At 41.0% G+C, this 72,089-nt stretch overlaps 2 protein-coding genes across 2 annotated transcripts; one reads left to right on the top strand and one right to left on the bottom strand.

Moving 5' to 3' along the window:
• Window positions 1–16,267: 16,267 nt before the first annotated feature.
• LOC110683356 lies at window positions 16,268–16,942 on the bottom strand. Its single transcript, XM_021859709.1, has one exon. It carries the CDS (start codon window positions 16,940–16,942, stop codon window positions 16,268–16,270), a length of 675 nt encoding a protein of 224 aa, XP_021715401.1.
• Window positions 16,943–30,261: 13,319 nt separating this feature from the next.
• Window positions 30,262–37,896, top strand: LOC110683668 (putative ubiquitin-conjugating enzyme E2 38). The gene is made up of 6 exons (XM_021860069.1): window positions 30,262–30,552; window positions 31,547–32,083; window positions 32,179–32,242; window positions 32,605–32,744; window positions 36,196–36,507; window positions 37,377–37,896. Exons 1-6 carry the CDS (start codon window positions 30,499–30,501, stop codon window positions 37,617–37,619), a joined length of 1,350 nt encoding a protein of 449 aa, XP_021715761.1. The 5' UTR covers window positions 30,262–30,498; the 3' UTR covers window positions 37,620–37,896.
• The last annotated feature ends 34,193 nt before the right edge of the window (window positions 37,897–72,089 follow it).

Genomic DNA, 72,089 nt, shown 5'->3' on the forward strand with positions numbered 1-72,089 from the left:
AGAAATTAATATATTATAAGCATGATTTCTATATCAAAAGAATAACAAAATAATTAGATTACTTACTTCGATGCCTTGTATCTCTTTCTAATAACAAAATACACACGTTAGTAATTGCAAGGAAAATATTAAATCAAACAATTAAATAATTAAAATAGGGATTTGGAACCAAACCCACAGAAATTGTCAACCTTTCATGTCTAGGGAGAAGGAAACTTCAAAATTGGCTAGGTGTGTCTAGAACTTATGAATGTGGTATTTTATAAAAGGGAAAGGTTTTGAAAAACAGAGAGAGAAAATAAGCTATTGGTTGAGAGAATTAAGGATGATTGTAAATCTCGATGATTCTGAATCCATGAAAACGGGGAAATACAACCCTATTTATAAAGAAAATAGTCCGAAAAGAACAGAAAAGAATCAAAATTTGAATCGGAATAAAAATAACCCTTGTCGCTAGCAACAAAGCCCAGCGCGAAACGACAGGCATCACGCATGGTGACAGGCTATGTCGCATGGCGACAACCTTGTCGTTTGGCGCTAATTAAAAGATAAAATGCGCTTTTGTACGGAATCCTCTTCTTAATAATAATTAAGCAATTAAACTCCGTGTTTATCAATTTTAAATCAGATTTTATCAAAATAAAACACTAATTTATTTCGAATTAAAATCATTTTTTTTTCTAGAAAGATAATTATCAATCCTAACTCTATTAAAACTCAAAATAACCTTCTAGACCATAGAAATTTAGAATCAATCCTAATTGTAGACACCCAAATGTGTCTCCCTAATACCAAACCCAGTGATGAATACCTTTCACGTCATTTGATTATCGAACGAAGTGAAAGTGTGAAATGTCTAGTGATGCGGTTGTTTTTAGTAAAATATCTCTCTTTCTGTTTTTGAAAATATACTCTATTTATGAAAATAACCAGTCCAATTTAGTTTGGTCCATGATAAGGGTCCAATAATAGTGTAGTTGGATTGGGCTTGAAAAGAGCTTTCTAGCAATATATTATGAGCCCAATTCCGATGAATAATGAGAAAGTTATGACAAAAATACTAAATCGGGCCCTAAATGAATTTTATATGCGGCCCAATGATTTAAAGGAGGGCCTATTAATTATTATTCCTAAAGTTATTATGATTGATTTTAATCTTCTAGAATAACTAGAAGGTTCTTTTAAATTCTAATGAAATTAAGATTAATAATTATTATTTTAAAGAGTTTTATTTGGAATAAAATAAGTGTTTTATGATAAATTTGATCTTAAAAACTGTTTAACGCGGATTCTAATTACTTAATTATATTAGAAAAAGGATTACATACAAAGCGCGTTTTATCTTTTAATTAGCGCCAAACGATAGAGTCTGTTGTCAGGCGTTAATACATGTCGCCTGGCGCTAATACCTCTCATCTGGCGCTAACTTCTGTCGTTCACGACAGGAGGTTTTTTTTTTCCGAATGGGACACAATTTCTTTTCGATCGGTTTCCAGACCATTCACAATCACCAATCATCTATTTAGGTTGGATTTGTACCTTCATCCCTGAATATCCAGTCATGGTACCAGACCACTATGGAGCTAGCAATCTCATGGATTGTGAAGGGGCGTAACCTTCACCCTGTGAACGGTTTACAAGTTCCTAAAACTTGTTGGTGACTCTTTTACTCTAGCATCCTTCCCTTTGGACGCCACCATGTGTAAGTGTATGATCATAGTGGGGCTCAAGGGTGGGATGCTTGAAATATTCCCTACACTAATAATTTTAGGAATAATAACTAATGGGCTCTCCACTAGATCATTGGGCTATAAAACCATTTCAGACCCAATTTAGTATTTTGGCCATAGCTTCCTCATTATTCATCGGAATCGGGCTTATTATATATCATCAGAAATCTCTTTGCGAGCTCGACCCAACTACATTATTATTGGACCCTTATCATGGATAAAACTAAATTGGACTAGCTATTTTCATAAATAGAGTAGATTTTCGAAAACAGAAAGAAAGACTTTTATTAAAACAACCGCATCACTAGACTTTTCACACTTTCTCTTTGTTCAATAATCAAGAGACGTGAAAAATATTCATCACTGAGTTTGGTTTTTGGGGAGACACATTTGGGTGTCTACAGAAGCCCCCACTTTGACTGAGTTGGAGGAACGCAAGTTTCGAAAACAAAAGTCAAAGTAGCGATAGGGACGGAGAATAATTCAGAACGTTCTGTGATCCCAAATCATTCTTGTAATGCCAATACCTGAAAACTAGCATTAGCTAAACAGATAAAAGAGTTAAGAAATGTGTATCTTGCACCATTGAGCAAACGTCTCCGGAGTAACTGATTTTGTTGATGCATTTGTTGTGACAAGGTCCACAGTGCCTCGTGAACGCTATCGTCGAAGACCGCTGCTCGAAGGTGACTTCTTTTATCCATATTCATCTTTTTGCCGTGATAATCTTCCACATCCTAGGGAACACCGTCGAAGGTGACTGCTTGTAGCCATCTTTAGCTTTGACAATTTTCTCATCCTAGAGAATATCGTCGAAGACCACTACTTGTAGTTGTCTTCAGTCTTGGTGTGACGTCCTTCCTCATCTTTGGAAATCTATCGCGAACCACCACGCCTCGAGCAATCCATTAAATGACAATCTTCCACGCCTTGGGAATTCTACTGTAAACCGCCACATCTGAGCGATTCACTGAATGACAGTCTTCCACGCCTTGGGGATCCTTACACCTCGAGCAACTCACAAATGAACGATGACAAATTTCCTCGCCTCAAGTAACATGTCGTAGACTACTTCGTCTTGAGCAATCTTCTGAATGATGATTTTCCACACCTTAGGAAGTTTAATTATATTACCCCGTATTTTTATATGTATTTTATTTAAAGTAAGTATTTGAGAAGTATTTAAATAAATAGAAATGTTTTATTTATAGTATTTTAATAATTAATTTTAATAAGTTTAGAAATATTTTATAAAAGGAAAGTTTATTTAATTAATTATTTTATGTAAGTTGGAAATTAATTTAAGAAAGTTTTATTTTAGTAAAGTTTTATTAGGAAAGGGATTAGGAAAGAATAAAAAAGGAAAGTTTGGGAAGAAGGGTTTCTATAGAAGGGGTATAAATATTCAACACTTGAGGCAAATCAAACTTGCCTAGAGTGGAGAAAACCCAAGGTAAACTTTCTCTCCCTTCTCCTTATTTTTCTTTTCTTTTTCTTTCTTTTTCCCCTTCCCCATTTCCGGTCTTCATCACCACCGACCACCACCATGCCGCCGGTGGGCCGCCGACCACCACCAGCAGCACGGCGGCAGCCGGCTGTGGTGCCGTGGCTGCTACCCGGACCTTAAAATAAATTATTCTTTTGTCTAATTATTAATTATGAGCTTTGTGAAGATTATGATGTTTGATTATAAATAGCATGTAATTTAATTTTTAGATTTTAATTTTAATTAAAAAGCCAAAATTTTGAAACCTTAGATTCATAAATTATTAATTATTTAATAATTGTGATATAGGATGGTTTAAACCTATGATTTAAGTGTTTTTTAAGGCTTAATTATAAAAAGTTTTCATTAAAAAATAATGCTGGAATTTTTAGTAGTACATTAAAAATCAAGTTTCTTTAAAGAATTTTAATTACCCCTTAATTGGGATTAAAGTATGATGTTTTAAATATAATTTCAGCTTATTTTAATTAAATTATGAGGGGTTTAATAATAGTATATATTGTTGGAAATTTGTGTAGAGAGGATTTTAATACTATTATATGATTTTAAATTGTAGGAGACTTCGAAGTGAGTGATTTCTATTAGTCGCGGCGATTTTAAGATCGTATACAAGGTACGCTCGCATATTTAGCATAATTTTATTGATGTGGTAGCATGCTAAATATGTTTAATTGATTACAAGTAGTATCTTGCTAGATTTGGAATGAAAATTATGATTTGGTTGTTATTGATGATTGAATTATGAAGCATGAATTATTGGTGATGGAATAGTGTTTGGAAAAAAATAGTTTGAAATATTGTATATGAGCCACACTTTAATTTATGGCATGATAGAAAGCATGTTTAATTAAACTATATTTTTAATTTAGCTTGGAATACTAAAAGGGAATTTTATTATGGTTCATATAATTTTTATAGATGCTTTAAGCATGACAAAGGAGATAGGTAAGTGTCTATGTACACAAGGAATAAATTGTATGTTAGTGCCTTAGTGAACTTAAGGTGTTTTTAACACCGAAGGATAGGATTTTTGGCGCATTAAGCCTTTAAGGTGTCTTTGGCACCGATGTGGATTTAAAAAAGGTTCAACATTAAAGTGATGTGGTCACTAATTATTTAAGAATTAAATTTATTAATTGAATAATCATGATGTATAATGTTGTTATGTTTTGAGAGTCATCATCGAGTTATTAAGTTGTAAAGAACGTAAAGTGAAAGAGATTACACACCAAAACTCTTGGAACGCATATACCTTGAGTATGAACATATGGGGGTAGTTATGGGGTTTTACATTTAAACATAACTTCTACTGGAGTACAGGACACTGTACATTCCTTTTATTATTATTATTATTATGCGTTGGAATTCCGCCACTTACAAGTGGTTATTTGATGCTGGCATGGAGATAGCTCCCTGTTAGTTAGGAAACCCGTTTGATGCGTAGTCAACGCTAAAAAAATTATGTAGTTGTCTAGTTGAGAAGTTTTGTGAAATGTTGTGTGCTTGAAAAACAGGTGCAACAAGTCAGTTGTGTGTTGGTAGCTAAATGCATGTTAGTGTGTTAAATACGCTTATGTACTCAGCTTTATTGATTGTGTGTTTTTTGTGTTTGTTGGCCTTATCTTTACCTTGGCCCTATGATGACCCATTTTTAATGGAGAGTAGTGGAAACAAGTAGAGAGAAGTTGTTCAGGTGATGAAGCATATTCATAATAGGCATGAGTGAAGAGTGAATCATGATAGTTCCATAAGTATATGATGTATTATTGCTATATTTATATTATGATATTTCTATTGTGAGACTAATATAAAAGTTTTAAGTTGAATTTATTTGTTTAAGGGCCTACAATGGTTCCAAGTTGTAGGTTTGAATTTGTTTTACTTTGGTTTGACTTTACTTTCGTGAGTTTACTTTTTAAGTTGAGTTGTTTTAAATTATTTTAAAAGAGAGTCTTCCGCTGTGCGTCTTTGATAGTTGCCTTAGCCGTTTTCATGGTGGCGGTAATATCTTAGATGTTCCTATTTAAAACTGTAAACAGGGTAAAACATATATTTTAAAAGGAAGAAATTTCTAGGGTTACAAAGTGGTATCATAGTTAGGTTGAAATTTTTAACCTCTAAAGCCAAAAACGTGTTTTAATTTTAAACTTGGCCAAGTACTTATTTATTGGTGAAAATTTTAAGAGAATTATTTTATTTTTTTATTTTGAGAAGATCAAATATTTATTTGATTAAATTTAAACCCGAATTTTTTTTTTGAAAAGGGTCTGAATTTTTTTTTTTAAAGAGGTCCGAATTTTTATAATTTTTTTTAATTTGGGAATGTCCGGAATTTTTTTTAGGGGGAGGGCTGAAATTTTCTTGGTCTTTTTCCCTATTATTTTTGAAAATTTAAATTAAAAAGGAGTCAAAAATATTTTTTTAGTTTGTTCTTTTGCAGGAAAGCAAGGATTAAGGTAAGTATTATGTGTTTACAATTTTTAAAAGCATGTCGGCGAGAATGGGTAGGAAAGAATTTGGGCATATAAGTTAGAAATAATCATGTTCTTGTATGCATTAATATTTAGGTTGTGAATGTTTAATCATGTGAATATATTGCTTGAGAATATGTATTTATATGTTTAGAAATAAAAAAATTGTTTGGTTGAACATTGAACCTAATTCATGCAAGAATTGTATTATTTTGTTTTCTTTGAGAAAGGGAATTATTTTCTAAGTCTTTTCATTACAGGATGCCGAATCTTCCTAGCAGATACACCGAATTAGGTACTCTCACTAAGAAACCTAATGAACATCCCTATGATTATGTTCAAAAGATTCGCTTTTACTGTTTACACAGGAGCAATGTTTTAAGGGACATAGTTTTTGATAGCTCTAATCGTATATTAGCTATGATTGTCCGTTGCTTGCCTGATGAGCCTCCTTATTATGCTGTCAAAGCCAAATTTGATGATTTCTATTTACCAGGGTACATCCCAAATTACTACAAATATAGGGACTATTATGGACAATGGTACCCTGATTACAGATTTTTGATTCCTATCTTGTTAGGGTAGAGAAAGCCCATTGTCGACAATTCCACCTTCCATACCTTGACTACTATTATAAAAATCCAGTGGGGGCAAAATCCCCCTTCTCCTAGTCATCAATCAGGGAGTTCCTCTTCTTCTTCTTCTTCTTCTTCTTCTTCTTCTTCTTCTTCTTCTTCTTCTTCTTCTTCTTCTTCTTCTTCTTCTTCTTCTTCTTCTTCTTCTTCTTCTTCTTCTTCTTCTTCTTCTTCTTCTTCTTCTTCTTCTTCATAGGGTGGTCAAGAAGAGAATGAGAGCAAGGGGAGGAAGATAGTTCACTCATGGAGATTCCTAACCCAAATCCACCTCCAACTCCAATTATTATAGAAATTTCTTCTGATGAGGAGGAAGAGGGAGAGTTCGTGCAGGTGGAACTTGAACCAAAGTCACCTGAACCAATGGAGGAGGCTGATGATCCTGAGTTCGACCCTAGAAGCTACAAGCAGTCGGCGGACAAAAGAGACAACATCCGAAACGATTGGATTTTATAATTTTCTTCGTTATGGATCCTCAGTTTTAATAACAGTTTATTATTATTATTATTATTATTATTATTATTATTATTGTCATTATTATTATTATTTTTATTATTATTATTGTTATTATTATTATTATTATTATTATTATTATTATTATTCAATTTTAAAATAATAAGTGGCATGACCACAGTGAGCCAGTGAGCTTATGTAGTACATAAGTTTCTAGATCTCAATTTTATTTTAGTAATTCTAGTTTATTTTAATTAATAAAAATCCTATTTAATTATTTGTTAAATTATTTACGTTATTGATAAATTATTCATTTTATTTTCCAAAATCTTTCATTTCACATCACTATCCCAATAGCCAAATTCCAAGCAAATTAATTCCAATAAATTATTTCTAAGCTATGGGGATTTGTGGGAATTAATTTTTGTTTTTCTATGTGATGCTTTATTAAATGTATGGTTGGTTAGCAATCAATAATTGATTGGAAAAGCTACAAATTTAGGAAATATTTAGGTTTTGCTATCCCAATTTGTTAGCTTCAAATTTTACAGTGAATGTTTTGAGGGTGTAAGTAATATATGAGCGTATGTCTTGAGAGCTAACCAAAGCCATTTCTAATATAAACCCTTGTTCTTAATTCAGGAGAAGCAAAGTGGAAAGGGGAAGTAATTCTGGTAATGATGGGGGTGATTTGAATGAGGTTGTGAGACAATTGGTAGTTGTAGCCCAACGGTTGGCAAAGAATACAACCAACAATGGGGATGCTCAGGGAGAACTTTTCAAGAAGGTGGCCCAATGCAAATCACCAATCTATCAAGGAGAGCCTGACCCTACCATACTGGAAAATTGGTTAAGAGAGTTTAAGAAACTGTTTGGGGTAGTAGGATGCCTAGAGAATTCTAAGGTGGGCTGTGCTACTTATTACTTGAGAGGTGAAGTTGATCTTTGGTGGCAAAAAAATGTGTAAGGAGGGTATTCCCATCATAGGGGATCCTTCTCCTTAGATGGCCATGGCCCTTTAAAATCCTAGGACTTTACACTTGTTAGGGTATATTAGGATTTGAATTCTTGACTTTTTGATTGGGAGACCTTGAATTAGAAATGATACTCTCATCACGCTTTTTGTAAGAAACAAGTAGGAATCGCCAATAAGTTTTAGGAAAACTCATAAACCTCGTTCATGCCTTTATCCCAAGTGGAGTTCAATGGATAATTAGCACGAATGTAAGTTTACCCATGCCCAAATTGGTCTACATGTACTAGAAATAAGTTCGGGAGCGAGGGTTCTAAAATAATGTTTTTTTAAATGAGGAATCACTATTCTAGCCCCAGTTACAGCCTTTACTAGCTCTTCCTTTTTCACAATTTCATTACCAAACAACATATGCAACATGGCTCCTAAAATCTAAGTTAGTTGATTTTATTTACAAGTGTCAATCACGTTGGAATTACGTTGCAAAAGTCGTTATTCTTATTTAGTCAATATTCGTGAAAAGAACAAAATAAACAATATTCGCCTTGTCTTAAGTGATAAAACAACAATTAATTATCAAATTCTAGTCTTGATGAATGAAAGAATACTATGTGAATTAATTAATTAAAAGTTTGTTTAAATTGATCAAACAACACTAATTAATCAATTAAAGTTATTTAAACAATAAAAGAAAAGTGATTTATCTAAGTGCTCAGTAAACTAATCGTTCTTCTTTTATGCTAAATCTTCTTCTTATGCGTTTATGGAATTTCTTTCTTCTTCGTTCCTCCAAGAGCTTCAATGGATGTATTATGGTTTAAGATTAGTTGGGAAGAAAGAGGAAAAAGTAGTGTGATAGTGTAGACACCTAAAAATGTCTCCCCAAAACCAAACCCGATGATGAACAACCTTTCACCGCCATTATTGGTCGGGTTGAGTATTTAATCTTGGAGTGCTTAAATCCATATTTCCATTTTATAAACCAACCCAACTTCTAGCCTATTTCCCCAAATCATAACTTATTTTCCTCTTTTCGTGCCTTTAAACCCAAAATAATTCATTTCATGTCCTTTAAAATCATTCATTTCGTGTCCTTTTTATAAAAACGTTTAATCCAATTTATTTTGGTCCATAATATGGGTCCAATGATTGAATAGTTGGATGGGAATTTAAAAGAGCTTTCCAACGATATATTATAAGCCCAAATCTGAGTTGTAACGAATAAGTTATGACCCAAATATTAAACTGAGCCCAAACCGAACCTAAGCCACCTTACCTACGACCCAATGATCATGTGGAGGGTCCAAATTATTTAATCCCATTCCTAAACCAATTATGATTAATTGGAATCTTCTATAAGTTTCTAAAATATCTTAATTATCCTTTTTATATGATAAGATTAAAGAGTTTGAAATTGAATAAAACTCCTTTTTTTAAAAGTCCTATTTCTATCCGAATTGAAAGACGTTCAAAGAAAGACAGATATTATTTTCGTGCCTCATAGTTTTCATCCAAATTTTATATGTTTGGATAGCCCTTGAAATTATCTTTCTAATGATATATTATAATATCAATTCGGAGCTATAACGGAAAAGATATGAATAAAATGTCAAACTCTATCCAAAACTGACACCGTCTCACTATTTCGGCCATATATTTTATTCTATAAAATACTTTGATCTGATTCTATTGGTTTAGAAAGTACACTTCAAGAGCTTTCCAGCGATATCTTATTTATCTTATTCTGATTTTTGGATCAAAAGATATGATAAAAACAAAAACCGCAAAAACTGTTGTCTATCGCAAGAGTTTTAATCCGATTCGAACTCGATCTTTTCTTGATTCTTCGACCCTCTTTTTTCCCTATAAATAGAGGTCATATCATCCCTTTTTGAATCATCAATAAGCTTGATCATCAAATAATTCTCTTCTCCCTCTTTAGCCTAAACACTAGCCTCCCTATTCTTTCATTCCTTCCCTTAAGCACTCCAAAGAGTTCATATAATACCCAAAGTTCTATACTTAAAACCAAGGTGTGAAAAGGTAGAATAAACTGAGGGTTTGGAATAAATCAACTCTACTTTTTATTTAATTTAATTGTTTCAATTTAGTTTATATTTTAATTGAAGTTACTAACAGTTTATTCATGATGTAGCAATTTAAAGGAACGTGCGGAATGTGAGTAATTCATTAATTTAATTACTATTATTTTATTTTAATATTGCTAGTATCATGATTAGGGTTATTTTATATTTGATTTGAATAATGATATTATGGTTAAATTGCTTCCAATATTGATGTTATTATATTATGTATGATCACTATATTGCATGTTTAAAGGGAATATGTAATTGAAAATCATGCCTAATAAGATAATTTGGACAACCGATTTAGGTTCCTTTTTAATCTTGTTATTTAATTCAAGTGATCACATATATTTTAGAATAATGTGTTGCATTAATATTAAATCAATTTAGCCTAATAATAGTTTGGAGCAAATTGAATATTTTGTTTGTATGCCTTTGAGATCGCAGGAATCACTTTTCACCATAAGAATCGAGTAGAGGCCAATACGGGTGAATGTGGCTCCATGACTCACTTCGTACCATCATTTCCAATCCTCCTTTCGTGGTTCCGAACCATATGGATTTAGTAATCTCATGGATTATGAATGGGGTGTAACCTTCACGGGTCAATCGTTGTTGCCTATCGTTGTCCCTTTATTCGTGGTTGCCTTTTATGATCCGTGAACGGTTTACAAGTTCCTTAAAAACTTGTTGGCGACTCCCTACTTTCCTTGTCCCTAATCGTATACGTCAATTCCCACTTCCTAAGAGTGCCAAGGATATTCACCACATGCTTTAACGTAGGCGCACTTCGAACGACGTCTACAGATAGTAAGAGGGTTTGAGAGAGATTAGGGTTTTCAGAATTTGGGGTTTTGAATTCTGATTTTTCCGGTCCTATTCCGGGTTGAACGAAGACCCCTATTTATAGGGGTAGGGATCTAGGTTTAGGGTTTTAGAGTCGCGCCTTCAGGTGGCGTGAACAAATCTCTGAGTTGCGTTGGGTGCCACGCGCATCTCAACGTGTCGCGAACGCCAGGCTCGCGCAACTTACTGAGTTGCGCTGGGATGCGGTTTGCCTTATACGAAAACGCGTTTTTAAAACTTCCATAACTTTTGATTGCAAAGTCGATTTAGGCATGTGAGATATAATTGAAAAGCTTTGAATGTCTACTTTCCAATGAAGTTAGAATTAGCTCTAAATATTTTATGGAAATAAAGATATGGCCGTTGGAGTGCAAGGGTATTGGTTTTAGGGCCCGATTTAGTATTTTGATCATAACTTCTTTGTTTTAGCTCGGAATTGGGCTTATATTATACCGTTGGAAAGCTATTTTAAAGGGATATCCATATGTTTAGGCAATGTATGGAAAAATATTGGTTGCTTAATCTTTTTGGATCGGTTTTCAACAATGTAAGATTCGTTGGATCCAATCATTGCATTTGACGCATTTGAGTCCCTTACTAATCAAGTTAAAACGTGTATGAGAACATTTTAGACCTAATTATTAATTGGACAAGGCTATAACAAAACTTGGACTCAAATATGGGATTTAATTACTTCATAATGCATTTTATAGTCCATAAACACTTGAAATTTGATCTAGCATGAAGAACGGGTTTTTTGTAACATCATCGCACTTCCTTTCGGGACAAGAGGCCAAAATAAGGTGTCTACAATTAGCCCCGACTTTGATCAAGTCTAGAATAGATGATAATAAAAAAAAGTCAAAGAAATAAATCCGAGACTCATTCTGCGAAGTTCCCTAAGAATAGAGAATCTTTCAGTATTATATAAGGACGTCAAAACGATCCTTGATTCGCTAAGTGTTCAAGACAAGTAACTATTAAGGCAAGAAAAAGTACTTTCTAGTCTTAGTGCGCTAAAGAATCTAGTTTAATCTTTTGAAAATCTAGAAGACTTTCACAAGTAAAGGTGTTATGGGTGATATAACGTCATGAGAAGAAATCGGTTTAAAAAGGAGTAAAGGGGATGATGTCCTCTAAATCATGTCATCGTTGGTCTAAAGTCCCTCGATATGTCATTGAAACTTTACCTTGATTTTAACGAAATGTAAAGATGATAAAAGAGTGTTTCGGCTTTCGCAGGCTGAGTAAAGTTCTCGACAATTTTCTTGTCAAAACGCAATACTCGGTGTCCACAAGATAGAAATACATGTCTCAGGACTAAAGGCATATATCCAAATCCAGTGAGAGAGAAGAAAATTTGCAACTATCTCAGCAGTTTTGTCCACAAGGTGAGTACACGTGTCTCAGGACTCGAGACACGTGCCTATATAGATGCGACATCACACGTCGCTCTTTAAACAGGGGGTAGACGACACCCTAACTGTCCAAAAAATTAGTAAGCTCACTAACTTCGCCGTATTTGCTTTCTTTATATGGGGGGTGGCGACACCGTAATTGTCTGGTAAGCTACTAAGCTCACTAACTACCGTATTTGCTTCCAATCAAGAAGTGTCTATTCTCGAATGATTCGGCGTGCCTGTCAAATCGTGAGATAACGCCTAAAGTAAAGTAAAGAAATTCTACGTTTTAGCTACGAGAGGTAGATCCCGTGATAGCTGGGAAGAGGTGAAATTTTTCGCAACACCTACGCCATACATTTTTACGATGTATGATGATGCCTTAAAATTTTACGTTGTATGATAACGCCATCCTTTTTTACTTTGGATGTGAAAAAGGAAGAAAAGACCGGACATTTGTAAAGTCAGTACAGTAAAATGACAAACTTGTCTATGGGAGCTTATGTAAAGCACCACTACGGAACGTCTTAAGACACTCTTACAAAAAACGTCCAAAACGTATGCTTAGGGAAGGATGTAGACACCCAAATGTGTCTCCCCAAAACCAAACCCGGTGATGAACACCTTTCACGTCGGATCATAATCGAATGAAGTGAAAGTGGGAAAAGTCTAGTGTTGCGGTTGGTTTTTTTTTTTTTAATTCTTTTCTTTCACTCTATTTTTGAAAACCTATTTTATGAAAATAGCCAATACAGTTTAGTTTGGTCCATAGTAACGGTCCAATAATAATGTATTTGGATTGGGTTTGAAAAGAGCTTTCTAACGATATATTATAAGCCCAATTTCGATGAATAGTGAGGAAGTTATGACCAAATTACTAAACTGGGCCCAGTTTGATTTTTATGTGTGGACCAATGATCTAGAGGATGGCCTATTATGATTTATTATTCCTAATGCAATTAGGATTGATTATAATTTCTAGAATCTTCTAGAAGGTTCTTTTGAATCCTAATGTGATTAGCATTGATAATTGAGTTTTAAGAGTTTTATTTAGCATAAAGAAGTGTTTTAAAGGAAATTACAGTTTTACCCCTCGTATGCTTAAATTTTATCAAAATATGAAAATGCGTGGAAAAACTGTCTGCAGCGCCGCACTACAGGCCGTCGCTCGGCGACAGGCTCTGTCGTTTGGCGACAGGGGTGTGTGTGGCGACAGAGTCGTGTTTTATTCTTTTCGAAACTCTTATTCTTTTTTATCATACTCTGGCTGATTTTCGTTATAAATAGCCTCCTAAAACCTCCGTTTTTAATCATCAATTCTCACCAACTCTCATCTCTCTCTTTCTAAACCAACCTTTTTCACAAACAAAATTCCGCATTCACAAGATTTAGACACACCTAGCCAAGTTCGAAGTTTCCTTTTCCCTTGACGTGAAAGGTTTGATATTTCTGAGGGTTTGGTCCCAAATCCAGTCTAAACTTTCTTAATTCTTTCTTTCAATTATTTAATTTAATTGTTTGATTTTATTATTTTCCTTGAAGTTACTAACGTGTGTATCTTGTTATTAGAAAGAGATACGAGGAATTAAAGTAAGCGCTTTAATTGTTTCATTGATATTATGATATAGAAATCATGCTTAGATTGTTATTTTGATTCCTAGTATCATGTTAGGATGTTTTATTGCTTCCTAGTATCATGTTTAGGGTAATAACAAAAAGTTCTAATATGAAATATGCTTATTATGATGCTTCCTATTTTCTTTCCTAATATCATGTTAGTATCATGTTAGGGCTAAAGCTTTAATCTTTATTGTTTAGTGACATGGTAGGGTTTGTTATTAATCTTATTAGTATCATGCCTAGAATCTTGCTATTATTATGCTTTAGCGTTGATATGATTATTTTGATTATGATTATTATTATGTTGCTTGATTATATTTATTGTTATTGCTTGATCACACCTTTTTCGCATGTTTAAAGGGAATTGGTACATATAATCACGCTTAATAAGATAATTAATAATCTTGTTTAGGGTTAATATGATTATAATTCAAGTGATCGCCAATAATAGTTTTATTTGTGCATTAATAATCAACCAACATAGATTAAACAGGTTTAGGGTTAATCTATTGATTGCATGTTAGTCATAAAGTGCACATGAATACGAGTAGAATAAAGTAGAGGCCTATTATTAGGGCAGGTTCTTTCTGTTTTAGATTGGATTTGTATCTTCATCCCCGTACTTCCAGTCTTGGTTCCAAACCTATTGGAGTTGACGATCTCTTGGATCGTTAAGGAGTGTAACCTTCACCCTGTGAACGGTTTACAAGTTCCTAAAACTTGTTGGCGACTCTTTTGCTCTAGCTTCCTTCCCTTTGGACGCCACCATGCTTAAGTGTATGATCACAGTGAGGTTCAAGTTTGGGGTAATGCTTGAAATATTCCCCACAGTTTTTGGCGACTCCACTGGGGAGGATTTCTATTTTAATTCCTGAAATTTATTTTGACAATGATATAGAATGAGTGGATGAGACTCAAAAAGTTTTAAGTATTTCATGTGCGTAATTTTGATTAACATTATTGTCATATGCATAAAAAATATCTCATTGGAAAGACCATCCATAACGAGTTAAAAACATAGGATTTTTTACACGTAGGAAATTTGAGGAATATCTTTCACAACTAGAACCGAAATAATGCTGCGAAAAACTGGAAAATTTTACGAACACTGAAAGCTGCTTAGTCATGTAGGAACTGGCGTCTAGCAAACAGAGCCTGTCGCCAAAGATATGGCTGTGTCGCTGAGCGACAATTTTATCGCCAGGCGACAGGGCTATATCCCGGCGACAATCCCTGTTGGCTGGCGCTGCGTTCTTCCAATACGTAGCCAGAAATATGAGTTCTAATTTCGACCAATTCTAGCAGTGTTGGCTCGATTCTACTTCCTGATTGAGTTTTTCTCTTTTTTCTGAAACCCATATGTGTCTACATATGGACATAACCCTCTGGGAATTCATGCTCCATCTACCTAATTAAACGCTCTGAGAAACAAAGGGTACATCCGAGAATGTTGAATTCACCAAACCATGGAAGTGAGTTTTTTTTAACTCGCGGGGTCCCATCCACTCGCACCAACCCTTCCAAAGGTTAGGATTCCGCGCAGTGCATCCGAACTCATAACCATGGACCCTCTTTGACTGATCCATATCCCAAACTTTAGAGAACTAGAGCCATGGTTAGGTTGCAAACTCATTGCATCATATTGTGCCTACTTGACTAATTGTGCATTTATTTGATGCTCATACTCTATGTGTTTTTCCTAACTGTTTGTTTAACTTGTGTTTAAGCCTTAAATAAACTAATTAATGACTAAAAGGACTCTGCCTAATTAATTAATTAATTAATTTGAGTAATTAAAGTCTAATAATTTAATCAGAATTGACTTACTACGACTTTAGGCATGTCCCGTAGCGTAAAAATACTGAAAGTAGTCCCAGATTAATGCTCCAGTAATGGTGCAAAAATTTGGGCTGCACTGCCCCACGCTACAGTGCAACGCCGAGCGACAACACTGTCGCCTGGCGCTGCACTGCAGTGTGCGGCGACAGTCCTGTTGCTTTGGCGACAGTCCTGTTGCTTTGGCGACAGTTCAGGATTTTTCTCGAGTCATAACGACGAGTCTAATTCAACAGTTTGCTAATCAGTTCGATTATTTTGTTAATAACAGTACCCTTGTTTAGTCCTTAATTGAGTTAAGGCACTTAATCCCATGGTCTTACACAAGAGTCAAATCATGTCACTTGCACTCACAAATAAAGCACACACTTTTTATATGTCACCATGACCATGTCTTAGGTTCATGCAGGAGTCGTTTTCTGTCATTTGAGTGGGGGGTTCAATCCAATCCTATTCTCTTCCACATTCTCTTCCATGTTGAATAAAGCTTGAGTCAAAATAAATAATAAAAAAACTTATCCCTAATTTCCCTTTCCACAATACTTGGTCAAGGAGAGAAGGGCGATTAATCAAGGACAACACCTTTATTCAAGTTCAACTTTTTGATAAACCAGTCAGTCAAAAAAGAAAATCCAAGAAGATAATGGCAAGTCAAGAAGAAGTCAATGAGCTTAAGAAGCAAATGGATGACGTGACTGAGGTGTTGAAGGCTTTAACCCTCCAAGAACAAAATGTTTGCTCCGCTGACTCCATCCACGAGAGTCCTAGAGACATCGTGGTTGGCAATTGTAGCAACAATCACCAAATGGTCCTTGTGAGGGAATGTCACCCCCTGGCAGTCGGCAGCTGAGAACGTCATGTTCGGTGTTGGCAACTGAGGAGGTTGGACATCAGCATTGTTCACCTGATGGGTCAGAGCCATCAGGTGACGCTTACGCTCCCTTCGAGAAATGTCCCTCCGGAAATAACATGTATTGGGCAAATTTTTCCTCCGAAGTCTTATTGTTGCTATTCCGGGGGAAGTCCAGCTCTTGCCGAGAGTCTTTCTCAGACTTCTCAGCCCTTTTTTCTCGCAGTGATCCGCGATATTATTTTTCAAGTATCCCTTCCGGACCATATCCTCGATTTGGTCCTTCAGCTGGATGCATTCATCGGTGTTGTGTCTAGGTGACTCAAGGAATTCACACCAAAGGTTCTTATTTTTCTGCTGATACCACTGAGGAAGTGGTCTCGGCTTTCGGTAACTCTGCTCTCCTTTCATCACGCTGTAAATCTTGGTGCGCGGGAGGGTGAGCGGAGTGTAGGATTCATAACTGCCCAGGTAAGGTGCAGATTCTCCTTCTTTGGCTCGTTGGCTGAAGATTTTTCCGAGGCTTTCGCCTTTCATTTTGACTTCTGGCCTTGACCTTTAGTCAATTTTTGTTTTTGTTTCCCACCCCAAGTTTAAGGATGGGCTTTTGGTTTGTTCCACTCTTCAGCTCGGATGAATTTATCCGAAGCGTTCAGAGCTTCTCCAAGGTCTATGAGGGATGCATGACCATGAAGTCAAGGGACATTCCTGGCTGGGCCATTTTGCATGACAAAGACGGCCAGCCCCTGACCCAAATGGGAAACGTTGGATGACTCGTTGCTAAAACGAGTCAGATAGTCTCGGAGGCTTTCAGCCTCCCCTTGCTGCAGGCCCATGAGCTCTGCAGTCGTCTTCTCTCGGCATTTTGTCATAGAAAACTTACTTTTAAACTTGGTGGACAGATCGTCCCACCTGTTTCGGGGTTTTCTGATGTCCTGCGGGAGAGTTACAATTCCGAGACTGGAACCGGACGCCTGTACCTGCAAAATAACGGAGACTCCTGGGAGCTCCGCCTCCAACGGTCAAGTTAGTACCTGATTAAGGAGTAATTAATGCGGAAATTAAAGTGATTTGGTCTCTCTAGGTGAGAGTGTTTAATGTAGGTAATCTGCTTTGTTAGCGAGATCAGCCGGTTATTACTGTGTGTAATTAATGTGTTTTTTCCGTAATGTTTCTGTTCTGATTTTGTAATCCCCCTTAATGAGGATTAAGGGAGGTATTTATAACCTTGGGAAACGTGCCCATCCTAGGTTTAGGTTAACCTAGGGCCGGTTGGGCTTCCCTCGGAAGTTGGGCCTGGGTGGCCGGTTTCTCCATTAGGCATGGAGTATGCCACATGTCTTGACATAACAGGTCCAAGGTGGACGAATAAGCGCGTGCCACGTGGTAAGCCCTGACTGTTCCAACTGGGGGACACTTGGCAGGACCTGATTGGTCCACGTGGCGCATTCCGATTGGTGGGAGCAAAATCCCCTAATCATTTTCCCCTCACAGGTGGCACGTGATTGGTCACGTGTTACCAGTGACAGGTGTCGCACTGTAACAGGCGACGGCCTGCTACAGGTGTCAGTCGGCGAAAGGACGAGAGATTTTCCCGCCCAAATTTTGAATTCTGAAAGTGACCCTTCGCCTTCTCACTTTGCCTATATAAGGGAGAGTTGTCTTGAGTCATTTTCACACTTTGAGAACTTTTTGAGAACATTCGGACCCCTGAACTTGCTCTGACATTTTGGACCTTTTCTGCCTATCGCTTGTTCTGACAAGCCGACTGCACAGGATTTTCATAACTTCATCAACCGTCACTCGTTCAGGTAACTCAGTTCTCTTACTCTTAATTTTCTTTTTATTTTCTGAAATGGCACCACGGAAGCACACGACACGACCTAGGTTAGTGATCAGCCGGTCACCGGGGACGGCAGAATCTAGGACTAGGAGTGCCGCCTGCCCTTTTCCGGACCCATCTTTGCCCTTTATACAAAGTCCGACTGTATCTGTGTCTATGCAGAGTAGGATGGCCAGAACGAAAAAGACAGCTAGGATCTCAAATTCAGACGGCTCCTCCCACAGGGTGCCGCTTAGTGAAACATCTGACCAGGCGCCAGATGTGGAAGTGAAACAAGGCGGCCTGGATGCCGGCAATTCTGTGGGGGGAGTCATAGTGACCCCTTCCCATTTAACAGTTAACAAATCTGCTCCTTTTCAAAGAGAGGAGGCGGGCCCCTCCGGGAGAGGGGAGGAGTCGTCCTCTTCGGACTCGTCGGAGGACGATTCCGAGTCAAGCTCTTCTGGCCATGCTTCTTTGGGTACAGAAGAGAAAAACAGCCGCCTGCAAGAGGCGAGACTTTCTCACGCAGTTGAGAAGGGGGACAATTGGGCGGAACCATCCGCCTCTTACCGAGAGCTAAATACCCCCTACTACTGCACGGTACCTCGGGGCCGAATCACAGCCATGCAAGAGAAAGTGGAGAGCTTTATTGCAAACCACACCATGGGCCCCGATTTTATAGTGTTTGTGCCGGATCCAGAAGACACAGTCGTTTGGCCGGCTGGTTCCAGTTATGATAGCGCCTGCTTTGGCTGCTACGAGGCGGCCATCAAGGCAGGACTTCGCTTCCCATTACATCCGGCTGTTCAGCGGATTTTGGATGGGTATGAGTTGGGGTTATGGCAGTTAGCCCCAAACTCCTGGGTCAACGTACTCGGCTATGTGGCCGGGTGCGAACTGCACGGGGTGGAGCCGAGCTTCGAGGCTTTCGCCCATATGAACTATCTTAGCCGGACCCCTAAGACAGGCGGTACCGGCTGGTATCAATTGACAAGCCACAGGGGCTACCTCATGACAAGAGGTAAAGCAAACAAGTGGAAGGACTGGCGGAGCACCTTCCTCATCATTGAGAGTTCAGACATTGAGCTGAACAAGCGCTTCAATAGGTGGAACAGGAATCCGCCCCTTCTTGCAGGCGGCCGTAGCATGCCGCCTGTTCCCCCCAAGGCTAAGAAAGAGATCCTTGATAAAGGACTCTTTAAAGTAGAGTCGAGGGTCGACTCTACTTCAGGGGTACGAGAGCAAGTACCCCTGCACTGCGTCCCGAGCTTCAAGTGGCTCTATGACGAGTACTTTTTGGCCGCCTGCGGCCTCAGCAGTCGGTGCTCAAGAGGTAGTCGGCCTGTCGAATACTCTGTTGTTCCATACATTTGTTGTTTATCTCTTATTAACTTTGCTGTTTGTTTTTGCAGCTGACGCCATGAGCAAAATCACCGCCTCCAAGACTGCGGCGGCCATGTTGCGGGCCTCTATTATGCAACAAGCTTCAACCGACTCCCCCAAAAAGGGGGCACCCTTGGTGAGCTCCGAACCTTTCACCCTCTTTTTGGAGTGTTTATGCATATACTGACTTTTTTCTTCTGTTTTAGACGGGTGCTCCAAGAGCTTCATCTTCCCAACAGCCGGACCCCTAGGCCCGGAAGACGACTGTTGGGAGCTCTCCTGGTTCTGCCAGGAAACAGGTGGCGGCTGAGAAACAGCCGACCACTTCTTCTAAAACTCCAACTAGGCCGCCTAGAGGTATGAAGTTGTCCTTGTAAATTTTAGACTTGCTCCCCTTTTTACTAAGTCTAATCCATTTGTTTATGCTTGATGCAGCCGGCCCCCAAGAGCCTGACTTGGTAGAGATGGCCAAGTCTATGATCAGGGCAGTTCCTCCAGCTGAAAGGGAGGCAGTCAGGGGTGTCGGCACCCTTGACCTTGACGGGATTGCAGGGGTCCTTGCTGAGGTATACTTAGCATATTTTTGAGTATTTGAATTTCTGGACGCCTGTTTTATTTTTTGTTTAGAAACTGACGCCTGTTTCTTTGTACTTAGGCCCTGCTCCGAGTTAACGGCCTTCGCAAGCCGCTTGATCGGAAGAACAAAGAGGTAAAGGCTGCAAAAGCTATGGCCGCCTCTGACTGTGATAAGGCAATGTTTTAAATTGCCCAAAATGAAGTTCTGACCATTGATATTCTTTATTATCAGGCGCAGGCTACCGCCGCTGTTCGGGCTCAGTTAGAGGCGGCCTAGAAGAAGAATGACGAGCTGGAGGCGACCATCACAAATCTCAAGACCGAGCTGAAACCTCTTCGCTTGAAAATGTACTCTTACGAAGCCATAGAGAAATCCTTGGCCAGCGTAAAGGAACGCCTGGTGACCCAGGAGAAGAGTCTTACCCAAGAGCTCTCGGAAAAGGCCGAGCAAGAGAAGAAAGAGCTGGTACGGGAGATGATGGAAGACTCCGCTCAAATCCAGCGCATGACCTGGGGCCGCCTCTTCCCCAGTGCCGACTTTGCCTCTTGGGAAAGAACGTACCGCCAGTGTTCGGATACATATAATCAAGAGATCCTGGCGGCTGCTGAAGAAGAGGCGTTGGAGGAAGCGTTGGAGGAGGAGGAGCCGGTAGTGGCGCTTGTGCCGCTTGGGGGTAAGGCATCAAAAAAGGATGCAGCTGAAGCCGAGTCCAGCAAGAAGAGTGCTAACCAGGCGGCAGCTGCTAATACTGAACTGCCCCCTTCTTAAGCTTTATGTATTCTTTCCACGGCCTGCGTGCCGTTTGCTTTGTATTTACCCGGCCAGGGGGCCGGGGCTTTAAATATTTTGCTGGTCTTTAATGACCGGCTTATTTTTAATGAATTTTTGTTTTGCTTCAAATTTGTCTAAGTATTCCATATCTAATATCCAATTGTTCACTAGACCGACTGTTTTACATGGCCGAACGTTGCAGACAGGTACGGATAGTTAGTACGCCGCCTATGCCCCTGGACGACTGGTTGTCTGTTTCAAGGATAGACGATCAGTCAGCCATTTATCCAATCAGTATTCGAACTATTTTGTCTGGATCCTTTTTAGGCAGGCGGTCCTGTCATTTGTAAATTTAACCAAGTAGGAAAGTGGTCTGACCAAGTAAATAGAGTATTACCTAGTCGCCAAGGAACTGAGTAGTAGAGATAACAAGCGACGGGTACCGGTTGTTTCCCTTTATTGCCAATGTTTGTTGGCTTTTAACTCATAATTTGTTAACCTAGCAGGAGTAGTGGTTGAGAGCCCCTGTTTGTTAAAAACAGGCGGACGACTCATACCTTTTAGGCTCCATACTAAGTTTGAGTGACTATAAGTTAACATAGGAGTTAATTAGTCTTCGTCACAATCTAGATTGAGTAGTAGAGGTACCAGGCGGCGGAGGCCGGCTGATCCCCTTGATTTGCCAATGTTTGTTGGCTATTAACTCAATAGGTTACCTAGTAGGAATAGGGGTTTGAGTGCCCCTGTTTGTCAAAAAACAGGTGGTCTACTCAAACCTTTTAGGTTCCATACCAAATTTGAGGGAGTGACTATGAGTTAACGTTGGAGTTACTCAGTCGCTGTCACTTTTGCTTGAGAAGTAGAGGTACCAGGCGGCGTAGGCCGGCTAGACCCCTTGATTCGCCAATGTTTGTTGGCTATTAACTCAAGAGGTACCCCCTGCATTTATCCCAAGTAATACAGGCGGTCATCTGACTCAGATGTCAACTGCTACCACTGGTTTGGTTAGTGATAGAGTTATCCTTGTCTCAAAAACGGCTACGTGGTTGCCCTTGGGGACAGTCGTATAGGTGCCGTGTAATTAGTTTATAGAGCAATGTTCCACCCAAAAGGGAGCTGCTCTCTGCGACGAATTTCATCCGGAGGGATGCCGCCGGACGCCTGCTATGATGTTGGGACAGGTCGTATTAGTTTTGTAGATTTGATCAGTTGGCTTGGCGCCTGGTCTGATCATTCGGCCTGTGGCCTTGGTAAGTTCTTGGTGAACGTAGGTGCTAAGTAAAAGGAGGGTAGCCGCCTGTTAGGCACAGGGTCGGCCAGGCCCTAATCTTTTTAGCTAAGTATTAGGGGGGTGGCTATGTGTTTGGAACCAGTCGACCATCTTCTTATGGAGAGTAGCCGACTATATGCCCAGACGACATGCCCCTATTGTGAGTAAAATACTCAATGGAGAGTAGCCGACTGTAAAGGTACAGACGGCATGCCCCTCTGAAGATAGAGTGAAAAACTCAATGGAGAGTAGCCGACTGTAAAGGTACAGACGGCATGCCCCTCGTAAGTAAAATTAAACATGGAGAGTAGCCGACTATTTTTTAGTAGGCGTGCCCCTCTTAGTACGAAATTGAATAGTAAGTGCAAACTTTTATTAAGTAGCTCTTGACTATTTACATCATTCAAAAGAAATATTTCTTAAGATTATCTACATTCCAAGTTCGAGGCAACGGTTGTCCGTCTGGTGTTTCCAGGCGGTAGGTACCGTCCCTGACTTCCTCACAGATTCGGTAGGGTCCTTCCCAGTTGGGAGTTAGTTTGCCAGACTCATTAGCCCTACCAACTGCTTCCATTTTTCTAAGTACAAAGTCCCCTACTTTGAGTGGACGCCTGTGTACTTTTTTGTTGTATGATCTAGTCATTCTCAAGCGATAGATCTCATGGCGCAAGACAGCATTGCCCCTCTTTTCAGGAAGTGAGTCTAATGCCAGGCGCATAGCTTCCCAGTTTGCCTCTTCGTCATATAGCATTACTCGAAGAGTCGGCTCGTAGTGTTCTATTGGAAGAACAGCTTCCGCACCGTAAGTTAGGAGGAATGGAGTTTCTCCAGTCGCCCCTTTTTCAGTCGTCCTAATGGCCCAGAGAACATGAGGTAGTTCATCCGCCCATAGGCCGCCTGCTCGTTCAATCTTTTTCTTGAGACCGTCTGAGATGATTTTATTAAAGGCTTCTACCTGGCCGTTTGCTTGTGGACGGCCGACAGATGCAAAGTAGTTTGCAATTCCTTGGTCACCCAACCAGCTTTTGAGAACAGGCGTCTCAAATTGGGGACCATTATCAAAAACCATAGACATGGGAACCCCGAACCGAGTGATGACATTTTTCCAAATGAATGAAATTACATCTTTCGTCTTGATTCCCTTTACAGCCTCCGCCTCTACCCATTTAGTGAAGTAGTCGACGGCAACAAGTATGTACCTCCTTCCGCCTGTAGCAGGTGTATATGGACCCAGAATGTCCATGCCCCACTTAGCAAACGGTAGTGGGCTGTGAATGGTAGTGAGGTCAGTAGCTGGACGGTGAATTAGTGTGTCAAACCTTTGGCACTTGTCACATTTTTTCACCATCTCCATTGCATCTGCTTCCAAAGTAGGCCAAAAGTAGCCCTGCCGCCTTGCCCTTTGAGCAAGCGTCCTACCGCCTATATGAGAAGCAAAGTAACCAGAGTGAAGATCGTCTAGTATCTCTCGCCCCTTTTCTGGAGTAACACACTTTAAGAAGGGTTGAAGGTACCCCTTTTTGTGAAGTTCTCCCTTTATCATTTCAAAACAGGTGGGTCGTTTTTTCAGTGCTGCCGCCTGTTGAGGATCATCCGGCAGTGTACCGTTTGTCAGATATGCCCTGATTGAATCCATCCAGGTTGAGCTTCTGTCTAGGATTCCAATAGGGTTTTCCTCGATGCTTCTCTTCTCCATTACTTCCCAAAAAACAGTTCGAGGAGTATCAGAGGAGGCGGATGATGCTAATTTTGACAGTGCATCCGCCTGGTTGTTTTCTGATCTCGGCACTTGGATCAGATGGAAATCCTCAAGGGAGCCGACTGCTTGTCGGACCGCCTGTAAATACTTGATCATGGCCGGATGGGTTACTTCGTATTCGCCATTGTACTGACTCACTATCAATTGTGAATCGGAACAGGCGTCTATTTTTCTTGCCCCTGCCGCCTTGCACATGCGGATCCCGGCTAGTAAAGCTTCATATTCTGCCTCATTGTTTGAAGCCTGAAAACTGAAGCGTAGAGCATACTCGTACTTGTCGCCCTCTGGCGACTGACATATGACGCCTGCTCCACAACCATTTGAAGTAGAGCTTCCGTCCACATATACCTTCCATACTTGGTCTGGAACTTGAGAGTCAGGAGGACGAGTCATCTCTACAATAAAATCAGCAAAGGCTTGCCCCTTCACTGCTTTTCTAGGCTCGAATGTAACTTCGAGGCTCTGTATTTCTATGGCCCATTTGATCATTCGGCCTGACGACTCCATGATGGTAAGTGGCCGCTTGATAGGTTGGTCTGTATACACGACGACTGCATGTGCCAAAAAGTAGGGCTTCAATTTTTTAACAGCCATGAAGAGTGCAAGACCAAATTTCTCCACTAGGGGATACCTCAACTCGGCATTTTTCAGTACGTGACTGACAAAGTAGACCGGGAGCTGACAGCCGTCTCTTTCAGCAAGGAGAACAGCGCTTAACGCATGATCAGAGACGGTCAGGTACATGTAGAGTACCTCCTAGGGCAAAGGGCTGACCAGCCTCGGCAAGGAATGCAAGTGAACTTTTAATTTCTGGAAGGCGGCCTCAGCATCCGGCCCCCATTCAAACCTTGCCTTTTTCTTAATTGCCTGGAAAAAGTATAGGCATTTGTCGCCTGATCGGCTTAGAAATCTTCCCAAGGCCGCCAGACAACCTGTTAACTTCTGAACCTCTCGGATGGTACGAGGCGACTGCATGTCAATGACCGCCTGCACCTTCTTAGGGTTCGCCTCTATTCCTCTCTGATTGATAAGGAATCCGAGAAATTTCCCAGACTCAACTCCAAATACACATTTCTTGGGATTAGGCATGACATGGTGCCGCCTGAGTGTGGCGAAAGTTTCTCGGAGGTCCGACAGATGATCTTTCTGAAGTTTAGTCTTGACAATCATATCATCAATGTATGCCTCGACGTTTCTCCCAATATGATCAAAGAACACAGTGTTTATCATTCGTTGGAAGGTAGCCGGAGCATTCTTAAGACCAAACGGCATGACCGTGTAACAGTATAACCCCTGATCAGTGACGAAGGCCGTCTTCTCCTGATCTTTCTTCCATAAAGGAATTTGATGGAAACCAGAATAGGCGTCCATAAAACTCATCAAGGCATGGCCGGCTGTTGAGTCGACCAGGTTATCAATTTTAGGCAGAGGGTAACTGTCTTTGGGGCACGCCTTGTTTAAGTCTGTGTAGTCTACACACAGTCGCCAGGTGCCATTCGGCTTTTTAACAAGCACCACATTTGCAACCCAGTCTGGGAAGTAACATTGCCGAATGAACCCTACATCAAGTAATTTTTTAACTTCGGCGGCTGCCGCCTGACTTCTTTCTTCGCCCTGGTTCCGCTTCTTTTGCCGTACCGGCTTCTTTTTCGGATCCACGGCTAGTTTATGTACCGCCAGATCAGGACTAATGCCTGGCATTTCATGGACTTCGAATGCAAAGATATCCTTGTATTCTTTCAATAGTTTGTGAAAGTTGTCACCAAGGTTTCTCAGAGCAGTCGTCCCAACTTTGACTGTTCGGTCAGGACGTGAGTCGTCTAAGATCAGGTCCGCATGCTCACCAGCCGGCTGAGGGCGGAACTCATCCGGCCGCTCCTCTGCCAATGATTGCTATTTTCTGTCTTTTCTTGCGGCCCCTGTCTGGGATGCCTTTCTCTTTTTTCCGCCTGCTTCTTGAACAGGCGCACTCTCCTTGACATTGTCAAGGTCTGTTTTTTCACCGCTTGACCCAGTAGCCATAACAGTGGGCTTGACATCCGAGAGATAGCACTCTCGGGCCATCCTCTGATCTCCCCTTAGGGAGCCGACTGTTCCATTATCCCTCTCAAACTTGAGCAACATAAGAGATGGGATTATAACAGCCTTGGAATTATTCAGGGTTGGTCGACCTAGAATCATGTTGTAGGCCGAGAGTTCCTCTACTACCAGGAACCGGACTACCATGTGTCGTCCTTCCCCTTTTTCGCCCAGACGGATGGGTAAATCTACTCGTCCCAGTGGGTGGACGACTCCTCCTCCAAACCCTACTAAAGGGTGGGAGGCCGGATGTATGCAATCAGTCTGATATTTTAGTTTCGACAGACATTTGCTACTGATGAGATCTGAGGAGCTTTCGGTATCTATGAGGATTCGGCCAACTCTCTGGTTGGCCACTTTACATTCAATAACGAGAGGGTCGTCATGCGGCCCCCTTACCCCTCCCAGATCTTCTTCAGTGATGACAATCTCAGGAAATGAATATTTGGACGGCCGTTCTTGGTGAACGGAATTTACATCTAACCGCCTGATATTGTCTTTGTTGCCCCTAATAGTGGGGCCGCCTCCTGAGAAGCCGCCTGCAATAGTGTAGACGACTGCATCATTTGTATCGGAGCTGTCGGCCTGTTGATTCTTTTTGGCCGACTGCTTTTTTGAGGAAGTGTTCCCCGCGGAAACCTTGACATAAGTGTCAAGATCGCCTTGCTCAGCCAGGCGGTCTAGGTACCGCATGAGACTGATGCATTCGTTGGTGTGATGACCAACATCATCATGATAAGCACAGAATTTATCTTGGTTCCGGTTGTTTGCCGAACCCTTCATGGGGACCGGCTTCTCAATTGAGATCCGTCCCTTGATTTCTTTTAGGATAAACTGGTTATCCTTGTTAAACGCATACTTTGGGGAGTATGGTTTGAATTCTTTTTTCTTTTTCTAGGCCAGCTGTTTAGAGGAATCAGCCGCCCAGACCTCTTTTCTTTTCTCATCTTTGTTTGACGACTGTTTCTGTCGTCCTTCTCTTTTGTCGAACCTTTTCCCGTCCGACTGTTTTATTGTACAAAGATCAGTCGCCTGTATATAGGCTTCTGCTTCAATCAAGGCCTCTTGAAGAGTCGCCACCCTTTTTCGAACCAAATCAAATTTGAAGGTAGACCCGTCTTTGAGACCTCTGAAAAAGTCAGTATAAGCTACCTCATCCGGTAACCCTTGAATCTGTATTCTCATCAGGTTAAACCGCCTGATGTAAGAACGAAGCCCCTCCTTCTCGCCCTGCTGAATTGTTCCCAAATCAAGGGTCGTTTTCTTCGCAAGGATGTTCATGGCGAAATTGGAGGCAAATAAGTAAGCAAGCGTCCTGAAGCTATTTACACAACCAGTCGGCAGGTTGCCGAACCATTGCTGTGCGATTCCTTTGAGAGTCGCTGGGAAACACTTGCACCAAGTGGGATCATCCAACCCTTGAAGGTACATCAGGTTGGTGAATGCCATCAGATGGTCTTCTGGGTTAGTAGTGCCGTCATAGGCGCCTACTAGTACATTTTTCACTTTGGCCGGCTGAGCGGCTTCAGTAATTTCCTTGGAGAAGGCCGACGGCTGTTCACCAAGTCTAAGCAACCGTAGCTGCCAGTCCATAGGTTGGACGTTTTTTGCTGCAGGTCCACCAAACGGAGGTGGCTGCAAAAAATACTGTTGTTGCGGCACAAATGGTAAGTTTGGTACCGCCTGGTCACTATGAAAGCCGGACTGACGGGAGGTGCCGCCTGACTGACTCTCATGGTACGACTGAGTATGCCTCATCGAGGCATTTCGCAAACTGTCTTGAAAGTTTGAAGTAGAGGGCGACTCTGACAATCGGTCACTCTTCTTCTGCTCTAGCAGTAGCCGAGCATCTGTGAATGTTTGCTTCGACCCGTCCGCCTGAATATGAGGAACAGGTTTCCTATTTCCTGTAGGATAACGGAATTTTGTGAAATCAAGGGCAGGTGGCTCCCGCTTCCTAGATTTAGGATGAGGAGTTGCCTCTCGCCCTTGAACTGGCTTCCTCTTCAGTGAAGTGGAGGGTTTCTTGGCCGACTGCTCCTTGACTGAAGCAGGCGGCTTCTTGTTGATCAACTCTTGAATCTCTCCCTTGAAGTCCCTCATGAAGGTCATGAGTTCGTTCCTTGTGATGGGAGCAGACCCATCAGTCGGCTGTTGCCGATCAGGCGGTGCGCCTGCTGGCTCGCTTCCTGTTTGAAGATGCTCCCGTTCTCTCCTTTCGGTATGGCGGGTACGTCGGGCCCTTAGGGTCCCGTCTGAAGCTGTATGAGCTTCAACTTCAAATTCACTTTCGGTATCATGGTCCGACTGAACTTGAGGGTCGTCTAGGGGACGCCTCTCCTCAGGAGTCGGTACAGACTTGGATGCCATCTCAGAAGTACTCTCCCCACAGACGGCGCCAAATGTTTCGGGGTTTTCTGATGTCCTGCGGGAGAGTTACAATTCCGAGACTGGAACCGGACGCCTGTACCTGCAAAATAACGGAGACTCCTGGGAGCTCCGCCTCCAACGGTCAAGTTAGTACCTGATTAAGGAGTAATTAATGCGGAAATTAAAGTGATTTGGTCTCTCTAGGTGAGAGTGTTTAATGTAGGTAATCTGCTTTGTTAGCGAGATCAGCCGGTTATTACTGTGTGTAATTAATGTGTTTTTTCCGTAATGTTTTTGTTCTGATTTTGTAATCCCCCTTAATGAGGATTAAGGGAGGTATTTATAACCTTGGGAAACGTGCCCATCCTAGGTTTAGGTTAACCTAGGGCCGGTTTGGCTTCCCTCGGAAGTTGGGCCTGGGTGGCCGGTTTCTCCATTAGGCATGGAGTATGCCACATGTCTTGACATAACAGGTCCAAGGTGGACGAATAAGCGCGTGCCACATGGTAAGCCCTGACTGTTCCAACTGGGGGACACTTGGCAGGACCTGATTGGTCCACGTGGCGCATTCCGATTGGTGGGAGCAAAATCCCCTAATCACCACCCATTATGGAACCTTCATTTACCTCCTTGACGAGCAGATTCTGGCCGAGAGGCTAAACTGCTGCTTTTGTGAGTTTTGCTCAAAGTGAGCTGAGTATAAGGTTCCTTGAAGAAATGCGAGTTTCTTTGCTTTTCTCGCTCGGTTCTCCAAGTATCCTCCTCCCAATTATCCTCCAACTCCTTGAAAGGATTGGGGCCTCTCCCCCTTATGCCAGGTTCTCCTCCGCTGATGCTTGGTTTGCGGAGGTGATCGGTCACGAGGTGGTGGCATCATTCCAGCCTTCATGGCCTCCATGAAGACTGTCACGGCCCTCGCTATCTCCTCGGTGGAGGGTCCCGTTTGAGGGGTCCCTCTATGAGTTGGATGCTCAAAGGCGGGCTTCGAGCGTTGGAACGTGTCCTTGGATTGTACTGAGCTGCAGCGTTGGACCGGGGAGGAGTCGTCCTATGCTGCGAACAGAAGGAGAATGAGACCTCTCCCTTGATGGCCCTCCCGAGCTGGCCTCCCCGGTGGAACGCCTACTCGGAGAAGGTGGAGGTGACGGAGAAAGAGGATCCAAGGGCCTATTCCCCTCCGTCATCATCATGCGACTCTTCTTCGATGAAGAAGGGCCACTTTCGGATTTCTTATTCTTGCGGTTCTTATCCATTGATACTAAGATGAGAGCAAGATTGGGATTGGCTTAAAGATTTTTTTGAAAGTCTTTCCCACAAACGGCGCCAAATTGTTTCTGGTGAAAACAATGGGACCTTGCCGAAGGTCTTTCTGTAGTGGCTGAAGAATGGGCTCGGTCCAAGTAATGTAGGGCCGAGGGTTTCCTGCACAGCGAACACACGTAAATTGGCCTTGGGGGTTGTGCCGAGGAAGGCCCCTCCGATGCCGAAGTCAAACAGTGCATAGAGAGAGAAAGCTATGCAAGAGAATTTAATACTTGAGGCTATTAGTGAATGAATGTAAAATAGTGTAATTGAAGGCTTTTATACCTTAGCATAATGAGGAGAAATGGGCCTAATGCCAAATGGGCTTGCCATATTGACTTAGACCTTGACTTGACTTTGATTTGACATGGATGGAGAGTTAAACCTTTAACCTTGGGCTTGAATCATTTATGGACCAGACCCAATTAAACTTAATTGGACCCAAAAATACTGGGATTCATCATCGTAGATCTATTATAAGATAAAACCTGCACACACAGGATTATCTCTCTCCCAATGTTATTTATACATGCTCACAAAAGCTTTACCTAATCAGCTCTCTTTCTCCAAGAGTTCCAATATAAGGGTCCCGCATTTCTCTCCTCTACTTTCTCTCTCCTCTACTTTCTCTGGGACTCACTAAAGAGGGAGAAACAATGCACCACTGTTCCGTTTGAAGAACAACAAGAACAAAGATTTTATTTCTAGATCGATTATTTGTGTTTTGTTTTGTCCAAAGAGAAGAATTTTGCTTGTCATGGATATGGAATTGGATCATCCTGTCATCGCTAGTGAACTCAAAGATGAAATGGTAGCCAATTTAATCTTGTTTTTTGTAATTTGTTTGGATACCGAGTTTGATTACTGTTTTTGATCGCTGATTTTTGTGTCTGATTAATTGGATTTTCTTTGAATTTGTTGGAATTTGATTTAATATTTGAAATTCAGTTACTTTTGTTTTTTACGAGTTGTTTTCAGATTTTTTTATTTTTTATTTATTTTTTTATTTTTTTAATATTCAGCGAATTTGTCTTTTTTGTAGAAAATTATGGCTATTTTTGAATTTAAGACGATGATTATTGTTCAATTTCTCGGAATTATATTTCAATTAATTTGTACAAATGTTGATCAGGGTTTTTTTGTAGGTATGTTTGATTTGTAATTGATTAGGGTTTCGGTTGGATTTATTTTGAGTTTTTTAATTGAATTTATTCTTGGTGATATCTTTCCTAACATGTAGGATATTTCTTTGAATTTCTTGTTGGGTCGAATGATATAATAATTCTGTCCGTCTAAAATCAGTGGCCAAATTCAGTTTAGGAATGGTTGTTGCTATAACAAAGTGTTAGTGGCTATGAAATTATAATTATTAGACCAATCTGTAAAACATGAAAAGGATTATTACAACGTTTCTGTAGATGTTTGTTTGGTAATGACTGCCAAGGAAGCTTTCCGCTTCTTATGATCATGATTATGATGCTAGTTTTCCATTGCGAATTCAATGATTGGGATCGTGTGTAAATAAAATTTGTTGAGTTTACATTGCTCATGAATTTTTATAAGCACTATAAGTAAAATTAAAGTAATTATGACATTCAAGGCGTTGGTTTTCCATTATTCCTTTTCAAAAGAATGTTTGAATTTCGGAAAGAAAACTAAGATTAGTAAAAAAAATTGTGCATTGCTCCAAAGTGACTTACTTAGTCAATTAGATTTTATCCGGCTTTGAATTTTAATAACCTACTGAATTATGTTTTTAATCTATCATATTATGTCCTCCAGTCTCTGATGTTTTGTGCTTACAGGAGGTCTTAATGGATGATCTAGCGGTGCCAACTGCTGTGCTAGTTTCTGTGGATAATGCCAATGGTGTGAAGACCTCCACATCAGGATCCAATAATTCAGCTGATCATAATGGTTCTATTTCCGACTTATCATTTCAAGATGATGCCATTGATGATGGGGATGATTATGTGGATGATGGTGATGTTTATTCGGACTACTATGATAATGATGAGTATTTGTCTGATGTGGATGATGAACTTATGAAGCTGCAAGCTCAATTTGACAATGCAGACTTGCCTCCTGGTGTTGAGGCATCAGTTCCCTGGTTGCAGGATCCTTCTCCAAGTGAGAAGCCTCCTGGTACTGGAACATCAACTTTTCCAGTCCAGGATGAGAAAGTCTCTGCGTCGAGCTCTAAAGCCCAGTCAAGTTCAATTGTTAAAAAGGAAGAAGAGATGGATGAGGTTTTGAGAAAATTAATGTATTTCAAACAATTTGATACAGTCGCTGTATGTTCTGATCATCACTATATAGATATGGAATCCTCAGGGCGAATGGTTGAAACTATTTTCCTTTCTTGAAATAATTAGCTCGTTTAACAAATGTTAGTTTTGCAGCTTGCTTATATGTGCTTCTTTAAATGATACTGCAGCCTTCAAAGGATTGGTCAAAGAAAATTCAGGATGAGTGGAAAATACTGGAGCGGAACTTACCAGGTTTGTCTTTCAATGGTTTATGTCGTATATCTGTTAAGTTATGGGATCGTGTAGTCAATTTTACACTTTAGGTTTCTAGAGATTCATGTTTGCCTTATGATTTATCATTAAATCTCATTCAGTATTTTTCTATTTACTGATTTAAAGAGTGATATACTTAAAACTTTTGAAATCTGATCATACTAAATGGAAGGAGGTATCCTCTGCATAATTATATGCTTTTGCACCTTTTTTGTACAACTTATTATTTCTTGCAGGGGAGTGGGGTGTGGTTGGGTCGTTGGCTGAGGTTACAGAGAAATTTTAGGTCCAAGGAGACTCAACCTTAGCCGGAGCATCATTCTTTGCTTACTCTTTTGCAGAAACAATATTTGTTAGAGTTTATGAATCACGGATGGATCTTTTAAGAGCTGTCATTATAGGATCATCAGGAACTCCATATCATGATGGGCTTTTTGTCTTTGATGCTGTGTTTCCAGCTACATATCCAAATGAACCACCGGTATGTATTCATGGCAGCAAAAACTTTCCAATCATCTTGAAATTATATTTGCAATTGTACACTAAACTATATATAAATTAAACATACTTCGTACTTGAGTGGGATCTTGTTAGATTTATCAATATATCAACTCTTCGTAACTTAAAAGGTATTTGTAATTTGCTCAAAACTATGCATTGACACAACCCTGAATGCCATACATTGTAGTAGTTGGTTCATGTCTTTTTAGTTCATTTTGTATTGTTAAAATCGGTTTTATGTAGCTAAATTAGTTTTAACCAGTTACTAAACCAGTAATAATGAGTTTGTTTTAATTTTACTCCAACAGTATGTATAGTTTCAATTTTATGAAAATCACGTGAAGATAACAGAGCCATAGTTGCAGTCTTGGTTGTGCTATGAATGTATAATTTTATTTTCTTAAGTAAATGGGGGCATCATATAGGGAAATAATTAGTTTCATAGTATGCCTCCATACTCTGCTTTGGCCCCTGGATTTTCTGATGAATACCAAGAAGATGCGTAGAATAACACAATTTTTTGTATGTGGCAGGCGATAATTTTTTTTATTATTTTTTTTATAAATGCCACAAGTCTTCTCTCTTCTCTTTCCTTAGCTTCTTCTCCAAGCCAAACCATACATCACCAACAACCATATCTCTACTCCACTCATTTTCTCTCTCATCTTTTTTTAGCTTCTTCTCCACCAAACATCACCAACAAGGCAACAACCATATCTCTACTCCACCCAATTTTTTTCTCCTCTTTGCCAAATTGCTGCACTTAAAGCTTGAAATTGTAGAAATTGGGTGCCAAATTGCTGTGAAAAATTGGATTTAATTAACCATAAGATCATCAACAACATTTAAAGTAGTGAAATCGAAGAGAACCGGAGAAATGTGAGCTCGTTTTCTTCGTGGAATCTTCGAATCTTCGATCTAACATTCTTCGTAAAAAATTCAGCAACATAAACAACAATAGTAATGTGAGTAGATTGTAAAGTACTTGTATGGTGCGACTGGTTTGGTCTAGGGTTTACTTGTAGGCATGGAATTAAAACTCGGCCGTTCCATTCTATAACGGCCGCTTTGTAACGAGTTTGGGACTTACCATTCCGCGACAAGCCGTAACGTAACGGTAGAATGGCGTTATATAACCGTTCTATAATTGCAGCGGCCGTTAAAGGTAGAAAATCAGTCTTCACTGAGTGCGAAGAACAGAAAGCCAAAAGAAGAAGATAGGTTTCGGGGGGGATATAACAGATTCAACATGGGTTCAAAAATAAAGCCCTAGATCTGTAAATTATCAACTAAACTAGCTATAAAAGGAAGAAAGATATTGGGGCTTTAAGTTGTGGGAATCAGGCGAGCTGAAAGCAATTTACACTCCGGCCAAATTTCGTTCCGGGTGATGGCTATTTGCAGGTCTTCTTTTCTCTCGCCTCAGCTGGCTTCCTATCCTCTTTTAATTAAACTAACCTTTTAACTTTTGTTATCATGTGACCTTCTCTCAATTCTTTCTTTCCTTTTCTTTTATTTTATTTGTGGTTTGAAGGGTTAGCTTTTTTTTTTTTTCATTAAAATGCTTAGCGTAGCTCTTATTTTATTTGAGTGTAGCAAAAAATAAAGCTCAAAAATGTTAAAAAAAAATTATAAATGCCATATCTCATATATTGGGCTGCATTTAAAGTAGTTTTGTCAATAGTATTGTATATAAAAAAAAAAGAATTTAAAAAACTCAAAAATGACTTATGTGAAGTTTTTGAAAAAAATCACGCTGCGTAATCCGTGATCCGTTCTATTTGACCGTTACAAGCCGCTTCCGCGACAACGCGTCCGTTACCGCAAACGCGACCACGATCGCGATTTTTTTCCATGCTTGTAGGGTTTTACTGGTTTTAGTTAGGGGTTACTTGTAGGGTTTTACTCGTTTTGATTAGGGGTTACTTGTAGGGTTTTACTGGTTTTGGTTAGGGGTTACTTGTAAGGTGTTACTAGTTTTGGTTAGAGGTTACTTGTAGGGTGTTACAGGTTTGGTATGAGGCCTAAAAGCAATCCTTGAATAAGTAAGTCATACAAGTAACCCTTGATTTAACACATACAAGTAAACCCCGAATAAGTAATCCATACAAATAATCCCCGAAAAAAAAAACATGTAACCCCTGAAAAATACAAGTAACCTCTGAATAAGTAATTTATATAAGTAACCTTTGGGAAAAAAAATACAAGTAACTTTTGACAAAATCAGTAACCCCTACAGTTTTTACTTATGTGCGTGAATAGTAACCTCGTTGTGCGCGTGTCTGGATCCGTTATTTTTGCTGACTTTGCACCGTGCTGCACCAAAAAGGCTATAGTAGAATAGTCGTTTAAATTATATCTTTTGGGTGATTATTATAGTTAATATTTAGTTGTTATTTATTTTCTATTTTAATAGATTTAGTTTACAGATTAGTTTATCTTTTGTTTTATCAATATTCTAGAGTTAATTTTGCCTATAAAGGGCTTTAGGTTGTAATGTTTTTGGAGAGAGAGTTGAATTTGAGTTATAGTTTGGTCAATTCGTATAAATTGTTTTCCGCAAGAGGATTGCATATGGAGTTATTATTCCTAACCAAGGTTTATTAGCAACTAAATTGGAAGCCTTCTTGGCAAAATAACATACGCAATTCTCTTGTGGAAAACAATTCATACGAATTGATCAATTTATAACTCAAATTCAACTCTTTCTTCAAAAACGTTACAACCTAAAGCCTTTTATATAGGTAAAATTAACTCTAGAATATTGTAAAAACAAAAGATAAACTAATCTGTAAATTAAATCTATTAAAATAGAAGATAAAAAACAACTAAATATTATCTATAATAACCACCCAAAAGATATACTTTAAATGATTACTCTACTTATCTTCTTGATATGCATCAGTTTCTTCCTTAATAAGCTCCCTAATACGTAGTATTTGTTTTGTTATTTTCTTATGTTCTTTATTGTAAACAAATTGTTGATGAGTTCAGAAGATTAGATTTTCATGTGAGAATTTGATGTTGTATGTCGTATTTGGTACTCCGTACAAGGCTTAAACAATAGGAATGGTAGTGCATTTGTTTTTGATTTTACCTATGATGTCTTATTTAGTACTCCGTGTATGATAAATTAGACAACGAATTAGGTGCTTTGCTGTTTTACATTTCTAGTTACCACCTTGCACTTGTGCATATGAGGGGTAATGTTAGCTAATGAAGAATAAGACCTTCCTAATGGAGATGCATTATTTATAGCATTACATCATCATATTGTCACATTCATGTGAGCTAATGCACAGACAATAAGCTTTTTTTCCGTCTATCTTGTATTGAACAGGCATTTGGTGTTAGAGAAATACTTAGAAATACTCGGAGCAGTTAGAAAAATTACATTTTGATAATATTTTCTTCTGTGAAATTCATGTCAGATGGTCCATTATCATTCAAGTGGCTTTCGACTTAATCCCAATCTGTATGAATGTGGAAAAGTCTGCTTGAGCTTGTTGAACACATGGAGTGGTGGACGAGACGAGATGTGGCTTCCAAAAAAGTCAACAATGCTTCAAGTTTTGGTGTCTATTCAAGCTTTAATTCTAAATGCTGAACCCTTTTTTAATGAACCTGGGTTCGACAAGACGTACAGAGGTTCAGAGGGGAAGAAAAAAGCCAAGGAATACAGTGAAGATATTTTCATTAAATCCTTGAAAAAGATGATGTACACAATTAGGAATCCCCCTCAGGTATGGCTCCAACAATATACAACAAGAGTACATTCTTTTTTTTTTTCTTGAATTCATATCCATGGCTAAGTTTTCTTTCTACTGGTTTATTTTATTTATTATTTTACTTTCTTCGTTCTTTTTTTAATTGCAACGTTGGGGTTTTCACGCTTATCAGTGCACATTTTATATTATTAGAATCTTTAATTATTTGTTAGTAAAAATTATAATACTCCTTCCGTGTTTTAATAAATGTTACACATTTTGACTGACACATAGTTTTAGGCAATTTAGTTGACTAAAATAAAATAAAAGGTTAGTGGGGTAATTGGAGTTTTAAAAAATTGTAAAAGAAAGATTATGAGGTTAATAGTTTGATGAAAATAAATTATTGTGAGAGGAAAGAAATAATAAAAAAAAAGTAGTAGTGGGTTTGGGTGAGAATCATGAAAGAGAAATATTTAATATTAAAATATAGTTTTTTTTGCCAAAAAAGGAAGTATAACACTTATTAACATTTATTAAAACACGGCTGCATTGGTAAGTGTAACAGTTATTAAAACACGGAGGGAGTATGTTAATATTGTCAAAAGTATTAATTCAAACAAATTTTACAAAATCCTATATAATTATTTTTTTCTTTAAGTATTAGTCACAAAAGCAAAATTGATTACTCCGTAAGTAACTTATGTTTGATGCTTCAAGAAAACTTGAGGGTGTCTTTTTCCTTGGTTGGAGAGGGAGAGAGCAAAGAGAGAGAGAGAAAGAGAGAGAGAGAGGGGGGGGGGTATAAAGATTGATTTAATGAATATGATTAATGTTTCATAATTTGGTTGCTGTTTACCCTGTTGTACTTGTGAGGACTCACAAATAGATTACTCTTCCTGCAGCATTTTGAGGATCTGGTAGCTGGACATTTTCGTGTTAGTGCTCTTGATATCATGACAGCATGTAAGGCATATGCTGATGGTGCTGAGGTAGGGTGTGATGTCAAGAAATGGCTTGAAGAGGGCGACAATGCTTTAAAAACCGGCTCATCAAACTTCAAAACCGAGGTTGCTAAAATAATGAGACCGCTTGTGAAATATTTCATCAATAATGGGTCGAAGGACTGTGAGAAGTTTCAGAGCTGATGTGTAGACCTTATGTCAGATACTTCTGATTGCTCAACAAGTACTGACATAACTCTAGAAAGGCTTATAAGTAGGACCTAAGCATAATCTAAATGCAATTACTTGTGCAGATTTTGATAGAACTTTAGGAAACTATTATGCAGTGCTAGCGTTATCGCTTTTATTTGTGCGTAGAAATGATATGATTTTCTAGAACAATGTAACTCTCAGAATCAACATCTGCTTTATTAATTTCTTAGTGAAATGGATGTTTAGCTAATCTAAATTCTATGCTCAAGATCAATCTTCCAGTAGGCACATCAAATATGAATACATATGAAGTAGAAGCTTTGATTATCATGTACTGGCTTGGTTATTTAGCCTGTACACTCTTTAAATGTATTCTTTGCCTTAGGAATTGCTATGATGAAATTGATTGACATGCTAATGATGCTTTAAGCCAAATAAGCCTTGGTAATAAGTTGAAGTAATGAGAATGAATGCGACTGTAATTTAATTAAAAAATATGCTACGTGTGGTAATGTCATCTTATCTTTCAAATTATGATGTGGTACTCTCTCCGTAATTTATTATTTACTCTTGAATTCTTGAACATGATTATCGATGCAAATTTTTGAACAGTAATATCTTTAACTATTAATTAGTATGTATTATAGCAATTGAAAATTAATAATCTATTCATTGAGATGATTCCAATAAATGCCCACACGACTATAATTTTTCTTGTATATAAATCATAATATTATTTCCTTTTTTTTTTCCCCTCTTTCCTTTTGATGAGAGAAGAGAGCAAAATTTTATAAGGGGCATCGAAAGCCACCTCAGATAGAACACAAGGGGGGATCTCTTCGATCCACACCCTTAAACTATCAAAAGATCTACTAACATTAGCAAATTTGTGAGCAACACCATTTCCCTTTCTCCCAACAAAAGAAACATCAAAAGACAAGCAAATACTAGTGTAAGGAGGGGGTTCCCATCGTAAGGGGTCCTCTCCTTAGATGCCCATGGCCCTTTAAAAGCCTAGGACTTTACACTTGTTAGGGTGTAGTAGCATTTAAATTTCTGACTGTTTGGGGACCTTGAATTAGAATGATTCTATCATTACGCTTTTTTGTAAGAAACAAGTAGGGAGCCACCAATGAGTTTTAGGAAAATTCATAAACCTCATTCATGTCTTTCTTCCATGTGGAGTTCATGGAATAATTAGCACGATTCATAAGTTGACCCATGCCCAAATTGGTCTATAAACCAGAAATGAGTTCGGGAGCGAGAGTACTAAACTAACGTTACCTTTAGAGGGGAATCGTTATCCTAGCCCTAGTGCGACCTCTACTAGCTCTTCCTTTTTTACAATTTCATCACCAAACAATATATACAACGCGATACCTAAAACTATGTTAGTTGATTTTATTTACACATATTAATTCACGTAGGAATTACATCGTAATGTCGTTATTCTTATTTAATCAAATTCGTGAAAAGGATAGGAAAAAAAAAACAATATTCGCCTTGGCTTAAGTGATCAACCAACAATTATTTAATTCAATTCTAATCTTTATTTAACGCAAGATACTATGTGGAATTGATTAAATAATTATTTTAAAGGTGATCAAACAACACTAATTAATTAATTAAGGTTCTTTTAAACAAGAAAATAAATGTGATTTAACTAAGTGCTCGGGAATTTACCACTTCTCTTTGCTAGATCTCCGTTTAGAATACTTATGGACTCCTTCTTGTTGGGGAACCTCCACCGTAGTAACAAATTATCAAAAGGGGTCAGTGTTTAGGACAAGAGGGGCTAGGTTGTACAAGTTCACAAGTATTTCGCCAGAGTTTTAGGTTATTTTCTGTCTGTTTAAGCCTCGGTTTAAGCCCTTATTTATAAGGAATGATTAGGTTCAGGGTTACGAGCATTCTGCCGCAGCAGGTGTCGCGCGCAACAGAATGAGTTGCGCATGGCATCCCAGTGCAAGTGATTAGGTTGCGTTGCTTTGGGAAGCGCAACTAATTGTCTTGCGCGCGGCTTTATGGTAAGATTTGATTTTACATTTTTTGTATAATTTTAAATCTTCCGCAGCGCAACTCTGGAGTTTGCGCTAGGTGTCGCGCGCAACAGAATTAGTTGCGCGCAGTAGCCCAGTGCGAATGTTTAAGATGCACGCGACTTTTTCTGCGGCATCACTAAGATATAACCTAGGCGCTCCTAAATCCGTCATTATTGGGTTTTAAGCACGGGCTTAAGCCTTATTATGATCGGGTTTAGTTGATTGGACCTTTGTTTTGGCCTTTTATTTTTAATTTGGGCTAGTCTTTTGTGTTTTGTTGCTTAACCAATTCTCCATAAGTATTCTTCACTTTGATCTAGCATGAAGATGGTTTTATTTATCGTCATTGCACTTCCTGTCGGGACAGGAGGCCAAAAGTAGATGTCTACAACTGGGAAGATGAAAAATGTCAATTTAGATTACACCAATACTTGAGCATTCACGCAAACCCGCCTTTAACTTAAAAAAGAGGGTCTGATTGTCATTGTTGACACAGAAGATATTTATCTTCAGGATCTCGTAGAAAATATGATTATTATCTTGTAAACTACTTTACGACTCTCTATATAAAGAGGGTCGAATCTAGGGTTTAATGAGGCTCGGATGGAACAAGTTACAAAGACCCCATATCCTCCCTACTACCAAACATTGTAGGTACATAGTATGGATTAAGCCGACAAGGCCCCGTACTATAAACAAATATCAAAACCTAGCCCTTTGAAGAGAAGAATCAAGAGATCTACGAGAGTTAGTTGTAACCCACAAACTATAAATAAAAATAATTATTTCCGTATTTTTTCTACCTCTTTAATTATGTACTGCAGGTTTGAATATTTTTGTTTTACAAATTGGCATGCTCTGTGGGACAATTTTCGCTCTTCATCTCCGCTCTCCAAATTTCAAAACTCGTAGATTTAATGGGGGCATGCCAAATTTGCTTTCAAATTCTACAGGAAAGTTTCGAGACCAAGTTGCATCTTATGTCAAATCTCCACAATAGGTCTCGAGGTGGCATTTGTTGACATCGAAATTTTGTTAATTATTAGGTGTCAGATATATGTAAATAAGGAGATAATATCAAAAAAATATAAGATATTTATCTTCAGGATCTCGTAGAATATATGATTATTATCTTGTAAACTACTCTACGACTCTCTATATAAAGAGGGTCGAATCTAGGGTTTAATGAGGCTCGGATGGAATAAGTCACAAATGCCCCATCTCCTCCCTACTACCAAACATTGTAGGTACATAGTATGGATTAAGCCGACAAGGCCCCATACTATAAACAAATATCAAAACCTAGCCCTTTGGAGAGAGGAATTAAGAGATCTACGAGAGTTAGTTGTAACCCACAAACTATAAATAAAAATAATTGTTTCCGTTTTTATACCTCTTTAATTATGTATTGCAGGTTTAAATTTTTATGGTTTATAGTCATTTTCAAAGATCTGACAAGTGAAGGCAGCTTCCAAAGCAATTGTGATAGCGTGCCTAGCAGCAAGGGCCTTAACAACGATAACTTCATGAGCGCCAGGAAGAGTGCAGCAAGTAGCAACAAGGATGTCACCCTCCCAGTCACGCATAACTCCACCAAAACCAATCATACCATCATTAAAAACAGGGTGCATTAGAGTTCACCTTGACCAAACCAACCAAAGGAGTTGTCCAACTTTACGGGGTAGGGCTGGCCAAACAATGCTCAATGGGGATAGGCTCATTAGCTTTGTCAAATTCGCCCACAACATCACTTGCTTTCAGAATGGTGGCTTCGAATGGAGAAACTTTGTTCTCGAAGTTGCAGGCATTGTGCTTTAACCAAAGACCCCACAAAACACACCAAACAAGATCCCACCAAGTTTTATCCTCGAAAGTGGAAGCCAATGTCACCCACCAATCCATAGGCGAGAAAGAGGCCTCACAAGGAATATCAAGCCTAAGAGGAGAGGCGCACCAGGTTCTTTTAGCATCCGAACATAAAAAGAGAGCGTGCATTATAGTTTTAGCAGCTTCACCACAGCATGGGCAAGTAGTATCAATGCACATACCTCTGATGCTCAACGAAGACTTCACTGCAATGGTATGAATAATGCAAAAAGTGTAAATAGAGCAAGTAATAAAATACTAAGGGAGTAATAGTCCTAAAGTGGTAACGGATGTTAATGAAGATTTTTGGTGAAAATGAAATACTTGAGGTCAATTACGCTCTACTTGCTTTTACGCAAAACAATTTCCTAGAAAATAATTTTCTCATTTTTACATTGTTTGGTTGGTAAATGAATAGAAAACGATATCCTTGATGGGTGTCATATATGGCACCCATTTGATGAGCATATAGGTTGTTTTTACCTTCTTTTCATGGCTTTCATGCTTAATAAATGCTTAGTTTTATGCTATTGGTCTTAGTCTTACCTTTCCTCTCTTATTTTGTAGCTTTTATGCATTTCTATGGTTTTTCTAATCTTTTCTCCTTTATTTGCTCTATTTTCGTGGTTGTAGGTACTATACGAGGTTCGGGTCTTGATATTGGTGATTTACTAAGGTGGAGGAAGCTTTTGGAGCAAGCTCATGGCGATTGGAAAGCTTAAGACGCAAGGAAATGGATTATCCAAGTTCTAGCTCTTGCGCTCTCAAGCCATGCTCTCATGAATATGGGGTGTTGAACCCACAATCATATGCTTTTGGGACTGCCTCACTTAGTGTTCATCATCATCATGATTGTGCGTTCATTCGAAGACCTTAGCGAACGCACGAAGCCGCGAGAAGATCGAAGAAACCCAGAGATGCGCGGGCGTGGGCGCGACATCCCTGCAGCACGGGCGCGCCTTCCTGGGTATTTGTTTGCTCGGTTTTTGTTTTTGCGCCTTTATAAATACCTTTGTAAACTAGATTTTTGGGGCAATTTTATAATAATTTCATTTAGATTTTGATCATAATTTTAGCTTAGTTGAGAGCTTCTCTCTCTAGTTTTAGGATTAGTTTAGGAGTACATTTTAGATAAAGAAAGTGAGGAATTTCAATGGCGATTGAGAGATTGAAGATTCAATGGTGACAATTGTGTTGGAGATCTTCTCTATTATCAATGAGCATTCTTAACTCCATCTCATTTTATTGCTTTGTTTAATATTCAAGTTTGTTTGATTTGATTTTGATGTTTGATTGTTGATTAGTGTAATTGTTCTTCATATATTGTTGATTCTTGATTTCTTTAGTTGTTTGTTGATTAAATGATGATGTTAGAGTAGTTGTTTGCTAGGGATTTGGTGAAACTTGTATGATTGATTAATTGTGATTAATTTGGGGATTGTGTTGATTGATTGTGAGATTAAAGTTATTAATGGAAGTTTGCATGTGTGTAATTCGATTAGGCCTTGAGAATTATGCTATATTGCATTGTAGTTTCTAATGATACGGACCATTGATTTAGAAATTGCAATTGTCGATTGAGCTTGATTAGTAATGCTCCTAGTTAGAGTCTCTCGTAGTTGGCGTTAGTTTGACCTCAAGGAGATAGCTTGTTGACTCTTTAGATTGAGCTTGCCATTAGTCTTCACAACCATTGATTTGCACATTGTTCTCGAGTTGCTACAATTGTCATGATTACTTGTTGATCCCGTTCCTAGTGCTTTATTTGTTTGGTTTCTTTGTTTGTTAGTTGTTAGTGTTCTCTCTTTATCTTTGTTTTTGACCTAGCTTAGGCATATAATTGAGAGCGCTTGAACATTACCGTTCCTTTGGGTTCGATCCTTAACTTGCCTCTATACTTGTATATAGGTTTGTTAAGTGTTTATAAATTTAGTTTGATCGAGGGAGGATTAGTTTCAACGACCTAGTTCCACCCCTCGTCAAAATGGCACCGTTGCCGGGGAACGGTGTTTATGTTTGAGTGTTTTTTATTGCTTGAGTCTAGGTCTTTGTATATAGTTTTCTTTTATTTGATTTATGTTTATTTTGTGAAAAAAATGGCATGTCTATCTTTTCCTCAATATAACAATGAGTCTTTTTGTGAATATTTCCAAAGACTTGAGGGATTTCATGACTATCATTGTGTAGTCTTTGGGAGGCTTGTGAGATTTGTTATTTTGGTTTAAATGGAAAAACTAGGAATAAAGTTTAATGCATGCATAATGGTAGATTTAGAGCATTGTCAATTGATGATGCTTGGTTTGCTTGGGATGTTCATAATTGGGGTAATCGTGCTTCAATTTTTGATGTGCAATGTGTTAATTCTTCTAATATTAGCATGAATTCCCATGATTTGTCACATGATCCCTTAAGTGAACCTAGAACAAAGGCTTCCAACTCTATTTTCTCATTTGTAAGCATTTGTTCATGATAATGAATTGCCTGCTCAAGTTAACAAATCTCATATGTTTGAATGTGCCCCCACCCCCCAATGTGATATCTATGCTTGTGATCTTAATGTTTATTCTTCCAATCTTGGTTGTACTTCTTCTTCTCTTGTTGAGCCTCAACTTTCTACATCTTTTGAATCTCCTAATGCTACTTGGAAAGCTCTAATGGAGGAGAGAAGAAGGATTAGTGAAGAGATAGAACACCAAATATCATCCTTGACGCTTGCTATTAAAAACTCCAAATCCAATGTGTGTGTTGAGAATGATAACGAGGATATTCACAAGAAACCAAGAGTGTGTGAGAGTCCTGTTAGTGAACATATGAGTGTAGGAAAGGGAGTCGAGAGTGATGATGATTTTGATGATATTTTGAATCTTGACATCTCTTCCTTTGTTGATTGTGATGAGTCTCAAGTGTATGTATACGACTCTTCTATCCATGAGTATTTGGACTTGTTTGAGGTTATGTCCAATGTGTTTATTGAGTGCCAAAGGAATTCCCATAGCCTTTTAAGTAAGTTCATTGAGAATGCTTCATGGGAGAGAGATGATTTTGAGATGAATTTGCATCCATTCATGCATGGTTTTGAGACTTTGGGCTTTAAGGAAGTTGAGGGAGCTGTTGTTCATGAATGTAGTGGAGGAGATTATGTGGTTCCTCTTGGGAGTTGGATGTTTGAGGGAGATGGTGATCATGAGTGTTCTTCTTTTGAGGATTCTATAATTGATTTCTATGCTCTTATGGGTGTTTGAGGCACGGTGGTGAGGAAAAGTCCATTAGTGAGACCATAGCCCCTATTCCCTTCTTTCATGTCCTTTTCTCAAGGATTTTCAACCATATCCCCTACACTCGTATATTCCTCCCTTCCTTTGTTAATGAGCCCATCAGGGACCCTTTTTTCTATGATGATTTGGATGTGTCTCATGTGTCTCCAATTGAGGAAAAGGATGATGTTGCCACCCAAAAATATTTTGAGGAGAGTTTGCCTTCTTTTTCTTTTTCTTCTTATTTTGTTGCGTTTTCTTTTGATTCTTCTTCCTTCTCTTGGCATCTCTCTCCTCATAGGTGTGCACTAAGCTTGTTGCGTGCCTTATTTTTGTCATGTGCACACTTACTTTCTTATGAAATGTGTAGTAGTGCATTTGACAAGCTCTTGCGTTCGTTGCAATATTATTTACTAGAGCGGTCAAGCTTGGACCTTAAGCAAGCCTTTCCCGGGAAGTAACCCGTGTTTTATTGCACTCATTTTCTTTTAGTTTTTTTAGAATAGATTTTCTCATGGAAATGTTTGTGTGCCTTTTGCTAGGTACATGACTTGATATACTTTGGTGCTTCGATTTGGATCAAGAATCAAGGAAGTTTGACTCCTATTTTTTCTAGCATATGGAAGGCAAGGTTCAATTCTTAAGGAAATTATATTTGAAAGGTTTCATTGGGTCATTTGGGGGTATTTACACCCACCTAATATCCGGTAATATCCTTCCTTGCTCTTTCTCAAGTGGATGATGACTTGTTGGATATATGTTGGTTTGTTGGATTGATTTCCTTGTTTTCCCCTCCCATGGTTTCTATGATTTATGTTTGAGTGTATTGTCTCATTCAAGCTTGGGGGAGGGTATTCTATCATGTTTGATGGGATGCTGTTTCACATATTCTATGCACCTTTGTATATGCTTTTCCATGTTTCTTTTTTTTGAAAACCTCTAAAAAGATTTTTGTTTCTATCAAGGCAAATTTGCAATGTGTCTTTATTTTGTTCTTGCTTTGGACATAATACTTTTGGACTTGTATAGTTGAATGCTTTTCTTCTTAAATGGTAACGGTGTGCACGGTTTGAGAGTAGGTTTGGTTGATTTTAGGATAAAGCATGCTAAGGTAGTTGGTCAGAATTAGTGGGACCATGAAACCGGATTCTACTCGTTTGTGGCATGTTGGTAGTTGCTTCCTATAGTCGAATTGACACTAATAGTGAGTTTTTTCTACATCCATGGGAGGTTCATTATTTTTCTAGCCTTCAACATATATTTGCATGAGCGGCATGGATCCTTGACTATTGCGGACCTAATATAGAATCTTGACTCATAATTCTCAAACTTGAGACCGAGCCATCTAGGGAGGATAAAGGCATCATTAGGGTTACGAGCATTCTGCCGCAGCAGGTGTCGCGCGCAACAGAATAAGTTGCGCGCGACATCCCAGCGCAAGTGATTAGGTTGCGCTTCTTTGGGCAGCGCAACTAATTGTCTTGCGCGCGGCTTTATGGTAAGATTCGATCTTAAATTTTCCGTATAATTCCGAATCTTCCGCAGCGCAACTCTACAGTTTGCGACAGCCCAGCGCGACTGTTTGAGATGCACGCGGCTTTTTCTGCGGCAGCACTAAGATTTAACCTAGACACTCCTAAATCCGTCAGTATTGGGTTTCAAGCACGGGCTTAAGCCTAATTATAATCGGTTTTAGTTAATTGGACCGTTGTTTTGGCTTTTATTTTTAATTTGGGCTAGTCTTTTGTGTTTTGTGTCTTAACCAGTTCTCCATAAGTATTTTTCACTTTGAACCAACACGAAGATGGTTTTATTTATCGTTATTGCACTTCCTGGCGGGACAGGAGGCCAAAAGTAGATGTCTACATGTAGGGAATATTTCAAGCATTATCCCTAGCTTGAACCCCACTGTGATCATACACTAAAGTACGGTGGCGTCCAAAGGGAAAGAAGATAGAGCAAAAGAGTCGCCAACAAGTTTTAGGAACTTGTAAACCGTTCACAGGGTGAAGGTTACACCCCTTAACGATCCAGGAGATCGTCAACTCCAATAGGTCTTGAACCATGACTGGTAGTTCGGGGATGAAGGTACAAATCCAACCTAAAAGAGATTGGACCTGCCCTAATAATAGGCCTCTACTTTATTCTGATCGTATTCATGTGCGCTTTCTGAATAACATGCAATCATTACGATTAACCCTAAACCTGTTTATCTTTCTTGGTTGAATATCAATGCACAAACAAAACTATTATTGGCGATGACTTGAATTATAATCAAATTAATCCTAAACAAGATTATTAATTATCTTATTAAGCATGATTACAAGTACAAATTCCCTTTAAACATGTATAAAAGGTGTGATCAAGCAATAACAATAAAAATCAAGCAACATAATAATCATAACAATTATTATAACAATAATAATGTTAATAATAAAGCATAATAATAATAGCAAGATCCTAGGCATGATACTAACAAGATTAATAACAAACCCTAGCATGTCACTAAACATTAAAAATCAAATATTAAACTCTAACATGATACTAACAATCATATATATTAGGAAGAACATAAAAGGCATAATACTTTTAATCATACTTGATATTAAAGTTACCCTAGACATGATACTAGGAAGATCAAAACGCCTTAACATGACACTAGGAATCATAACAACACTCTAAGCATGATTTTTATATCATAATATCAATAAAACAATTAAAGCACTTACTTGGATGCCTCGTACCTCTTTCTTTCATGTCTAGGGCGAAGGCAACTTCGAATAATGCTAGGTGTATCTAGGTCTTATGAATGCGAAATTTTGTAAAAAAAGAGGGTAGGTTTGGAAAAGAGAGAGAGAAGCTTTAGCTTAGAGAGAGAAGAGAGTTGAAGAGAATAAGAATTGATGATTGTAGATGATTGAAAATGGAGTTTTTAGGAGGCTATTTATAGAGAAAATCAACCAAAAAGATAGAAAATCGAACCAGAGTTCTGACGTGAAAAAACAGAGTTAGCGCCAGATGCCGACATTAGCGCTAGACGCTAATGCTAGCGCCAGGCGCCAAGCTTAGCGCCAGGCGCTAATGCTGGCGTTAGGCGCTAACCAAGTTTTTGACGCGTTTTCTAAAATCAGATAGAAATTAACCGTACAGGAGGATAAAATCGTATTTTCCTCAAAAACACTCTTTTATTCTAAATTAAACTCTAAAAAATCAACAAAAGTCAATTTATCAATGCTAATTGAATTAGGAATGAAAAGAACATTCTAGAAGAATCTAGAAGACTAAAACCATTCCTAATTGCATTAGGAATGATAAATCCATATTAGGCCCTCCCTAGATCATTGGGCCGCATATAAGGTTCAAACCGGGCCCAGTTTAGTAATCTGGCCATAACTTCCTCAATATTCATCGGAATTGGGCTTATAATATATCGTTGGAAAGCTCTTTTCAAACCCATCCAACTACACTTTTTTTGGAACCATATCATGGACCAACCAAACTGGATTAGCTGTTTTCTTAAAATAGATTTTCAAAAACAGAGAGAAAAGAAAAGTAATTAAAATTATCCAACTAGAATTTCCACACTTTCACTTCATTCGATTATGATTCGACGTGAAAGCTACTCATCGCCGGGTTTGGTTTTGGGGAGACACAAATGGGTGTCTACACTACAGTTAGCCCCCACTTTGATCGAGTCTAGAATAGACGATGATTAAAGTAGTTAAGGAAATAATTGCGAGACTCATTCTGCGAAAGTTCTCTAAGGATAGGGAATCTTTCAGTAATGTTTAAGGATGTCAAAACAATCATTGGTTCGCTAAGTGTTTGAAACAAGTAGCTATTAAGGCTAGAAAAAAGTTTTCCCTAGTCTTACCGCGCTAAAGAATCTAGATTGATCCTTTGCAATTGTAGAATGCTTTTACAAGTAAAGGTGTTCTGGGTGATGTCAAGTCATGAAAAGAGATCGGTTTTAATTGGATAAAAGGGGAAGATTTCCTCTCAATCGTATCATCGTTGGTCTAAAGTCCCTCAATATGTCATTGAAACTTTAGCCTGACTTTAACAAAGTAAAAAAATATGGAAAGGGGTTTTTGGTATTCGAGCCGAAATGGTCCGGTATTCAAGCCGGGTCCGGCATTCGAGCCGGATGTCCACAAGATAGAAATACATGTCTCAGGACTGGAGGGATATATCCAAATCCAGTGAGAGGGAAGAAAGTCAGCAACTCTCTCAGTAGTTTTGTCCACAAGATGAGTACACGTGTCCCAGGACTGGGGGCACGTGACTATATAGATGCGACAACGTCTCGTCGCTTCTTTATACAGGGGATGATTCGACACCCTAACTGTCCGGTAAGTTAGTAAGCGCACTAACTACCGTATTTTCTCCCATTCAAGAAGTGCCTTCTCCTGATGGTTCAGCGCGCCTGTCGACTCGTGAGCTAACACCTACAATAATTCTTCCCTACCTTTTAGTCCCGAGAGGTAGATCTTGCAAAGCTTGGGTTGAAGTGAATTTTTACGCAACACCTACGCCGTATAATTTTGCACCGTACGATTCGCCATTTGCATTTTTACGCTGCATGAAAACACCTTCTTTTTTGCTTCGGATGTGAAAAAATAAGAAAACCCGGACATTTATAACGTCAGTATAGTAAAATGACAAACCTGTCTATGGGTGCTTTTACGTAAAGCACCACCACGGAACGTCTTAAGGCACTCTTACGAAAAATGTTGAAAACGTATGATTGGGGAAGGCACAAAGCATAGTGTGCAAGCACAAACCAACAATTATTTATTTTTTTAATGAATGACCAATATTACTAGGCTTAGCAGATTTCCTTGTTAAAACCATGAATGGTCAAAAACGATTTAGACACACTAGTTTAATCGTTTCTAAGATCCTAGTTGTTATTATAATAAGACGAAACACTGGACTTCTAGACCCATTTCAAGCAACATGAAAGGGTCTAATCATTAAAAGCAAACAAGTCATCGAAGTAACCCAACCTTGGGGATTACAATATTTGAAAAACATAAAATGGGGGCTACCATATTTGAAAACATAAAATGGGGGCTCAAAAGCCTAAAGTATAACAAAACTACTCAAGTTCGATGATGTCTTCAAGAATTTCCAAAACTAACTAGTTTTGTGCAAATCTTGAAATCACAGTTTTATAAGTGAATAATAATAAACATTGGTTATTTTATCATTAATAAAACCATATTTGCAACTTACGCGTGAAAAAAAGTAAAAGTGAGTGGCAAGAACAATTCCATGCTATTATCAAAGTTCAAAATTTCATTTATAATTTTAATGCATAATTGTTGTTCTAAACACTTCAATTTACATTAAAATTAACAAGTATAGTCTATGTGAGCAAAAAATGAGAAATAAAGTTCAAGCACAAATTAAAAAAAAAACATTTATATGCTTGTACATGCTCATACAAGATCAATACTTTACCACTTCACATGAAACTTGTTGCAATATCTTGCTTAAACATGTCACAACAACAAACAAACAAATTCATGAAAACAAGTCAAATCGAAAACCCCAATTTCATGATAGGATTCTTCATTCGATTTCTCCATTTTATCGACCAAGATCAAGGTCTGGTAAAATTAAAGGAGCAAGATTTACTTTCCTTAGCTATAAATGACCACCAAAAAATGGAAAGAGATCAATATTGGAGAAAGAGGAGAAGAAGAAAGTGAGCTACAAATCGCGCTTCTCCAACTCTTTTACTAATTCAAATGTTGCGCGTGGTATCTCAACGCAACCTAGTTTCTTGCGCGTGCTTGGCCAACATGAACCACTGAGTTGCGCGCGGATACTTGTCACTTAAAAGACCGGTTTTTGAATTTCGATCCGTTTGATTACTTTTTAACGGTTTTTGCTCGTTGTTAGACATAATGGTGCGCAAATTATATAAATTTCTTTTAATTGCTTTGCATTTTATAGTTTGTTTTTTTTTTTTTTGATAGTTTTTTGCATCATCCTGCATGCACACCGTGCTTTGTGCCTTCCCTAAGCATACGTTTTGAATGTTTTTCGTAAGAGTATCTTATGACGTTCCGTGGTGGTGCTTTACGTAGAATCTCCCATACACAGGTTTGTCATTTTACTGTACTGACTTTATAAATGTCTGATCTTTTCTTCCCTTTTCACGTCCAAAGCGAAAAGGATGGCATTATCATACAACGTAAAATTTTAAGGAATTAACATATAGCATAAAAATGTATGGCGTTGGTGTTGCGTAAAATTTCACTTCTTCCCAGCTTTCACGAGATCTACCTCTCGTAACTAAAAGGTAGAATTACTTTACTTTAGGCGTTAGCTCACGAGTCGACATGCGCGCCGAACCATTCTAAAATAGACACTTCTTGATTGTAAGAAAATATGGTAGTTAGTGAGCTTATTGGCTTAACGAACATTTAGGGTGTCGTCCACCCCCTGTATAAAGATCGACAAGCGAATTGTCGCATCGATGTAGGCACGTGCCCCCAATCCTAAGACACGTGTACTCATCTTGTGGACAAAACTGCCGAGAGAGTTGCCGATTTTCTTCTCTCTCACTGGACTTGGATATATGCCTCCAGTCCAGAGACATGTATTTCTATCTTGAAAACACCGAGTATTGCGTTATAACAAGCAAATTGTCGAGAACTTTATTAAGGCTGCGAAAGCCAAAACGTTTAGGCTTTGAAAGCCGAAACATTTAGGCTGTGAAAGCTTAAACGCTCTTTTATCATATTTTCAAGCTTGTTAAAATTAGGCTAAAGTTTCAATCATGTATCGAGGGACTTTGGACCAACGATGACATGATTGGGAGGACATCATCCCCTTTTAATCCTTTTTAAACCGATTTTTTCTCATGACATGACATCACTCTGAACACCTTTACTTGTGAAAGTGTTCTACATTTGCAAATAAACAATCTAGATTCTTTAGTGCACTAAGACTAGATAATAATTTTTCTTGCCTTAATAGCTACTTGTCTCGAACACTTAGTGAATCAAGGATCGTTTTCGACGTCCATAAATATTACTGAAAGATTCTCTATTCTTAGGGAACTTTGCAGAATGAGTCTCGTATTTATATCCTTGGCTACTTTGATCATCGTCTATTCTAGACTCGATCAAAGTGCGTGATTTAGGTATTTTATACCCGGCCAAGTGGCCCAATCAAAAAGTGCCACATGGCCTCCGTACAGGTGCCATTTGGACCAATGGAATGATGACACGTGGAGGGTGGACTCTTCTCCGTCCTACGTGGACTGCAGGTGCAACAGGGACCATTCAGGTGGCGACACGTGTCACACAAAAAGTGCTTCAAAATCCTTTGGGCACAGTGACACGTGTCACTCAGGCATTAGCCCTGGGATGGCGGCCTTTTAAGGCCCAAATCCCGAGGCGCCGCAAAACGGCGTGACCTAACTACTAGGTCACCAGATCCTAGGAAGGCACACTTTTCAAAAGGACCCTATAAATAGGGACATTATGTCATTTATGACAAAGAGAGAATTTTTTACACGCAATACGAGACAATACGTCACTTATATCACTTAACCTGAGCTTGGAATCCAAGCAGATAACTTTACTTTCGCACGTCTTATTTCCGAACGTTTGCTGACTTAATCTTCGGAGGCGGACCCCCAACCATCCGGAGGTCCGTTTGCTTTGCAGGTACAGGCGTCCTCTGTTGAATCTAGTTTCAGTGTTGTAACTCTCCCGAGGGACAAAAACCCCGAAACATTTGGCGCCGTCTGTGGGGAGAGTACCTCTGAAATGGCTTCACAAGAACCTGTACCAAATCCGGAGGCCATTCGGCCTCTAAATGATGTACTGGTCCAAACGGACCATGACTCAGGTGACGACGCTAATGTCGAAACCTATGTGGATCCAAATGGATCCCTCATCTCTAAACGCATCCGCAGTAAGGAACGGCGAGAGCGTCCCCATGTTCAGGCAGGACCAAGCAAAACTGCTGGTCAGCCATAGAAGCCCTCGGGGCGGCCAGTTGATCCTTCCCAGGCGGCAGGATCAACTCCCGTTACTCGGGATGAGCTAATGTCACTCCTGAGCAGCCTTAGGGGTGAAATCAAGCAGCTTGCCTCAAAGAAGTCGCCTACTCCTAGAAATGAGCAGTCGGCCAAGAAGCCAGCCCAAGCTGGAAAACAGAAGTCGGTTAGGGACCGTCAGCCGACTCCTCATCCTGCTCCTAAGGAGAAGGCCAGGCCCCAATTTGACCTCAATCGGCTCCGTTTCCCAAAAACGGGCGCAAGAAAACCCATCCGGCACATACAGCCGGATGGTAGCAAGAAAACGTTCTCTGACGCTCAGCAATACATTGAGGAGAGGAGAACCCAGTAATCAGAGTCGGCTTCAACGTCGACTTATCATGATAGCTTTCGGAATACCTCTGTACGGTGTTCACAGTCTGTACATGAGACTCCAGCAAGCAGCCAAAGGGTTCAGTCTGGGCCGCATGTGATTCAGTCCTCCCAATACATGGCACATCCATTGTACCAGGCACCAGTTGTACCTTACATGTAGCCTACCCTCTACGGGGGACAGGCGGTATACGGCTATCAGCCGATGGACTAGCAGCTTAGGCTGCAACACCTTGGAGACCAACCCTCTTCTTTCTCCAGAGAAATAACTGAAGCCGTGCAGCCGGCTAAAGTTAAAAACATTCTGGTTGGAGCCTATGACGAGACCTCCAACCCAGAGGACCACCTGTTGGCATACACCCACCTCATGTATTTACAGGGGTTGGATGATGCCGCATGGTGTCGTTGCTTTCTAGCCACCCTGAAGGGCATAGCCCAGCAGTGGTTTGGCAACCTGCCGGCTGGCTGCATAAATAGCTTCAAGACGCTTGCGCTCTTGTTTGCATCAAACTTCTCTATGAACATCCCTGCCAAAAAGACAAGTCTTGACTTGGGAAATGTACAGCAGGGAGATAGAGAAGGTTTGCGATCCTACGTCAGGCGGTTCAATCTGGTTCGAATCCAGATTCATGGGCTGTCTGATGAGGTCGCCTTCACAGACTTCTTTAAGGGTCTACAGGACGGGTCTACTTTTAAGTACGAACTCGTCCGCAAACAAATCTTTACCCTACAAGGAGCCTTGCGAGAGGCGGAAGCCTACATACAGGCGACCGAACTCTGCTCCTCCAGTAAGCAGTCGGACCATAAGAAGTCCGACCGGCAGAAAGAGAGTCGGCCTGCTCAGCCGACTCCTAAGCCAGAAGAGAGCAAAAAGAAAAGGCAAGTCTGGGCCATTGATAACTCTGATCAACCGGCCCAGAAGAAGAAAAAAGAGTGGAAACCGTACGTCCCAAGGTACGAATTCCACAAGGACTGCTGCTCCATCCTTTTGGAAATTAAGGATCTACTAACTCTTGAAAAGCCGACTGCTATGAAAGGTTCCGTTGAAAATCGGAACAAGAACAAGCATTGCCATTTCCATGAGGATGTTGGCCATGACACGAATGACTGCTTTAGTCTCAAGCGGGAGCTCGACCGTCTTGCCGATAAAGGACAGCTGAAGTCCTATGTGAAGTCCAAAGTGACTTCAAAGGCAAATCCGGGGCAGTCCAAGAAAAAGACTCCCCAGCTCGCTGTGAGTGCCGAAACTGATGAAGAACCGGTGTACACCATAGCAGGCGGATTTGCCGGTGGTGGCCCGACCATTTGGGGTACCAAGGACCATCTAAGAAAGATGGTCAATTCTGTTGAGGAGGGGGATGCAGCTAACACATCCACCTTCCCTAAAGTTGTCATCACCGAACAGGACAGAGGCAAAGTCCATCGACCGCATGATGACCCTGTTGTCATTGAGTGTAAAGTCGCCAACCAGCTGGTTGGCCGAATTCTGATTGACACAGGAGGTTCCTCTGACCTCATCAGCCTTAAATGCTTGTCCAATCTCAAGTACAAACTGGATAGCATGATGGAGGTCACCCACACCTTAGTTGGGTTTGGGGGAGGACTTGTGCACCTAGTCGGACGAATTGAACTACCTGTCCGCCTGGGAAGCAGGGGAGACGGTCGACACATGACCATCCGTTTCCTAGTGGTTGAAGAGCTCACGGCTTACAACCTCATCTTTGGCTGACCCACTCTTAATGAGTGTAAGGCCGTCATCATCCCTGCTCTCATGCTACTCAAGTATGAGAAGGATGATGGAACAGTTGGTTCCCTTAATGGGGACCAAAAGACGGCTCGAGAGTGTTATCTCTCGGACGTCAAGCCTGCGGCCGCAGCATCCGGCCGGGGCAAGCAAATGATTGACCTCGACGATGTCGAGGAAGAACAGTCGGCCCCACCAGCTGGAAAGAAAAGAAAGACTGATCAGCTGGTGGTGGTCAAAAAGGAAAAGCAATAGCAATCACTGACCGGGGAACGGTCGGTTGATCTTCGTCCCCAGCCTGCCGGTGATCACATTGATATCCCTTTGGATGACAGCCGTCCAGAGCGGACTGTTAAGGTGGGGACGATTGCCTTTGCAAAGTTGGGTGAAAACCTTCACCAACTGCTCAAGGAATTCAAAGACATCTTTGCCTTTGAAGTGGAGGAGATGCCAGGCATCAGCCCGGATCTCGCTGTCCACAAACTCACCGTGGATCCTAAAAAGAAGCCCATCCGGCAAAAGAAAAGAAACCACGGCGAAGAAAGAAGTCAGGCGGCAGCTGTCGAAGTAAAAAAGCTGTTAGATGCCAAGTTCATTCGGCTGTGCAACTTCTCTGAGTGGGTAGCTAACGTTGTGTTAGTAAAAAAGCCGAATGAAACTTGGCGGATGTGTGTTGATTACACAGACCTCAACAAGGCATGTCCAAAGGATAGCTATCCACTGCCTAAGATCGACAGTCTGGTCTACTCAACAGCCGGACATGCCCTGATGAGTTTCATGGACGCCTATTCAGGTTTCCATTAGATCCCCATGTGGAAAAAAGATCAAGAAAAGACGGCATTCGTCAGATCAGGGGTTGTTCTGTTATACGGTGATGCCGTTTGGTTTGAAGAATGCACCTGCTACCTTCCAACGAATGATTAATACGGTCTTCATTAATCAAATCAGAAGGAATGTAGAGGCGTACATTGACGATATGATAGTCAAATCCAAACAGCAGGCGGATCACGTTGCTGATCTCCGAGAAACGTTCGCCACACTCAGGCGGCACAAGTTCATGCTTAACCCAAAAAAGTGTGTCTTTGGTGTTGAGTCTGGGAAGTTTCTTGGATTTTTGATTGACCAAAGGGGAATAGAGGCCAACCATGAGAAAATACAGGCGGTGATCGACATGCAGTCGCCCCGTATTGTGAAGGAAGTGCAAAAACTAACAGGTTGTCTGGCGGCCCTAGGGAGATTCCTCAGCCGGTCAGGCGACAAGTGTCTCTACTTTTTCCAAGCAATCAAAAAGAAGAGAAACTTTGAATGGGGGGATGATGCAGAGGCGACCTTTCAAAGGCTAAAAACTCATCTGCACTCTTTGCCGAGGCTTGTCAGCCCTTTGCCTAAAGAGAAGCTCTTCATGTACTTAGCCATCTCTGATCATGCCCTCAGTGCTGTCCTCTTAGCTGAGAGAGACGGCACCCAGCTCCCGGTGTATTTCATAAGCCATGTTTTGAGAAACGCGGAGCTTCGGTACCCCATGGTTGAGAAATTCGGCCTTGCCCTTTACATGGCCATAAAGAAGCTTAAACCTTACTTCTTGGCGCATGCGGTAGAGGTCTATACTGACCAACCGATCAAACGACCACTCACAACCTTGGAGTCTTCTAGACGAATGCTCAAATGGGCGATTGAAATGCAAGGATTAGAAATAACTTACGAACCAAGGAAGGCAATAAAGGGACAAGCATTCGCTGACTTTATTGTCGAAATGAAAAGGCCGGTTGTTCCAGACAATACGGACCAGGTTTGGAAAGTGTATGTGGATGGGAGCTCCACTGTGAATGGCTGTGGTGCGGGGATTATCTGTCAATCTCTTGAAGGAGATAAGTACGAATACACACTACGGTTCGAGTTTCAGGTCTCTATAATGAGGCCGAGTATGAGGCCCTGCTGGCCGACATCCGGTATTGCAAGGCGGCTAGGGCGAAGAAGATATCCGCCTGCTCTGATTCTCAACTGGTCGTACTCCAAGTTAATGGAACGTACGAGGCCACTCATCCGGCCATGATAAAATATTTGCAGGCGGTCAAGAGTGAAGTTGGGTCACTTGAAGAATTTCATCTAACTCAAGTGCCCAGGTCTTCAAACAATCAGGCGGATGCTCTGTCCAAGTTGGCATCATCCGCCTCCTGTGAAACGCCTCGGTCAGTCTTCTTGGAGGTCATGGAAAAAAGAAGTATATCTGAAGAAGACCCCATTGGAATTCTTGACCAAAGCTCAACCTGGATGGACAGCATCCGGACCTATCTTGCAGACGGCACGCTCCCTGACTCACCACGGGAGGCGGCTATTCTAAAAAAACGAGCAGCTAACTTCGAGTTGCGACAAAGAGAGCTCTTCAGGGATGGCTTTTTGAAACCCCTGTTGAAGTGTGTTACCCCTGAAAAGGGGAAGGAAGTTCTCGAAGAGTTGCATTCGGGATTCTGCGCCTCCCATATAGGCGGCAGATCCCTCGCGGCCAAGGCCAGGCGGCTTTACTTTTGGCCAACTCTGGAGTCGGATGCCATGGAAATGGTGAAAAAATGTGACAAGTGCCAAAAGTTTGGCAAGCTCATCCATCGTCCGGCTACAGACCTGACGGCCATCCACAGCCCAATACCCTTTGCCAAATGGGGCATGGACATTCTGGGGCCATATACAACTGCACCAGGCGGCAAGCACTATATATTGGTGGCTTTGGATTACTTTACCAAGTGGGTAGAGGCTGAGGCAGTAAAAAACATCAAGACTAAAGATGTCATTTCCTTTATCTGGAGGAACATAATCACTCGTTTTGGGGTGCCCATGTCTATGGTTTTTGACAATGGTCCTCAATTTGAGACGCCTCAACTCAAGACTTGGCTGGGACACCAGGGGGTCTCAAGCTTCTTCGCATCAGTCGGCCGGCCGCAAGCAAACGGCCAGGTCGAAGCCTTCAACAAGTTAATCTCAGACGGGATTAAAAAGAAAATTGAGCGGGCTGGTGGCCTTTGGGCGGATGAATTACCACACGTCCTTTGGTCCATCAGAACGACTGCTAAAGGGGAAACGGGAGAAACCCCATTCCTAATGGTGTATGGTGCAGAAGCTGTTCTGCCCATTGAGCACTATGAGCCGACCCTTCGAATCATGTTGTATGATGAAGAGGCGAATTGGGAGGCCATGCGCCTAGCATTGGACTCACTTCCAGAGCGCAGGGGCAATGCTGCCTTGCGTCATGAGATATACCGTCTGAGAATGACTCGGGCATACAACAAAAGAGTACACAAGCGTCCTCTCAAAGTGGGGGACTTTGTGCTACGGAAAATGGAGGCAGTCGGTAGGACGAACGAACAGGGAAAGCTAACCCCAAATTTGGAAGGCCCCTACCGAATCTATGAGGAAGTAAGAGATGGCACCTACCGCCTGGAAAACCTAGACGGCAGGCAGCTGCCCAGAACTTGGAATGTAGACAACTTGAAAAAGTACTACTTCTAAGTACGAATGTAAAAACCTCAATTTTGTAAATCTCACGTATTGTTAATGAGAATATGCCTTCATTTCCCAACTTGTCTTTTTATTTAAGCTCTTAGTGTCGCCTGTATACAATACAGACGACCAATACGTTTGTCTCAACGGCAGACGCTCCAATCCTTCTGAAGGAACCGATTGTTCTAGAACAGTCGTTCCTACGAAATTAATCAAGTTTACACCAACACTTGACGAATATTTACTTAATCATTTAAGAGGCCTAAGGCCAGATAAAATCATGATGAGGCCCATGGCCGGGTGTTAATAAACAAAAAGAGACCAAATGGTCACAGTCTGCTCCAACATGAGTATGACCGTCTGCTCCAACATGAGTCAGATAACCGGCGACGTCCATTTGGGCGAATTCGTCGAGGAGAAGCATCTCCCATTTGGGTGGCACATTGCTCTACGAATATATCAAGCGGCCCTACCGAATGCTAAGGCAGCATTCGCAGTCGTTTGTTTTAATCGAAAGTGAAATCTAAAAGACCTGAATTTTCTATCTAGCGCAGTTCAGAAATGGTCACCGTTTCATAAGTAGAGGCTAAGCGAGGCATAAAGCCGGATGCGCCTGTTATTGCTCAGGGGCAAAACAGGCGGAATATTTGATTAATATACAAGTTAATTTAACTACTTAACACTTATTGAGGCTAATGGCCGGATGACGCCTGATCCTTGCCTATGGGGCAAGACAGGCGGACAATTATTTTTAAAGGAAATTGGTTAAGTTACAAACTTAGAATTTTATCTCAAAGAGGCCTATGGCCGGAGGCGCTTGTTTTTGCTTATGGGGCAAAACAGACGGAGGTTCTCTCTTAACAAATTTGTTAAGTTGGAAATCTGAGTTTTGTTCGAGCCAATGGCCGAATGAAGGCTTTAAGCTGCCTGTTTTAGATGGACGACTGCCGAGTGGTTTGGGGCAATCACCATAAGTGATTGATTGACTTAGAAACCATGCATACCCTTCTAAGTATCAATGATTTCTAAGTCAATCAATCCAATAAACCGAAACCACTCGACATCCGTCCAGGGGCAAGAACATTCGCATGGTATACAGGTTATAATACTTGGCCAAAAACATGCAATGAAAAATAAAAATTCAAGCAGTTTAAAGGACAGAATATGGATAACTTCAGCCAAATGGCCGAATGATTCAAATTAAAAAAGACCAATCGCCACCTGACGATTGGTTAAGATTGTCATCTGGCAAAGCCAGAAAGATTGTCAAATTACCCGACCCCTCGGTCGGTAAAGATACAAATACTCGGCACGCAGGTCGGAAAAGAAAAGTACATGGCCATTCGGCCGCAGAAAAGCATAAAAGCTTATGTGATTAGGGGAGAGCCTCTTCAATGGCAGCCGGCCTGTCGTCCTTCGGCTGCTCTTCATCCTTTTTCTCTTGCTCCTCCGCCTGATCCTCCTCCTCGCCACCAGAGGACAACTCCCCAGAAGAGTCGGACCTAGAACTTTCCTCGGCCTCAGCATTCTCAACCTCTTCAATAAGGCGAGCGTCGAATGCTTTGCTGGCTTCGTCAAATTTGGATTTCTAAATCTGATAGTCCAAGTCCGGTTGTACAGCCGCCCAAGTGTCCCGCATGATGGCTTCATAATCGCTCATCATTTGCTTAACAAGATCCTCTCTCTCTTGATCAGCCACAAACTCAAACTTGGACTTCAACTGATGCTCCTGGTTGCTGAGGCGCTGCTCCAGGCGGCCCACCTTCTGCTTGGCTATCTCGGCCTCTTCTTTGGCATCTTGAAGAGGCTCGAGCTTCTCCTTAAGAATTGTAATCTCTTTCTTAAGGGAAGTGATGCGCAGCGGGCCGATTCCAGGTCCTTCTTCACCTGCATATTAGCTTCCGCCTGCGAATACATCATATCAAGCGTCAGATACTCATTCTGAGCAATATCAAATTGAGCTCGATCCAAGGCGGACTCGGCCCGAGCTTTAGCGACTGTTACCTCTTTGGATTTCTCCTTGAGGGGTTGCCTGAGCCCTTGGACGCGCAGCATGGTCTGCAAAAGAGCCGAATTGTTAAAACCAGGCGGAAAAAGAAATAATACTTAGTAAAAAAAAAACAAATTTTGCTTGAGCTAAGACTCATACCTCGCAGAGGTTCCCCAAGATGCCATCCAAGTCAAGGGTGCCGACTCCTCTGACAGACGCCTTGTCGTCATGGTCAACCGCCCTCAGCATGGACTTGGCCATCTGGACTACAGTCGGCCTCTGCACAGGAACTGAGAAGGAGAGAAAGTTAGAAAAATAACTCAAGTACATCTAAATGGAAGAACAATAGAGGCGAATGGATTTTACCGTCGTCATTCTGTTCCTCCTCTCTCCCCAGGCTCCTCTTCTCTCCTGCTGAGCCGACAGCAGTGGTGGGTTGCTTAAAGCCACCCTTCGATGCCCTCTGGGCATCCGGTTTGCTGATCTCCTTTTCTGCTTCGAGAGAAGAGGCGTCTGGGCCCTTCTTGGGCCTATGAGCAATGTTCTTCCGACCGCCCTTGCCGGATGCGCTCACATCACCCGCCCTAGTCTTTTGGATTTTAGGGTCGGATGGTTTTGAAGGAGATTTGGAAGGCGCACCCTACATCAACACAAGATAAACGCAAGTTAGAAATCATTCGGGCAAATTTAATATTGGTCAGAAATGAAAGTATAACAATTTTCTACCTTGGAGGTGCCGCCAGTTTTCTGCTCGTCCACTTTGGTGTGAGTGGTTAATTCTTCCCTGTTTAGGAAATTCGACCTGTATCGAGCAGCAGATAAATCCGGCTTCCTTGTGGCCGAGAGCTTTTCCATTGCTTTGTCTGCAAAAATGAACAAGTGATTAGCATCATTAAACAAGTACTTAAAAGCAAAAGTAAATTGCATATAAAATAGACGGCCGACTACCTCTCGGCATCTTAGAACTTAGCCCACAGGCGGCTAAGAATGTCCCTTCTTCAAACCACTTGTACAAAGGGAGATAGCATTGAGGGGTGACCTCCTTGTCCCCCTCATCATTCGTCCACACGGACACGGTAAATAACCCCGCGTCCATGATCTCCTCCTTTGCCCGCCTGGGAATAGGTGGCAATGCGCTCCTGCCTGCTAGGAAAGGTGGATCCTTATTCCACCTGTTATACTTTTGGTTCAGGCGGCTGTCGGCAGACTTGACTATGTAAAACTTAGTCCTCCAGTCTTTCCACTTGTTCTCTTTGCCAACAGCCATCATGTACCCCTTGCAAGTGGTCAAGGTGTACCAGCCTTCACCGCCCCTAGCAGGCGCCCTACTCAGATAGTGCATGTGGGCGAACGCTTCAAAGCTCGCCTCCACCTGCAGCATCTCACAGGCGGCAACGTACCCCAGAATATTGATCCAGGAGTTGGGTACAAGTTGCCAGATACCCAGTTGGTATCCGTCCAAGATCCTCTCCACGGCCGGATGGAGAGGGAAGCAGAGGCCAGCCTGGAAGGCCGCTTCATAGCAGCCGAATGCTTTGTCTTGATAGCTGGCCAGGCTCGGCCAGGTTATGGTGTCGCCCTCGTTAGGGACCGACAAAGTGTAGCCATAGCCTAGGACGACCTTGCGCCTTAAATTGGCAAGGCCGGATGCCATGGCGCTCCGCCTGCCTGGCGGAACATGTTGATAGTAGGGGGCTCTCTCCAAGCGCCTGGAAGCACTCGGCTCGGCCCAGCTTTCCCCCCTATCCACTGCAAGGGACTCTCTGGCAGAATCTATGTTTGATCTAGCCTCCTCTGAAGTTACGGAGGCATTCTTTGAAGAAGACGACGAGGCCGACTCGTCATCAGAGCTCTCATCAGAGCTAGGGGACCGCCGACTGGTGCCAGCGGGGTCCTCCCCTAGACTCTCTTCCGGCGCCTGTCCAAAAGGCCCGGGTTGATATTCTTTATCCGCCTCCCCCATGATTCCATCACTAGGAGTTCCACTAGATGTGGGCGAATGGTAATAAGTGGGGGTAGGAGGAAGATAGGAAGGGTTGTTAGGGTGTTCCGACAGCTCACTTCGAGGCACTCTTATTGAGCCGTCTGAAAAAAACAGTCGACCCATCCGAATGGTTGAAAACTCCATCGGAGCTACACTGCCTTGCTGTTCTTTTGATTCTGGCCATAGTGTCCTGCACAGACACGGAAACGGTCGGATTCGGAGAAGTTCACAAAGCAGGGTCTTTGGCCAAGCATTCGGTACTGCTAGTTCTAGATTCAGCCGTCCCCGGTGACCGGCTGATCACTATCCTACGTCGTGCCGCATGCAATTGGGGAGCCATTTTTTCGAAAACAAAGAAAAAATGAAGAGTAAAAAGAAAATACAGGCGTTAGCTTTAGAAGAAGGGAGAAAGACGCCTGGTTGACTAGAGAACGGTTGGACTGTTGGCCGAGTGTCGGATGCTTGAAAAACCCTAATTTTTTCCTCCAGTAAATTTTCGAATCTGACCACTCATATACTGACACCTGTCACAGGAGTCACGTGCAATGCACGTGACCCCTGTGAGGGGCAAATGATTTGGGTATTTTATACCCGGCCAGGTGGCCCAATCAGAAAGTGCCACGTGCCCTCCATACAGGTGCCATTTGGACCAATGGAATGATGACACGTGGAGGGTGGACTCTTCTCCGTCCTACGTGGACTGCAGGTCCAGCAGGGACCATTCAGGTGGCGACACGTGTCACACAAAAAGTGCTTCAAAATCCTTTGAGCATAGTGACACGTGTCACTCAGGCATTGGCCCTGGGATGGCGACCTTCTAAGGCCCAAATCCCGAGGCGCCGCAAAACGGCGTGACCTAACTACTATGTCACCAGATCCTAGGAAGGCACACTTTTCAAAAGGACCCTATAAATAGGGACATTATGTCATTTATGACGGAGAGAGAATTTTCGACACGTAATACGAGACAATACGTCACTTATCTCACTTTACCTGAGCTTGGAATCCAAGCAGATAACTTTACTTCCGCACGTTTTATTTCCGAACGTTTGCTGACTTAATCTTCGGAGGCGGACCCCCAACCATCCGGAGGTCCGTTTGCTTTGCAGGTACAGGCGTCCTCAGTTGAATCCAGTTTCAGTGTTGTAACTCTCCCGAGGGACAAAAACCCCGAAATAGTGCGGGCTAACTGTAAACACCTACTTTTGGCCTCTTGTCCCGAAAGGAAGAGCGATGATGTTACAAAGACCCGTTCTTCATGCTAGATCAAAGTTGAAGTGTTTATGGACTACGTAATGCATTATAACGTAAGTTAAAACACTTATTTGAGCCCAAGTTATATTAGAGCCTTTTCCGATTACTAAATAGGCCTAAAACATGCTCCTATATGTTTAAACTTAATTAGTAACGGACCTAAATGCGGAAAATGCAATGATTCGATCTAATGGATCTTATATGGATGAAAACCAAGAAAAACAAAAAATCCAACCATCATATTTCCGTGCATGGCATATACAGATGGTATCCTTTTTAAAAGATATTTCCAATGGTATATTATAAGCCCAATTTCGAGCTAAAACAAAGAAGTTATGATCAAAACACAAAACTGGACCCTAAAACTGACACTTTTGTACTCCAACGACCATATCTTTTGATCAATAAAATATTTTAACCTAATTCCAAAGGCATTTCAAATTAGACACGCAGATCTTTCCATTGGTATCTTACACGCCTAAATTAGACTTTTCAATCAAAAGTACTGGTAGTTTTAAAAACGCATTTTTATGTAAGGCAAACCGCACCCAACGCACCTCAGTAAGTTGCGCATGCGACTCATTGAGATGCGCGTGGCACCATGAACGACTCAAAGAGTTGCGAACGCCACCTGAAAGTGCGGCTATAATACCCAAACTCTAGATCCCTACGCCTATAAATAAGGATCTTCATCCAGCATTACAGGGATAGAAAAATAAGAATTAAAAGATCCCGCATTCTCAAAACCCTTATCCCTCAAGTTCTCTTACTATGATACTACTTTTCTTCTCTCTTCCCAAATTCTTTCCAACCCTAATTGAATCCGAAGTCCTTGTAGGTACAAAGAAGTAAGAAAGTCTATAAACGCATTAAACGGAGATTTAACATAAAAGAAGAACGGTTAGTTTCCTGAGCACTAAGATAAATCACTTTTTTTTCATTGTTAAATAACTTTAATTAAATAAATAGTGTTGTTTGATCACTTTAAACAAAATTTTAATTAATTAATTCACATAGTAATCTTTTGTTAATCAAGACTAAAATTTGATAATTAATTGTTCTTTTATCACTTAAGACATGGCGAATATTGTTTTTTTTTTTGTTCTTTTCACGAATATTGATAAATAAAGAATAACGACTTTTGCAATGTAATTCCTATGTGAATAATGCTTGTAAATAAAATCAACCAAATTATTCTTTAGGTATCACGTTGCATATATTGTTTGGTAATGAAATTGTGAAATAGGAAGAGCTAGTAGAGGCCGTGGTAGGGCTAAGATAGCGATTCCCCTTTAAAAGAAACATTATTTTGGTACCCTCGCTCCAAACTCATTTCGGGTTTATGTAAACTAATTTGGGAATAGGTAAACTTACGATTCGTGCTAATTATCCCCATGAACTCTACTTGGGAGAAAGGCATGAACGAGGTTTATGAATTTTCCTAAAACTCATTAGCGACTCCTACTTATTTCTTACAAAAAAGCGTAATGTGAATATCATTTCTAATTCAAGGTTTCCCAAACAGTCAGGAATTTAAATCCTAATACAACCTAGAAAGTGTAAAGTCAATGATCCCATACAATGGGAACACCCTCCTTACACCTGGATACTTGAGACAACAGGAGACTGACTAGAACTTTGAATGTAAACAACTTGAAATCTAAGGGTTTGAAAATTTTTGTAAATAAATATTTATTATTGAAAAAGTTCTTATTGTTTTCACTATTATTGTTTATTGGTATAATGCATAACTTTCTATGTACCACCTGTACAAGGTACAGACGAACATTGCTAATAACTAAATCAAATAAGGCCACAAGCTGGATGATAAATAAGTTAATAACTCAGTGGCTAAACAAATGTCTACAAGACATGAGGCCTATGGCCAGATGATATTAAATTTTATAATTCGTCTTCTCCAACATGACTAAGGCGTCTGGCGACGCCCATCTGGGTGGAATCTTCGCGGAGAGTAACTCCCGTCTAGGTGACATAGTGGCTCTACAACCACATACAGACGACAAAGATTGAACGATCAAATTGGTTAACTCATATTCATCTAACGAAAGTAATCTAAAGGGAATACATGCAGACTTTGAGTGAGGCTCTGCCTAATAACACATCCGGAATTTTCATAATGCCCTTAATTAGATTACGACGTTAAATTATTAATATAAACAAAGTATTCCCAATGGGATGTACGGATGGGTGTATAATTAAGTAATAACTACTCCGATTGGGAGTAGGAGGTCCGCATGTTTGAAAAACATTCGGGGTGGTATTAATGCATCGAGTATATTTTAAATAAAGTTATTGCTTTCAATGTACACAGACGACCTAGATTGAGTAGCCTAATTGATTCACTCATAGCTGTCTGGATTAGTAACTAATAAGGGTTAAGTATGCCCTTCACACCTGTTTATGTGGGGCAGGCGGCCCACACATGATCGCCTACTATACCTGAAGCGCTGTAAGGCCATTTGTATTTGCAAATGAAGCAAAGCAGGCGGGCGAGAGCTGATAAAAAATTTTGTTCGCCTGCTCTATTCGAGCATAATGGTGAGAATTTAAGGGATAATTCTCAAAAATAATAAGTCATTAGGCCACCTAGAAAAAGGTTCAAGGCCGATTGTCTGAAATAACTAGATGCTCAGTGGCCGGTTGTGACATGCTAAAGTCGTATCACCTAATCTAAAGTATTACCTAAATCCTCTAACTAAAGTAGATAGGGAAGTAGGGTCGAATCCCCAGGGAAATAAGTCTTTCTATTCCTAATTAATTATAGCAATCTAAATTATTATGTAACCAATTATTAGTATTGAATGGGAACTAAACTACTAAGATTAAAGGTAGAGAGAAATTAATGAATAAAAGACGTAGGGCATAGGTTCACCAATAAATAATACTCTAGGGTAAAACAAAATAATCAATCATCAATGCATCAATTAATCAGAGATCATAAAGGGCTTCCGCTACGTATTACAATCACATAATTAGTTTACCGGTATTAAATCGCATCTCTTGAATCTTGACTTAACCATTTATAAATTAACCTGCCTATTGAAACTAAGCCTAAACATCATTTCTCATCTCTCGAATCTCGATTCAATATAGCTAAACTCATACATAATAGACCTGAGCAAGTCTAATTACATAGCATTAAATCAAGGAAATTTTGCAAAAAACACCTTTTATAAGTAGTTTTTGCAAGAAACCACCTTATAATTTTTTTTTTGCAATGACACAACTTAAATTAAATTTTTATTTGCAATGCGACAACTTTGGTCGGAAAAGAGGGTTTGACCTTGTTTTAGGTGTTGACTCGACCACGTGCAAGGCACATAACCTCTTAAAGCCACTCGCCAACTACATTACCCACCAAAATGCCACCAAATAGAGTGGTTTTGATGGGTGGTTAAGTCGGTTTTGGTGTCGTTCTGGTGGGTAATGTAGTTGGAGAAGAAATCATTACCAAAGTAAACGGAAATAATGGACTGGATTAAGAACAAGATTGTAGAGTTGTAGAGAGAGAAAAACAATGAGTGAAGTTTAATCTAAAAACTAAGTAGTGAGAGAAAACCTAAGAGAAGAGGTCTAAGAAGTGCTAAACTTGCTGAAAAAAAAAATTTATGTTAAACTAAAAATCCAAAGCTTAATTAAAAAAAACGACGCTTTATCTTCCTCCAGAAACATGCGCCTGGTTGGGCGAGGCACCACCCAGTCGAACGTGCCTTTTTCCAATCGTAAAGCTTCTCTCGCACCCGGTCGGCGCGCGAGATAGAGAGAAGTTTGCTATTCTTCTTTTTCCGCCACGCTCGGCCGTGCGCGCCTCATGGCGAGGGAACCTTGACTGGGAAAGGTTACTTTGGCTACTCTTGGACTTCGATTGGGCTCTGATTATTCAGCCTAATCCAAATTTTCTCTTTAGGGCTTTAATATATGGTGTGCAATGCCTTGGTATCTCATATGTGGAGCCCTTAATAACCGGTTCGATGACTCTAACCGGCCTTGGGCTACGAAAAGTGGTTGTGCTCCTCCAATGCTTGTAGTTGCTCCATATAATCCCAGGAAAATGCTTCAAATGTGCAATTCCCTATAAAACTCAATCAAAACTACAAAAATACTAAAAAAACACAAATTAGTAATAAAAGTGGCTCTAAAGAGCCAAAAACAATACCAAATATGACCAAGGGATGGGGGTAAATCACTATATAAAATAGACATGTCAAACTCCCCCAAGCCAAACCTTTGCTTGTCCTTAACCAAAGATCTCATAAATGAATAAATAAAATATGCCTCTGATGAGTGTCATTTATGGCACTCATAGGGTAGTCTTTTAGGATGTTTTCACCCTATTTTTCATAGTTTTGTTTTATCATTTGGGTCTTTTCTCCTTTATATTCTCTATTTCTTCTTTCTTCGTGTTTTACTTTCCTTTATGTGGTTTTCTTCGTGTTTCCCTTTTATATGGCTCCTTTTCTCTTCTATTTTCTCTCTTTTGTTACTTTTTTAGGTGCTTAAGGAGTTGGATTTGCAAAGGGATTAAGAAGAGAAAAAAGGGCTAAGCAAAGAAGAAGCAAGCTCCTTTGAGAGGGCACGTATAGGGCGCTTGTTTCGGGATTTTCTGATGTCATGCGGGAGAGTTACAATTCCGAGACTGGAACCGGACGCCTGTACCTGCAAAACAAACGGATGCTCCGGATGGTTGGAGATCCGCCTCCGACGGTCAAGTTAGTACTTGATTAAGGAGTAATTAATGCGGAAATTAAAGTGGTTGGGTCTCTCTAGGTGAGAGTGTTTAATGTGTGTAATCTGCGTTGTTCGCGTAATCTCCCTTAATGAGGATTAAGGGAGGTATTTATAACCTCGGGAAACGTGCCAATCTAGGTTTAGGTTAACCTTGGGCTGATTGGGCTTCCCTCGAAAGTTGGGCCTAGGTGACCGGCTTCTCCATTAGGCATGGAGTATGCCATGTGTCATGACATAATAAGTCCAGGGTGGACGAATAAGCGTGTGCCACGTGGCAAGCCCTGAGATGTCCAACTGGGGGACACTTGGCAGGACCTGATTGGCCCACGTGGCGCATTACGATTGGTGGGAGCAAAATCCCCTAATCATTTGCCCCTCACAGGTGGCACGTGACTGGTCACGTGTTACCTGTGACAGGTATCGCCCTGTAACAGGCGACGGCCTGCTACAGGTGTCACTCGGCGAGAGGCCGAGAGATTCTCCCGCCAAAATTTTGAATTCTGGAAGTGACCCTTTGCCTTCTCACTTCGCCTATATAAAGGAGTGTTGACTTCAGTCATTTTCACACTTGAAAACTTTGTGAGAGAACATTCGGACCCTTGAACTTGCTCTGACATTTTGGACCCTTTATGCCTACCGCCTGCTCTGACAAGCCGACTGCAAAGGATTTTCAGAACTTCATTAATCGTCACTCGTTCAGGTAACCGTCGGTTCTCTTACTCTTAATTTTCTCTTTACTTTATTCTTTTTTGAAATGGCACCACGGAAGCACACGACACGACCTAGATTAGTGATCAGCCGGTCACCGGGGACGGCTGAATCTAGGACTAGGAGTGCCGCCTGCCCTTTTCTGGACCCATCTTTGCCCTTTATACAAAGTCCGACTGTATCTGTGTCTATGCAGAGCATGATGGCCAGAACAAAAAAGACTGCCAGGATCTCAAACTCAGAAGGCTCCTCCCACAGGGTGCCGATTAGTGAAACATCTGACCAGGCGCCAGATGTGGAAGTGAAACAAAGCGGCTTGAAAGCCGGCAGTTCTGAGGGAGGAGTCAAAGTGACCCCTTCCCATTTTACAGTTGACAATTCTACATTCTCTCATGCTCCTTTTAAAGGAGAGGAGGCGGGCCCCTCCGGGAGAGGGGAGAAGTCGTCCTCTTCGGACTCGTCAGAGGACGATTCCGAGTCTAGCTCTTCTGGCCATGCTTCTCTGGACACAGAAGAGAAAAACAGTCGCCTACAAGAGGCGAGGCTTTCTCACGCAGTTGAGAAGGGGGACGATTGGGCGGAGCCATCCGCCTCTCACCGAGAGAAAAATACCCCATACTACTGCACGGTACCTCGGGGCCGGATCACGGCCATGCAAGAGAAAGTGGAGAGCTTTATCGCAAACCATACAATGGGCCCCGACTTTTTAGTGTTCGTGTCGAATCCAGAAGACACAGTCGTCTGGCCGGCTGGTACCAGTTATGATGGCGCCTGCTTTGGCTGCTACGAGGCGGCCATCAAGGCTGGGCTGCGCTTCCCACTACATCCGGCTGTTCAGCGGATCTTGGATGGGTATGAGTTGGGGTTATGGCAGTTAGCCCCGAACTCCTTGGTCAACGTACTCGGCTATGTGGCCGGGTGCGAACTGCACGGGGTGGAGCCGAACTTCGAGGCTTTCGCCCACATGAACTACCTTAGCCGGACCCCTAAGGCAGGCGGTACCGGCTGGTATCAATTGACGAGCCACAGGGGCTACCTCATGACGAGAGGTAAAGCAAACAAATGGAAGGACTGGCGGAGCACCTTCCTTATCATTGAGAGTTCAGACACAGAGCTGAACAAGCGCTTCAACAAGTGGAACAGGAATCCGCCCCTTCTTGCAGGTGGCCGCAGCATGCCTCCTGTTCCCCCCAAGGCTAAGAAAGAGATCCTAGATAAAGGACTCTTCAAAGTAGAGTCGAAGGTGAACTCTACTTCAGGGGTACGAGAGCAAGTACCCCTGCACCGCGTCCCGAGCTTCAAATGGCTCTACGACGAGTACTTTTTGGCCGCCTCTGGCCTCAGCAGTCGGTGCTCAAGAGGTAGCCGGCCTGTCGAATACTCTGTTGTTCCATGCATTTCTTGTTATGACTTTTATTAACTTTGCTATTTGTTTTTGCAGCGGACGCCATGAGCAAAATTACCGCCTCCAAGACTGCGGCGGCCATGTTGCGGGCCTCCAACATGCAACAGTCTTCAACCGACTCCCCCAACAAGGGGGCACCCTTGGTGGGCTTCGAACCTTTCACCCTCTTTTTGGAGTTGTGTTCATGCATATACTGACTCTTTTCTTCTTTTTTAGACGGGCGCTCCAAGAGCTTCTTCTTCCCAACAGCCGGACCCTAAGGCCCGGAGGACGACTGTTGCGAGCTCTCCTGGTTCTGCCAGGAAACATGTGGCGGCTGAGAAACAGCCGGCCACTTCTTCTAAAACTCCAGCTGGGCCACCTAGAAGTATGAAATTGTCCTTGTAAATTTTAGACTTGCTCCCTCCTTTACTAGGTCTAATCTGTTTGTTTATGCTTGATTCTTCCGGCCCTCAGGAGCCTGACTTGGTCGAAGTGGCCAAGTCTATGATCAAAGTCGTTCCTCCAGCTGAAAGGGAGGCGGTCAGGGGTGTCGGCACCCTTGACCTAGACGGGATTGTAGGGGTCCTTGCTGAGGTATACTTAGCATATTTTTGAGTATTTGAATTCCAGGACGCCTGACACTTGTTCCCCTTTTTACTTAGGCCCTGCTCCGAGTGAACGACCTTCGCAAGCCGCTTGACCGGAAGAACAAAGAGGTAAAGGCTGCAAAAGCTATGGCCACCTCTGACTGTGATAAGGCAATGTTTCAAATTGCCCAAAATGAAGTTCTGACCATTGATATTCTTTATTATCAGGCGCAGGCTACCGCCGCTATCCGGGCTCAGTTAGAGGCGGCCCAGAAGAGGAATAGCGAGCTAGAGGCGACCATCAACAACCTCAAGGCCGAGCTGAGACCTCTTCGCCAAAAGATGTCCTCATACGAAACCTTGGAGAAATCCTTGGCGAGCGTAAAGGTACGCCTGGTGACCCAGGAGAAGAGTCTTACACAGGATCTCTCGGAAAAGGCCGAGCAAGAAAAGAAAGAGCTAGTCCGGGAGATGATGGAAGACTCTGCTCAAATCCAGCGCATGACTTGGGGCCGCCTCTTCCCCAATGCCGACTTTGCCTCCTGGGAAAAAGCGTACCGCCAGTGTTCTGATGGATGTAATCAAGAGATCCTGGCGGCTGCTGAGGAAGAGGCACTGGAGGAGGAGGAGCAGCCGGTGGTGGCGCTTGGGGGTAATACATCAAAGAAGGATGCAGCTGAAGCCGAGTCCAGCAAAAAGAGTGCTGACCAGGCGGCAGCTGCTAATATTGAAGATCTGCCCCCTTCATAAGCTTTATGTCTTCTGATTAGGGGATTTTTCTCCCACCAATCGGAATGCGCCACGTGGGCCAATCAGGTCCTGCCAAGTGTCCCCCAGTTGGAACTGTCAGGGCTTGCCACGTGGCACGTGCTTATTCGTCCACCTTGGACCTGTTATGTCATGACATGTGGCATACTCCATGCCTAATGGAGAAACCGGCCACCCAGGCCCAACTTCCGAGGGAAGCCCAATCAGCCCTAGGTTAACCTAAACCTAGGATGGGCACGTT

This window comes from Chenopodium quinoa, unplaced genomic scaffold, assembly GCF_001683475.1.
Source record: "Chenopodium quinoa cultivar QQ74 unplaced genomic scaffold, ASM168347v1, whole genome shotgun sequence".
NCBI lineage: Eukaryota > Viridiplantae > Streptophyta > Magnoliopsida > Caryophyllales > Amaranthaceae > Chenopodium > Chenopodium quinoa.

Bases quoted from the DNA above. Each gene is read 5' to 3' on its own strand.
- LOC110683356 (XM_021859709.1), bottom strand. From the start codon at position 16,942: ATGAAAGGCGAAAGCCTCGGAAAAATCTTCAGCCAACGAGCCAAAGAA.
- LOC110683668 (XM_021860069.1), top strand. From the start codon at position 30,499: ATGGATATGGAATTGGATCATCCTGTCATCGCTAGTGAACTCAAAGAT. The intron at 32,084-32,178 runs GTTGAAACTATT...ATGATACTGCAG, and splicing joins TGGAATCCTCAGGGCGAATG to CCTTCAAAGGATTGGTCAAA. The intron at 32,745-36,195 runs GTATGTATTCAT...AATTCATGTCAG, and splicing joins CATATCCAAATGAACCACCG to ATGGTCCATTATCATTCAAG.